The sequence below is a fragment of the Mus caroli genome, unplaced genomic scaffold (assembly GCF_978045245.1).
Source record: "Mus caroli unplaced genomic scaffold, Mus_caroli_1 scaffold_10, whole genome shotgun sequence".
Taxonomy (NCBI): domain Eukaryota; kingdom Metazoa; phylum Chordata; class Mammalia; order Rodentia; family Muridae; genus Mus; species Mus caroli.
The window spans coordinates 50,426,900-50,498,988 of NW_028227265.1; the positions used below are offsets into that span (position 1 = coordinate 50,426,900).

The 72,089-nt window shown below is 43.3% G+C and overlaps 1 protein-coding gene across 2 annotated transcripts; it reads left to right on the forward strand.

The window, feature by feature from the left end:
• Nucleotides 1–15,441: 15,441 nt before the first annotated feature.
• On the forward strand, nt 15,442–52,996 carry CUNH4orf51 (chromosome unknown C4orf51 homolog). 2 transcript variants are annotated; one of them, XM_021170750.3, is made up of 7 exons: nt 15,442–15,768; nt 34,327–34,403; nt 43,573–43,634; nt 47,361–47,444; nt 48,921–48,993; nt 49,833–49,906; nt 52,662–52,996. In XM_021170750.3, exons 1-7 carry the CDS (start codon nt 15,536–15,538, stop codon nt 52,767–52,769), a joined length of 711 nt encoding a protein of 236 aa, XP_021026409.1. In that variant the 5' UTR covers nt 15,442–15,535; the 3' UTR covers nt 52,770–52,996. The 2 variants fall into 2 exon arrangements, with proteins under 2 accessions (XP_021026409.1, XP_021026410.1); XM_021170751.3 differs by lacking the exon at nt 47,361–47,444.
• The last annotated feature ends 19,093 nt before the right edge of the window (nt 52,997–72,089 follow it).

The window sequence follows — 72,089 nt, forward strand, 5'->3', positions numbered from 1 at the left end:
GCGAGCACTTTCCAAACTGAGCTGTGTCCCCACAGAAAAAGTACATTTTCTTGATGCTGAAGAAGATGAGGTCTACAGAGGAAGCACACAGCAAGGACTACAAGGCTGACCTCGCAGGTTAGGCCTTGTGTTTAATCCAGACCCCATCGCCTACTCTAAGCCTGAACATTGTAACCTAACATGTAGGCTTCCGTTTCTTACCTGGCAAAATGGGGTTGGTGGATAACTATGGAGTTGGTAAGGATTAAATTATTCAGGAAAACGATTTCATTATCATGGAGGCATATAGGAAATATTGTCTGCTGTTTTATACTAAAGTTGTAGATCCCTAAAGCTACATAAACCTTATTTATAATTTAAATTTCTCCATGGTCTTATTACTATCATCATGTTCTGATGATATTTTATAATTGCCTTTACAACCCCAGCTCTGCTTAATTCTTTGAATGACTTAAACTATTTGATGGTAGTTACAACTATGTACATTTGGGTAAAATTATTTGTAGGTATAAAATTTCTCCCAAATAAAACACCCTTTCAGCAGTTTTACACATACTTTATTCTGGACTCTTTAGGATATTTTACACAATGTGTCAACTCTTACAGTAACTAATACTGTGCCATCAACCAGAGCTGTATGCGGAGTATCTGGATACTATTATTGGTTTTCAAAGCCCACACCAGTCTCAGTCTCCTTCTGCCTGCTGTCTGTGGATCAAGATGTAAAGTTCTACTTCTCCAGCACCATGCCTGCCTGTCTGCTGCGTTCTTCCTACCATGATAACCACGGGTCAGCTGTCTGGAACTGTAAACAGGCCTCCACATTAAATGCTTTCTTTTATAGGAGTTGCATTGGTCATGGTGCCTCTTCACAGAAATAGAACAGTAACTAAGAAGCAGACATAACCAAGGTTTGCTCTTCAGTATTTCTACATACAGGAACCCCTCTGCTTTCTGGAGAAAACTTACCTCACAAAACCACAAATGCAAGTTAACTCTCATAAATAACACTCAACGGCTGGCAGTTGTTAATTTTCTGATAGGATCACCTTAGGTTAAATCACAAGCTCCCCCAGAACAATAACACCTCCATTTTACAAAAGAAGAAATTGAACATCAGTGATATTAGGAAATAAATCTCCAGGTACTGTTCCTAAAAGTGATGCATGATCCATTCTTTATTCGAACAGTGCTATTTTAGGAGTTGTAAGCACTCCACGAACTCTATTTTATTCTTTCTATAAGTCAGTCCTGTGACAGATATCTGCATTTATAGACAGTTCCATGGTACAGAGCAGATAAGGCCCTGCATATAATTCAGACAGGAAGGTCCATGATATTTTCATTTCTAAGTCCTTTCTTTTTTTTTTTTTTTTTTTAAAGATTTATTTATTTATTATATGTAAGTACACTGTAGCTGTCTTCAGACACTCCAGAAGAGGGCACCAGATCTCGTTACGGATGGTTGTGAGCCACCATGTGGTTGCTGGGAGTTGAACTCTGGACCTTCGGTAGAGCAGTCGGGTGCTCTTACCCACTGAGCCATCTCACCAGCCCTCTAAGTCCTTTCTTTAGCTTACTGTTCTCTTTGGTATTTTGTAGAAGAGTACCTTGAGGGACGTCTCTGTTGACTTTCTGCTTATGCTAGAAGGTAGCACTTTAGAAGTTAATAATCAACCTCACACACAACAGAAGTCAGTTCTATTGGCTTCTGTATCATGTAGGCTAGAAATGGCACATGTAATAGTGTGGGCAGAAAGAACTGCTCATCTAACCACACAGGGAGAAGAGCGAGCCAGCCTCAAGAACACAGATTTTGGGAGGATGCTCCTCTTCATCCCCATTCTGTGCATTCTGGCTCCACCTTCCTGGTCCTCCCACATAGCTCGAGATGAGGCAACCAAAGGACTTAGCAGAGGAAGGATGTCTCCTATCTTCACACATTTGAGTCCACAGGACTCAAGGAAGCACTCAGATTAGCTTACCTGACAGTTTCAGGTCTCTACAAGGGGTGGGGGAGCTATGAGTACCAGGAAACACTTGAAGTTGGGGGAAAGCCCAGTTTCTACAATGACAGCATTGGTAGTCACAGGGGAAAGTAGGATGCTAGGCAGACAGAACACATTTAGAACAGATGCTTTAATTCTGTTTTGAACAAGTGACTTAGAAATTGATGGTTTGGGCTGTCTTAGAGTGAAAGATCAGGGAGCGAGGGATTTAGTTCAATTATGGTGCTGGCCTACCATGTTCAGACTTCTGCATGGAAAAGCAATGTGTTCATAATGAAAATGTTTAATGATTGATAGCATACCAGCAAAATAGAGTTTATACATTCAGCTGTCACGTGTTCAAACCGGTATGGTCATAACATTCTTAGCTACTGAGAAGGGTCCTACGTGATCCAGTTTTAAGGACTGCTTATTGTTTTTTCCCTTCTTACTAACCGACCTTTCCTTATAGCGAAGATACATCTGAAAATATGGAAGGATCAATAACCTAGAGTCGAATAGTTCAAGAAATCATGGTATCTTTTGAGTACTATTTGTTATCTCTAGCAAGTTGATAGATTTTAAAATTATTTTCCCCCAGCCTGCTCTGTACAGTTGAGGGAGTCCCTCTGTGACTCAGGGAAAGAAGTAAACTGCTTTCACAGGTTGTTGGACTGCACACTGGCCTGTTCAAGAGAACTAAAGAAAAGATGGGTTTATTTGTAATTTAGAGAATCTCACAAAAACAAAAGGACAAAAATCAAAGCTCAGCCTTCAGAATATGGAGGAAGCAGGGCTTCTGTCTTAAACCTGTAAAAGCCCTTGAGAAGGCCAGCTCCCTTCTCAAAGAAAAGCTGTGATTTGCATCAAAAATGTCCTCTGAGGGTTCACATGCTGAAGGTCTGGGTTGGGCTGGGAGGCATGGATGTTTTTAGAGCAGCAGTTCTTTACCTGCGGGTCTTGACCTTTTGGGGGTCAAATGACCCTTTCAGAGGGGTCACGTAAGACTGTTAGAAAACACAGATATTCACATTATGATGCACAGAGGTAGCAAAACCACAGTTATGAAGACGCAATGAAAATGATGTTATGCCTGGGGCTCACCACACATGAGGGAATGAATTAAAGGATCGCAGCATTAGGGGGCTTGGGAACGGCTGCTTTAGAGCACGGGCTACATTTGAAGCATACATTGGGAGCACCCACTCTCATATTTTCTCTCCTTCCCTCTCCCCCTCTCATTCTTCTGCTCTTTCCTTCTCTCCCTCCTCTCAGCCACTTATTGGCTCTCATCCCTTGATAAACAGTGAGTGACTTTAAACAAATACACACTTTTTGCTCTTATAATCTGCTTCTCAGGTCTAAAACCACAAGGCCAAGTGACTATGGACAATCCTCTGAACCCACAAGCTAAATAAGTCTTTCATTTAAGCTGAGTTCTCAGCTACATTTTATCTCAGCTCGTATCGCCCATAAATATGTTCTGAGTTCAACCCCTAACCATCAATATCCTGGAAGGCAAGAGAAAACCAGTGTGACCAGACACAGCAACCACCACAACTGGAGTCTCAGAAAATACGGCAATCAGAATGATCATGTTTGACATAGTTGTGACTAATATGTTAAAGAGTCTAGTGGAGATAAACAAACAGCACATAAGCAGAGACACACCATGAAGCACCCAAAATGAAATGCTACAAATAGAAAACTAGCAAAAAACGAAGACAGTCTTTGATGGATTAATCACAGACTAGCATGGCCAAGAACTGGGATCCCGGAGCTGGGAAATCAATCACTTGGAAACTTTATAAATTAAAATGAAACATCAAAAAGATGACATGGTAGAACAGAGCATTCAAGAACCATGGAAAATATCAAAATATCCTACGCACAAGTTGTGGATTCCAAAAAAAAAAAAAGAAAGAATTTTAAAAATTGAAATAATAACGTTCTAGAGTGAGCCAAGATGGATGACAAGCATCAAGCCACAGATGCAGGAGCTAAGCAGATAAACTTAGGAGACCAAACAAGATACTAATCAAACAAAAACCCACTCCTAAAGCTATGGGGTCAGTGCTTTGTGGAAACCACACTGCCTCTGCCATGCCTTGCGTTAAAACCACACGACTTCCGGCAGGGGTCCATCTCTTCTCTGTAACTTTTTAGACTTGACTCAGTCATAATTGATTTTCATGTAGACCATCAAAAACCCAAGCAAGCTGCAATTTAATACTTTAGAGTTTGTGTTCCAGATTTTAAGTTCTTAGTAGAAATCTGACTGGATTGTTCAGCTCTGGCAGGCAACAGAATTACTGAGGAAGAGACAATAGAGACCGCTCAGAACCAAGAGCCCACCGCAGTCTAAGTTGGTGTGGAGGACATGGAATGAAGTATGGATGTGCTTCCTGCGTATTTATCAGGCACAGTTTGCAAGGCTCTGTTTCCTGAGGTCTAAGTGATCTGGCAGTAATGTTCACTCTCACCCTGAATAAATCCGTTGGGAGATAGAGGGGTGACTTGTTTAAGCAGCCAGTATTACTTCTTTTCCATTATTTTCACGGATCTTTCAATAGGACCGTGGAGTGGTTTGCACATCAGTGTCCCCCATGGATGCATGTTTGATCACTTGGTTCCCTGCTGATGGCGCTGCTTGGGAAGGTTACAGAACCTTTAGGAGGTGGAGTCTTGGTAGAGGAAGTCTTCACTGGGGGCAGACCTTGAGGTTTTATAGCCTGGCCCTACTTCTGTGTTCTCTCTAAGTCCTGTGTAGAGATGCAATATGATAGACTAGCTTCCCACACCTGCCAACATGACTTCCCTGACTGCCTGTCTCTACATCTTCCCCGAAACTTTCTCCACCCCGTGCCACATCCTCCACCCCACCCCCCGCCACAACCCCTCTACATAGCCGCCCCCCCCCCGCCCGCCTTCCTTCCTACCATGACAGACTGTATTCCTCTGGAACCCTAAGCCAAAGCAAGCTGTCTTCCCCATAAATTCATTTTTTGGTAGATTATTTTATCATAGCAGCAGAAAAGAAACTAATACCCACAGATTAGAAACAATTTGTTAAGATAAATGTATTACCTAGTAACCAGTTTCACACACACACACACACACACACACACACACACACACAGCACAGCACATTCCCAACAATTTCCAAGTATGCAACTATATATTGTTAACAATATACAGACTGTTATGCCATGGTGTCTTAGTTGGGGGTTGGGGTTTTATTGCTGTGAAGAAACACCATGACCAAGACAACTCCTTTTTTTTTTAATTAGATATTTTCTTTATTTACATTTCAAATATTATCCCCTTTCACCAAAGCAACTCTTACAAGGAATAGCATTTAATTAAGGCTGGCTTACAGTGTTAGAGGTTCGGTCCATTATCATCGTGGTAGACATGGAAGAGTCCAGACATGGTACTGGAAGTGCCGAGAGTTCTATATCTTGATCCAAACTTATGGGGAAGACACTATTAGAAAGAGACTCTCAAAGCCCATCCCCACAGTGAAATACTCCCTCAAACAAGGCAACACCTATTCCTAGAAGGCCACACCTAATAGTACCGTTTTCCATGGGCCAAGCACGTTCAAACCACCACACACAGGTTTCCAGAACTACTCTGATCCTGAAAGATTCATTACTGTGGTTTGATTGTGTCCCCCAAACAGCTTGTGCTAGGAATTTACTTATCATTGTACCAGTACTTGTGATGCTCTTTTACTTACTTTCAGATTATATCCAAATTAAATCATTATATATTGAAAATACTAAGTATTCGACTCAACTAAGAGTTACTAGAACAAAATACCTGATGTAACTAACAGAAGAAAATGTGTTTATTTTGTTTCCAGTTTTGGAGGTTCAGAGGCATGGTGCTCATATCTGCCTGGTGCTGGCAAAGGCAGCAGATGACAGCCTTGGGAGCACATGTTGGAGCAGTCAAATTCCAAGGCAGGAGGCAAAGTGAGAGACTGAGTGAGTGCCACATCGTTTATCAAGGGTATGGCCCAATGATCTAAGGTGTCACCTCTTCAATGGTCCACAACATTTCCCTATATAGGACCTTCAGGGGACACTCATCCGAACCACAGCAGGAAGTCAGATGCTTTTGATATAGTTAAACCACCAAGAATCACGGCTTAGCCTGGCCTACCATTTTTGTGCTCAGGATTAACACAATTAACACAGCCACCTCGCATCAACGAGTTGCTTACAACTGCCACGGCACACAACCAGTATGTGAGGTGTGCACACTGTGGAATTTTACTGAGCCATAAATAAAAGCATCTTTTTCAGGAAAATGGATGGACCTGTGTATCTTCGTGTTGAGCCAGTCTCACAAACACGAGCACACACATCTCTCACTGTGGGAACTTGAGGTGGGAAAAAAGAAGATGGAGTAAAGGGCGGGGCTGTTACAGAATGGAGAGGGGAAAGTGGTGGTGGGTGGGGGTAAGAGAAGGCGGTGGGCTTGTGTGAGTATGACCAAAGTGCATTGTATGCACGTACAAATCCGTTATGACAACCCCATTACTTTACAGGACTAATGTGTGGTAATACAGAAAAGACAGGTACACTGAATGCAAATGTGTGAATACTGACTCAGGGGGAACTGTGGAGTAGCTCCACAGCCTGCTAGATGTTCAGCATCCCTGGGAAACTGAACACAACATGAACATGGCCCCTGCTAGATCACTTTCCTCCCAAAAACACAGCTGGGTTTGACCCCAGCCCTGCAATGCTGAACGAATGAATGAATGAATGAATGAATGAAATGCTTTAATGTGAGTGTTAACTCTGTAAGGATCTGAAAGGACCTTATGTTCATTCCTTGCTCGTTTTTTAAATCTATCTTCCCAGGGACTGGTATATGGCACTGACTTGCATGGTCTGACTCCTGAGTTGCAGAGTCTTCACTAACAACTTCCCTTTGGGGCTCGGCAGATTAAGGTGCTTACTGTGCAAACCTGGTGACCCGAGTTTCATCCCCAGGACTCATCTAACAGAAAGCCCATTTTTAAACAAAGTCATTTAAAATCCTGTAGTTCATTGAACACTGAACCTGAAGAGCAGAATGGTGGTGTGGGAACTTTTGCACCATCCTGAAGTTGGAAACTTGTAAAGAGAGGTGAAACATTTTAAGGGTTATCAGGCTATGAGGGCTCTGGCTTGTTACACCAATAAGTTCCTTATAGAAGAGTCACTTTGGCCGGCCCTTCACTGGGTGCACCTCACTTGGGCAGCACAGTAGATTTGGCCCTGATGATGAAGGTGTGGGTGAGCTGGTCCTGAGGGCATGAGCTGGCCCTGACACTTATCTACAGTGTGGTGGCATCGGTGACCTGTCCCTTGTTGGCTGTGGCATTAGGTGAGTCGGTTGGAGCTGTGATGGAGAACTCAGCCTGGTGACTTGGGTGCAAAGGAGTTAGTGGGCTGAGCAACTCAGCTACCATTCAGGCCCAGACCCAGGGCTTTGAGTTAGCCCACCCCAGCATCTACCTCATCTGTAACTGCTGGACTGTGTGAAAGGGCTGGTCCTGCAGATCTGAAGTCACAGAATCTCCATGACACAGGGCATCAACAGGAGATCTGAGAGGAGTCCTGGTGAGGATCCAATACTGATAGAGTAGCAGAAGCCAGAGGCCTCGAACCAGACCAGTGACTCATTGCGGTGAACATTTGCAAGTGAAGATGTGTGGACAGAAGGGCGCACCTTAGAGTAAATGCACTGGGACCCACTGCAGCTAACACAGCAAGGCGTGTTTGTTTTATTTTGTTTATTTATTTTTATTTTCCGTTGGCTATTATGAGTAACGCTGCAGTCGTGAGTCAGTGTGGGATGCTCACATCCTTCTGTGAAATCCTGCTTTCAGTTATTTTGGCTATATTCCCAGAAGTGGGATTGCTGGATTGTTTGGCGGGCTCAATTTTAAACTCTTTTGAGAAATTTCTCTGATTGTACTGTGTGGCAAACACACAATTTTGACTCTCCCTAACAGGACTCTCAGACTCCAATGTACACAGTGTAAATAGACCACTACTTTCTGCTTTCAAGATGGCTCATCTGCAGGGTTTAAACTGCTGTCTCACTACGAGTTATTGGTTGTTGTTTTCATATAGGGCCTCTCTACATAATCCTGGCTGTCCTGGAACTCACTATGTAGACAGGCTGCTTGAACTCACAGAGATCCACCTGCCTCTGTCTCCCAAGTGTGCACTGGGCTCACTAGAGTTTTGATTGACACTTCCCTGACAATTAGGGAGCAAGCATACTCTCTCTTGTTTATTGCCATCTGAGCATCTTTAGAAATGTTTCTATTCAAGTCCTAACCACTGGGTTCTTGTTTTCTTGTTAAAGAGTTGCGCATGCTTTTTATTATGCCAGATACCCAGGTTGTCAGGCAGCGTGAGCAGAAACTTGCATATTGTTCATGGTCTTCTTCATAAGATTACCAGCCTCCTTCTTTCTAGAAATGGCATTTCTGGTTAGAGATATGCCTGACACTCAACATCTCTACACCAAGAATCCAAGAGATTAGTACCTTTCAGAAAAAGATGTATTTGAGACCAGAGATATGTGGTTTAAGATACCTGCTGCTCTTGCAGAGGACCTAGAGTTGGTGCTAAGCATCCACTTCCCAAGAGGCTTACAACTACCTATTACACCAGCTTCAGAGGGATTCAACAACTTTCCTGGCCCCCACAGGCATCCTACAACACAAACACACACATACACACACACACACACACACAATTTTACCTACCTGGGGTCAGAGGTTAACATAAAGGATTTTCCTCAATCATTCTCCACCTTTTGAAACAGAGTCTCTGGCTGAACCCAGGCTGGTCAGCTTGGCTAGGTTGCTGCCCAGCATGCCCTAGGGATCCTTTTGCCTCTGATTGCAGTGCTGGGATTCCAGGTATGTGCTGCCACATGCAACTTTTAATGTGGGTGCCAGGGGCATAAACTCCTGTCTTCATATTTGCATGGCAAACGCTTTACCAACCAAGCCAGCTCTTCAGCTTCTAATCCTTGAAGAAAAGAATACAAAACCCGTGTGTCTTCTGCTCAGCAACACGTATTTACTTACATCCGGCCTTCTGCCCTTTCCTCCCAATCATAAATATGCACGTATGCTTTTTATTTAAACAATGGAATCATAGCTTATGTACCACGTATGAACTGTTTCATTTTTTAAAGCAGTAAACATAACTAAAAATAAAGTTTAATAAAGCAAAGTGAAAAAGAAAGTAAAGCTCTCCCTTTCTTTTTCTAATTTTTTTTCAGTCCCCCACCCCTACCCCGTTCCTTAGCACTTTATCCTCTTTATTCCCAGTCACTCCTGTGGCACACAGCTCCACTGCTCCCATCACACACATACAGCTCCCACCACACACACACACACACACACACACACACATGGCTCCCACCACACACACACACACACACACACACACACACACACACACACGACTCCCACCACACACACAACTCCCACTACACACGGCTCCCACCACACAGGCTTCAAGAGCTACTGAAAAGAAAATATCCAAAGCACACAGTTGGTAGGCATGAAGACATTAGTCCAGACATGAAGAGTTCTATTATTATGACTGAAAGACTCAAACAGCTACTGTCACAATATGTGTGATAATTTAGATACTAGCCACTCTCAGCTAGATGTCAGATTCAGCTGTTCCTGGGGCAGAGATGTCTAGATTTGGGCTGAGATGGAAGGTCTATCCTCACGTGGGATCCCTGCCCCAGGACATTTAGTCTGCCTTGATTCTCTTACCTGAGCTCTTCCAACAATATCAGTGAGTGCCTTCAGAGAACACTGCTTGACACACCCAGTCTGTGATAGACCCAAATAGTGATTACCAGGTGATATGGTGGGCAGTGCATGTATTGTTTTATGGAAAAGGTCTTCCAGAATACTGAGTTTGGGCAAAAGATGTTGCATGTAATTTACAAACATGCTTGCTCTTTCTTGGGAGCTCTCACTGAGCTCTGGGCTATACTCTGAGAACAGCTGCCGCCATGCTGCCAGCTGGCGTTTTCCCGAGAACGCCCCTGTTCCTCCATTTGCCAAGCTGCCAACAACCACCCTTTTTTGAAATCACGAGCTACCAGCTAACCAACCCAGTGCCCACTCTCTTCTCCTGCCCCGGTTAGCCCCGAGGAAGGAAAGCACTAGAGACTTTTACTATTTTAAAACTGACCAGATAACTCAAAGACTGGGTAAAAAATCTATGGCCCTAAACTCATCAGCTATGCTATGTTAGAATTCTGCTGGTGGCAGAGGCCACCACCGGCTCTGGTATTGCCCCGACCTCACATGGTGTCCCTGCTCCTCTTTCCAAGGCCTGGCGGAAAAGCCCTTTATCTCTTTTCCACCTCTTCCTCCTGGGACCTGAAAATCCCACTTCTTTACCCTTGCCCAGCAATTGGCTTCTGTTGTCTTTGTTGACATAATCAAAAAACAAATAGATTTTAACAAGCAGATTTTAGTATCAGCTTTTCCCCCTACACAAGTTGCATGCATGGGTGGGTAAGCGTATATGGGTGTTTACTACTTAATGTTATTGCTCTGATTTTTACTGTTGTTGTTGTTTTGGTTTGCTTTGCTTTGCTTGTTTTGGTTTGTTTTGTGGTTTTGTCTGCTTGTCTGTTTGTTTCTTTGATACTGCTCTTTGGTCCACCCTTATGTCAGGCTTTGGCTAGCACTCCACTTGAGATCTAGTACATTCTAGAGTCTGAGCCTTAGTCATTGTCTCAGCTATAGAGTCCTCAAATCTTTTCAGGTTTTGACCATTCCGGAGATGGCCAGTCCAAGAAATGCCTTCCGGTAAAAGGAAACTTGCAGTGAAGTCGGCTTACAAAAGACACCATAACCTTGTACCCTTTCAAAGATGCACCATGCACATCGAAATATCAAAAGTTCAGGGAAGTCCTCCAGTTAAGAACATGTTTCGTCCAATTTGTGCTAAACCTCCCTCACCATGGAATTGTTTAGGTGAAGGCCTAGCAACACATCTTTAAACTGACCAATTACATTCAGAGAAGCTTGGTCAGAGTCCTCCCGCCAATGGCGCCCTTATTTGAGATGACTAGTACGCCCCCCACTGGCTGGCTAATGTGGTTCGAAAGTTATGTAAGGTATTTTGCCCTCTAACCAAAACTCATGTTCGTGTATTCTTGATTAGATTTTTGATTGCTTAACATACTGTGATAGAAAATCACAGCTCACTGAAATCTGGTTACAAAAATAAGTGTTTTTTTTTTCATTTTCAAAGAATGTATTTGTTTCAATTAGTGTGTGTGTGTGTGTGTGTGTGTGTGTGTGTAGGTTCTGGGGATAAGGTTTGCACAGTAAGCACCTTAATCTGCCGAGCCCCAAAGGGAAGTTGTTAGTGAAGACTGCAACACAGGAGTCAGACCATGCAAGTCAGTGCCATATACCAGTCCCTGGGAAGATGGATTTAAAAAACGAGCAAGGAATGAACATAAGGTCCTTTCAGATCCTTACAGAGTTAACACTCACATTAAAGCATTTCATTCATTCATTCATTCATTCATTCGTTCAGCATTGCAGGGCTGGGGTCAAACCCAGCTGTGTTTCTGTGAGGAAAGTGATCTAGGAGGGGCCATGTTCATGTTGTGTTCAGTTTCCCAGGGATGCTGAACATCTAGCAGGCTGTGAAGCTACTCCACAGTTCCCCCTGAGTCGGTATTCACACATTTGCATTCAGTGTACCTGTCTTTTCTGTATTACCACACATTAGTCCTGTAAAGTAATGGGGTTGTCATAACAGATTTGTACGTGCATACAATGCACTTTGGTCATACTCACACAAGCCCACCGCCTTCTCTTACCCCCACCCACCACCACTTTCCCCTCTCCATTCTGTAACAGCCCCACCCTTTACTCCATCTTCTTTTTTCCCACCTCAAGTTCCCACAGTGAGAGATGTGTGTGCTCGTGTTTGTGAGACTGGCTCAACACGAAGATACACAGGTCCATCCATTTTTCTGAAAAAGATGCTTTTATTTATGGCTCAGTAAAATTCCACAGTGTGCACACCTCACATACTGGTTGTGTGCTGTGGCCATTGTAAGCAGTGTTGTAGATACGAGGTGACTTTGATTCCTTTCAGTATATAGCTGGATTGATAAGTCTTATTCTTTTGTTTTTGTTTTTGTTTTTGTTTTGTTTTGTTTTTGAGAAACCTCAGGACTGACTTCCATACAATGTGTACAAATTGAAACTCTCTCAGCAGTGCACAAGGCCTTCTTTCCTCATCCGTGCCAACACATTTCCCTTTGCTTATTTTCTTGTTAGTAGCCAACTGAGCTAGGATAGAATCCCAATCTTACTTAACCTGCATTTCCCTGAAGACTAAAAACACCAAACATTTTTTCTATGTATTTATTGGCTTTCTGTATTTCTTCAGTTCATGTGTATGTTTATTAACTGAGTTATATGCTCCTCTAGTGGTTTAGTTTTGAGAGTTCTTTACATGCTCTGGCTCCCAAGCCCCTTTTGTATGAGAAGCTGGTATAGGTCTCCTCCTCTTCTGTGGGCTCTTAGCTCTGTTGACTGCTCTTCTGCTGCACTGGCAGTGTTTGGTTTGGTGTAATCATTTGTGAACCTTTTCTACCATTTCCTCAGTGACAGGGATCCTGTTCCAATGGCCTCAATGATGCCTGTGTCCTGGGTGAGTGCTGCCACCAGGTCCTCTCAGTTTTAGACTCTTAGGTCCTACACTGAGGTCTTTGGTCCACTTTTACGCAGAGACCGTCTTGTTTTTTCTATGCACGAATGCCCAGTTTCCCAGCAGCCCTTGTGAGAGGCTATCCTTTTTCCAGTGTGTGTTGCTCTTCTCTTGTCAAAAACCAGATGGCTGGGGCTGTAAGAGTTTATTTCTGAGACTCTTGAGCCATATCTCCAACCCGTGTCACCACTTTGGGTGGTTATAATTGCTAAAATGATATCATGATCATTTCTAGGAAGAAAAAAAAAAGAATTATAGAGAACAAGCTAGGGACACTAAAGTGACTTAGAGGGTGATTTATTTAGAAGGGGTTTGGTTTATTCCATATTTGTTTATAGACTGCCTTGTAATTTGAGAAAAAATCTGAAAGCATTTTCTGCAAATCTCCTTTTACAATCTCATTTACTATTCCGTCTCAGAACAATGCATATTTCTGGCAGAATTTTCCAAGCAAAGCCACAATTTTTGTTTGAACCAACAGAGGCACAAGGGCACACACAGCTGGCTTCTCCTTGACGACAGCAAGATAACCCGCTCCTCTCTCTTGCCTTGCGCGTCCTCTCTCTGTCCTGTTGTCTCTGGATTTCTCTAAGAGGCCTTTCCCCAGGAGAAGCAACAGCTTGGGATGCAGTCTATTGATTTTCCTGGAGCAAAGGTCCTGATGTTCTAGATTTCAACATTTTAAGAAAGCCCTTAAAGTCACTTGTGGTATGCAGTATTTGCCAATAACTTCAGAGAAACATGCCAGGGAATGTGCCAACCTCAGAACTGTCAAAAGTTCTAAAATCCTGTCTCCAGAACACCATCCCATATATTGCAAAGTGATCAATACTACAATGCTCAGGCCCTAGAGATAGTTAATTGGGTAAGAGTACAAACTGCTCTTAGAGAGGACCCGAGTTCGGTTCCCAGCACCTATGTCAGGCAGCTCACAAGCGCTTCTACCTCCAGTTCCCAGGGCTCCAATGCCCTCTTCTGGCTTTGATGAACAACTGCATGCATGTGGCTTACATATATGTGCACACACAAAAATTTAAAATATGTTGCAAAATATTTTTAAAATGCATATTCCTGGGTTTGCCTTGGACTTAGTTTCTGAAGTCAGGGATAGCAGTATATCTTGTTGAATGAAGTGTCTCAGTGCTGGTGTGATCGCCTAAGGCAGCACCAGGGTTATGAGGACCTGTCCTGGTGACTTGGCCAAACACTGAGCGATGAGCAGTGCCACTCCAGGAGTTGACAACTAAGGGACAAACATAAAAATTCATTGTCATTTTGATTTGCCAAGGAACTGTTGGTGAACGTACTGGCAAGTTTTGTGTGTCAACTTGACACAGCTAGAGTTATCAGAGCGGAGGAAACCTCAATTCAGAATATTCATCCATGAGATCCAGCTGCAAGGCATTTTCTCAATTAATGATCAATGGAGGAGGGCCTATTATGGGTGGTGCCATCCTTGGGATGGAGGTCTTAGGCTAAGAAAGCATGCTGAGCTAGCTATGAGGAGCAAGCCAGTAAGCAGCACCCTCCATGGCCTCTGCCTACTTTCAGGTTTCTTTGGTGATATACAGTAATGTGGAAGTGTGATGGTTTATATATGCTTGATCCAGGGTGTGGCACTATTTGGAGGTGTGGCCTTGTTGGAGTAGGTGCGTCACTGTGGGCCTGGGCTTTAAGACCCTCATTCTAGCTGCCTGGAAGTCAGTATTCTGCTAGCAGCTTTCAGATGAAGACATAGAATTCTCAGCTCCTCCTGCACCATGCCTGCCTGGACTCTGCCATGCTCCCGCCTTGGTGAGAATAGACTGAACCTCTGAACCTGTAAGCCAGTCCCAAGTAAATGTTGTCTTTATAAGACTTGCATTGGTCATGGTGTCTGTTCGCAGCAGTAAAACCCTAACTAAGACAGGAAATGTAGGACAAATAAACCCTTTCCTCCACAACTTGCTTTTTGGTCATGATGTTTCAGCACAGCAATAGAAACCCTGACTAAGACAGTGGAGCTGGAGAAACCTGGCTAGGCAAACATTATCCAGGTACAGAGCAGTTATGGAGGAAGGACTCCTGAATTCTGAGTTCTCAGCCTCAGAATTCAACATGACATAGCCACTTCCTTGATCCTTAACCCTGGCAGTTCTTTACAGTGCTCAGGAATTGGCTTTTTAATAACCCTCCAAGCTAATTACATCACAACCTGGGCGGTGTCTGGGGCTCCTTGTTATTTTAACAGCCCCAAATGACTGTCCTGTCACCAGTCCAGCAGGCATACCACTGCTCTGTGACACACAAAAACTGTTCACTAACCTGTTGTTAGCATCACAAACAGCTAATGCTATTTAACCAGCCTTTCAGAGCCTAGGTCCTCAGGGAGCATCCTTCATCTCTGGCTCCTACAGCCTAAGCCACCATCCTTAAGGTATACCATATTATGTCAGTACCAATAAGCAAATAATTTTGCCTAGTGCCTTCTTGCCATAATTATGAAGCAGCATTTTTCTTAGATCAATGGCTCAAAGTTTTATAGCTTACAAATTAGCGAAAATTCCTGTGCTTGGAGCGAACATAGGCTTTGCAGAACTTTATGACCTGTTGCCTGGTAACTGGACCTACAACCACTCCGATTCTCTTTGTGAGCTGTCGGGTTTCAGAAGCCTGGTCAGCCCAGTCAATAGCTTCCTGCAACTAGGAGGGAATGAGCGCCTCACTCTGCCCAGGGCTTGAAAAGCTGTTGCTCACAGCTGCCCGCCCATAGCCATGACACACTTCTTGTACTTGACTCCAGAAATCCCGCTTCCCTTTAGCCCTCTCACTTCTACAGAGTTCGAGCTGATCAGACGCAAGGCCCAACAACTGTGGCAGGATGAGACACGGTGGTCTGCTTCTTCCACGACAACCTATTCAGGGAGTTACCGGGAAAAGCAGCTGGACGAGGCCACCTGCAAACGGCTGGCCCAGAGAGTAGGCCAGCCACAGTTTGAGTACAAACCGTAAGATCCCTTTGTTGCTGCTATTCAGAGACAGGTGCTGTTTGGAAAGGCTGTTATAGAGGTCAGCCACTTCAAAAGTGCTAACACATCTGCTTCCCTGTGTAAATGTCACTTTCCAGCTCAAAGTATGGCCACAACCCAAATTGGTATTACTTATTACTAGAAGATATGAACACCAGTGTTTGACTAATGTAGATATTTTTTGTTTGTGAACGTGTTTCTTAGTATATTTGTTTATTGTGTGTTTCTGGTCATATGGGAAGGTCAGAGGACAGCTAAGTTCTCTGATCAGTTCTCTGATCAGTTCCTGGAACCAAACTCTAGTCTTTGGGTTTGCTCTCCTCACAGCTGTCTTTCTGTCCCTTCCTCCCGTTTAGACAGGGTACCCTGTTATCCCCTACTGGCCTGAAACTCCTTCGGAAGCCCAGGGCAACTGAAAACTCTGGGTCCTCCCACTTCCACCTCCTTAGCACAGGACACACAGGCATGAGTTGTCAAGCCCAGTTTCTGTGTGTGGTTATGGGATCGACCCCAGAGCTTCCTAAATGCTAGGCCAGCATCTACCAACGTCCTTGTGCCTAAAATATTGTTTTCTGTAGTCTTTCTCTTTGTGGAAAGCTGGCAAGCCAGCTGTCGCTGTATACCAGAACTTACAGGCGCCTACAGGAGCTGAGCCCAAAAGTATTTCCAAGGGTTTATTGGGAAGCCAGGCCCTGTGATAGGCCCACAATCAAAAACTAATTCCAATTCTGTTTCACAGCTGTAAACACTCAGTTCACGGGAAGAGGTTTCAACAGGTCCCGGAGAAGAAGGTTTGGTGTAGTAAGACCTTCTGGAAAGATCCTAGGAAAGCAAGCGTCCCCCATGGTGGGGGATGGGAAAACACGCCACTCTGAAGAAAGATACATGGAGCCACCTGTCCAGGCGCCCACACACCAGAAGGTGACAGGTAGCTCAGGCACATGAGAGGAGAGCATAAGTCAGCACTCATGATGAGATCTCCCCCTTGGGGTATTATTTAGTAAATATGCAGATTCTGGAAACTCCTTTGAACATAGTTTGGATTATTGGCTCCAGTCCTGATGTAGCTCTGCAACCCATGCAGAGCTCTAACAAATAGTCGTTATGGGATTGGAGAGATGGGTTAGTGTTTGGAGCAGTGGCCGCTCTTGCCAAGAACCAGAGTGCAGTTCCCAGCACTCGTGTGGGGTGCCTCCCAAGTACCTGTAGCTCTGGCTCCAGGAGATAGGAGCCCTTTGGCCTTTGTAGGCATCCACATGTATGCGGGCATCTCTCCCTCCCCTCTCTCCAACTCTCCCCCAATACAAATAAAATCTTGAACAATATATTAGTTACTTCACCTTCCATGTCTTCCCAAACCATGAAAGTCAAGTGCATGATCTAGTTCCCCTAACACTCTCTGTAGTAGCTCTCTGGCTTGTCATCCCTTCAGTCAGCTTTGGAGGTTCATTCGATGAGCTGAAGCTGTTGGGGATCCCCTTGGCTAGGTAGAAGGATCTATATACATTACTGGGGTTTGCTCTGAAAACACACGGATCCACACAGACATGCAGCAAGTCACTCTTGGTTTTCATTGTCTGTTTATATTTAATAGACTTTAAAAGGCAGACATGTGGCACGCGGTGAAAATACACAATTCTGACTTTGTCTCTCACGCTCATGAAGCTTATCTGGATGTTTGTGGAACCTCACTAAATATATCCATCGCTCAACTGCTGTTCTACCAGACGCTAAGAAGCAGCAGTGGGGGTGGGGGTGGGGGCAGACTGAATTCAATTGCAAAGTACCTGCATGCTGTATTATTTCTGTTTTTAATCTTTTTCTTTACTAGTTTTAGTCCAGAGGAGAAATGCCTTCTAAAGTTCCAAGCAAAAGCTGTTTGATTAAAAAAATTGTGAAATTGTAGAGAGGCATTTTTTTTTTAAGGACCTTATAAGCTCATTCCTTTAAAGGTTCTACAGGTGTGGATGCTCAGCACGCTTATAGAAACCGGCTTATGGTGCAGCGAGGGTATCAGAATAAAAATGAAAGCACTCATTTTAAACATATTAAGGCAGGAAAATGCTGGCTTACATAGAACACAATAGTTTTCACTCATATTGTTTACCCTGTATCTGCTATGGCATCCTGAGCCACAGACCATGTGTACCAACTTTGCCACTGTTCATCTGATGGGAAAGTCTCAACAGAGGAACTACTAGCTCAGACGTGGGCACGTGTGTGAGGAATTGCCTTGACAATTAAGTGATTATTAATTATCAGCCCACTGTGAACAATACCATCCCTGAGCAGGCTAGCTAAGCATGAGTCTGTCAGTGAGCCAGCAGGTGACAGTCCTCCACGTCCATGCACCAGGTCCTTGTTTTGAGTTCCAGCCCTGACTTTCCTTGATGAATGGACTGTGACTGGAAGTCAGTGTAAGGTGTGATAAACCCTTTTCTCTCTTTAGCTGCATTGGTCAAAGAAAGTATTTTATTGCAGCCAGAGAATGAAATTGGCGTGCTGCATGAGATAAAGCTAGCGGGAAGCCTCAACCATTGCATTCTGAAGCAACTTTAATTCATAAAATTCATAATGTACACAAAAAGCCCACCTGTGCTAGGGGGACAGAGATGCGTAGTAAGGAGCGTGCACTAATCCCAATTGTCTGCACTGCATTGCATTTTGGAGGTGCCAAGGCAGTGTGTAGTGTCACTATAATTTGCTGTTGTTTTGCAGTGGTGACATTAAAACCTTGCTCCCACTAGACAGATCTTGAGCTACAGCCCTAGTCCCTTGAGTGTACACTTTAAAGTCTTGAAGCTATGCTCATTCACTAATCAAATATTTATTTAGGTCCTACTATGTTTAAGGTCTTAAATTAGATGCAGTAGATCTAAAAACACATGACCCTTCCAAGAGCTTGCTCTTAGATGAGGGAAAAGCCATCAGGAAACATGAAGTATTAGTGGTGAAGGGAAAAAATAAGGCCTGGTCCTCTAAGCAGAGCTGGTGACAGAGTCTTGCCAAATGAAACAGCTTTATTTTATCATCCCCCAACCATGTTCTTAGGTATTTCCTTAGGAGCACAAGAACTTAGTATACATCTACATAAAACCAACATAGAACCTTTATGATACTTTTCCTCATAACTGACATAAACTGGAAAGAACCAATAGGAAAATACATGAACTCTGCTACATCCATCCAATGAAATGTTATTCAATGATTAAGAAGAGGAGGAGGAGGAATGAGATATCAGGCTATGAAAAGCTATGGATGAGTCTTAGATTCGTATCTCTAACCTAAAGAAGTATGAAGTTGCACATTGCATATTGCAAACATGCAACTTGTAAACAGCAGATGCATACAGTCCATGGATCAGTGTTTCCAGAGGATGGGCAAGAGATGAAACCTGCTGACGTTTCAGGTCTGTGAACTTGTTGCGTGTAACGCTAGCACGGTGAACACGAAACATTAAATATTTTGCCAAAACACATAGCACTCCATAGCATAATGAGTAAACTTTATGTAAATTAAAAAGACATTTAGGAGTTTGAGAAGGCTAAGAATAGGATAAAGAACTTGAAAAGGAATCTGAATATATTGTGGCTATCTGAGATGAGTTTGTGGGGCAGGTGATGGAAGGCTGATCTCGGTAACTTTGGAAGTCGGTAGGGACTGTGGAGAAGAAAGCTGCACAGAAGCACAGGTTTATCGCTGGCACAGTTGTTTCCCGCTGGGTTTGAACAGCAATTCTGAAACTACTATCATTCAAGCCAGAATCAAACAGTACAGTAAATGGGTGACTTTTATTGGAATGGGAAGAAAACAATAACGAACAGGATTTAGAAATGACCTCTGTCATTATGATCAAAATTAGGTCCCTGTGTACTGTTATATACTTAGAGATGATATGTGGAAATAGTTGCATGTATGCATCTATACATCTATACACAGGTTAGTGTACATTTCCTTTTTCTTTGGAAGAAAACAGACTCTGCTTAGCTCATATCAGTGTAGAACTTTACACAGAAAGGCCTTGAAGCAATGCTTTGCAAGAGCAGGCACATCGAGTACCCTGATTTTGGTTCCTGCTAAGTTTTCTCCAGTACAAAAAGAATGAGAGTTACATAGAGACATACTGATTCTCAGACTCAGCCAGGTGGTGGACCCAATGGTCATGGAGCATGCAGTACCAGAAACTGTTAAAATGCCAAGAAGTGAAGATGATGGGGACAAAGGAAACTTCCAGATGGAACATATCAAGGAAAGCTGGAAGATACTCAGGAAAAATAAACCCAAAATACCAAATAAATAATCCACAAGTCTATACTCAAACAAATGACTGAATAAATACGTTAGTGGGGAAAGGATGGAGTTCCCATACGGAAGAGTGTCACATTATTTGTGTGACTGTTCTCTAAGAAGATGAGAGTGACTCACTATTCAAGTGTGAAATGAGTGGATATGGAAAACGAGAAGAGACACTTTACAAAGAGGAAACCCAGCCAGCATGATCTCACTGTTTGAACCAGCTGACCAAAGTTAATGTCAACAATGACAAGCTACATTGTAATCTGTATCACTGCTATGATGTGTAATGAGGCTGGCAGCTGACTTTTATGTACTTCTTACCCAAAATATATCACCTTCCTGAAATTGTGAAGAGAACATGCCATTCAAAAACATCCCATAGATCAGCTAACCAGCAATTCTGTTTTCAAGGTCATGAAAAAGGAACAGCCTAGGAAGCTGCCATTGCCATGACACACACAGAGAGCTGCCATTGCCATGACACACACAGGGATGTGGCTATTGAATGCAGTGAGGGGGATGCCGAGACAGAGGAATGGTGTTTTGGAAAATTCAGGAAATCCAAAAGAGATAGAGATCCTAGGCAATTGTGTGTCAGTGCTGGCTTATCAGCATCCCAGATAAACTATAAGGACATAAATAATGACCATATCTGGGTGTGGGTTATATGGCCTCTCCTTGTGTTATCAGTACAGTATCTTCCTAATCAAAAGCTAAACTAAGGCTGGGTATAGTGAAGTCCTGGAGTAATCCTAGCACTGGGGAGGCAGAGGCTATTCTGGGCTATACAGCCGTTCAAAGTCAACCTGGATTAAAAACATCAAGTTAATAAATAAATTCATGCATGCATAAAAATGTGTTCTTAAAATTAACTTAAAAAAAAAAGGAAACAGAAGACAAGTGGGTTTGGCAAGTGACCGACAAAGTTTCATTTGCAGAGTATATGATAATAAAGGAGGAAAATCAGAGCGCCAACAGCAAGATCCACGCAAAGCTCCTGGAAGTAAAAGAGAACAGAGATGGTGGTCGTAGGCCGAGCCAAGAACCTCTCATGCAGTAGTTGCTACTGTAGTTGCTTCTCTCTGTCCGAGCAGGGAGACTGATACTGAGTTGAAAAGTTTAACACCACGTATGTTAGCAGCCCCTTAAAAAATTAAAATTGTGAATAAATTTTTTTCACAATATTTATAAGGCCCACATAAGAAAAACTAAAATTTTGATGCAAGAAATTATAGGATAACTTACTAAATACATTCCGTGTGGATAAAAAGAATTAATAGCATCAACTCAACAGGGGTCTTGGTTTTTTTTCCTGATCCTGTGATAAAATGCTCCGACAAAAGGAATGTAGAGGAGAAATGGCTCACCAGTCCACATTATGGTCCATCACTATGGGAAAGTCAAGGCAAGAGGAATTTGAAGCAGCTTAGCATATACATAATTCAAAACAGAGAGAGAATAAAGGCATGCTTGCTTTCTAGTGCTCAGTCTTCTCTCTGTATTTACGCAGTCCAGGATCCCAAGCCTAGGGAGTGGTGATGCCTACAGTGAGTACAGCTAACACAGTGGAGGTAATTCCCCCCAGCCATGCTTATGGGCCAAGCTGACTTAGACAGCCCCTCATTAAGGTTCTCTTCCAGATGATTCTAGATTATGTCACATTGGCAAAACTAACTAGCACAATGTGTGTGTTCAATGCAACTTCAATTAAAGTGTCCCAGCAATTTATTTTGTGAGCACCCAAAAACTAAGTCTAACACTTATAGGGAAAGGCAAAACAGCAAGAACAAATAACACATATTGTAGAGGAATATATTGGAGAACTAATATTATTTGTCTGCGATAAGATATGTACGATAACAGTACATACATACTAGTATGTACATATATACGTAGTACATGGTGCTACTGAAAGACCAGACAAACAGATGCTCAGGACAGAACAAAGCCCCGAAATAAATGCACATAAAGTATTATTTGTTAACCTTTGGTAAAGAAGCAAAGATTATTTTAAAGAATGTGAGAACGAATGAACACCTATGTACGGGGGCAGGGGATCTAGACATAGACAAAAATTAATTCAAAATGGATAATGCTCTAAATGTAAAATGGAAAACTATAAAAATTTCCAGGAGATTAAAGCCTAGATGCCCTTGTGATTTAGAGGGAACACAATGAAATAGTTGGTGAAACTGGACTTCATTAAAAATTTTAATTACTTTTTAAATTTTTTGAGATTATAATATAGTTTCTGCCCTCTGAAGCCTCCCATAAGCACCCTCATTGCTCTCTTTCAAGTTCATAACCTCTTTTTTATTAGTTGTTTTACACACACACACACACACACACACACACATACACACACTCCTTAAATTCCTACATACTATCTGCTTGAGATATATGTATATAATCGTACATCACATTAATGAGACATTTGGGTGTGGCTTCTGACATTCCTAGGAGACACAATCCAGCAGCAAACCCCTGTTTTTCTGGTTCTTACAATTTTTCTGTCCCCTCCTGCTGAGCCTAAGGTGTGAGAGTTGTATATATCCATTGAGACTGGGCTCCACTACTCTGCATTTTGATTGGTTTTACTTTTCTGTAATGCAGAGAGAAGTTGCCTTGACGTTGGTAAGGACTATGCTTAGCTGTTGATATAAGAACAAAGAGCAAAGAGAGTGTAGTTAGGGATTATGTTTTCAGTAAAGCAGTGGTTGTATGTTCTCTTCCAAGATCCATGACTTTATTAGTCCTGAGAAGCTGGCTAGGTTTCCAGTAACAGGCATGACTCTTCTTCATCGAGTCTTAAGTCCAAGTAGAGAGTTGTTGGTTACTAACAAGGCATTCGTGCCACTAACCCTTGGGATTATTGTGATGTGCTGGTTCTTGGTCATTAAAAATTAAAAAATTCTCTAAAGAATACAATATCAAAAGAATGAGAAAAGAAGCCACAAATAGGGAGATATAGTTGAAAAGATTTATTCTGATAGGTCTTCTGATTGATATAGCCAAGATTTAGGAAGTATAATGACAATGTTTGATTTTAAAATGCACCAAAGACTAACAGATACCTTATCAAAGACACACAGTAAATAAGAATGTGAGTATATGTGCTTCATTTCTATGTTATCAAGGAAGTACAATTAAAATGACAATGAAATTCCCTCACACATCTTAGAATGATCAACATCTGGGCTGGAGAAATGGCTTCCACATTAATAGCACTTGGGCACAATCATGAGAACCAGAGTTCCGATCCTAGAACCTATGTAGCATCTGTATGTATGTATGTATGTATGTATGTATGTATGTATGTATGTATGTGTGTGTGTGTGTGTATGTATGCATGCATGATTCTGAGGCAGGCGCAGATAGGATATCTGAGGCTTCCTGGCTCTAGCCTAGCTGAGAAAGTAAGAAAGTGCAGGCCCTAGGTTCAGAGAGAGAGCTTGCCTCAAAGAGATAGGCGAGTGATAGAAAAGGAAGCCCTTTTCTGACTCTAGGGTGCACAAACAGGCATGAACACTCACGCACACGAGCACACACAAGCACTCACACATGAGATCATAGCTACTGGTGAACGTGAGAGCATGGAGCAGCTGGAACTCTCCTCTATGGAAATTCAAAACAGCATGGCCGCATGGAAGATGGTTTGGCAATTACTTGGGAAACCAAACTGTATCACTTCTGTAGCATTTGGCAGTTATACTCTGTGGCATTAATCCAAAGGAATCAGAAACTTGTCCGTACAAAAACTCACACAAATTCTTTATGGTAGCTTTATTTACAACCACCAAAACCTGGAGGGAACTGCGTTGTCGTTCTACAGGTCAGTAGTAAACTGGTGCACACATACAACAGAATCTTACCCCAGTAGTAAAGAGCAGTAATCCAGTCCTGAGAAGATACAAAGAAATTTATATATATTACTATCTGAAGAAAATCTGAAAAGGCTAGATACCCTGTTTGCATAACTAATTGATATCTGGAAAAAACAAAATAAGACTATGAGGTCAGTAAACATATCAGTGAATTCCACAGGTTGTTAAAAGAGGTGGGTATAAGGAGTTAGAGTACCGAAGTTACTTAAGAACAGTGAAAATATTGTATGTGATAGTATTGAAGGATGCAAACATTGTACAGTAGAGCTGTGAGTATCTCCCATGCATCAGTTCTCACAAACGTGCAGCTCTAGTGAGGAATGTGAGTTATTGCAGAAATTGTGTATGTGCTGTAGAGCAGTTCCCTCGGCTCCATTTCCTGATGCTATGTTTAAATGCTCCGACTAAGGCAACTGAAGAGAGCGAGGGTTTACTCGATAGGACAGTTATGGTGAGGAAGTCAGGCACCAGCTGGTCACATGGCATTCACAACCTGTAAGAGGGGAATAAACGCATGCTGGTGCTCAGTTCCTACTCTCCAGTATTTATCCAGTTCAGGATTCCAGCCCAGGGAATGGTTCCACCCACTGTGTGCAGGTCATCATACCTCAATTCATATAATGAACACACACCCAACACTTCCAGAGGCCTGTGCCCAAAGTACTTTTAGATTCTGTCAATTTGACAGTCAAGACTGAATTATATGGGAAATCTATGCACCACTCCCTCCCCCCTTTTTAAAATTAGATATTTTCTTTATTTACATTTCAAATGTTATCCCTTTTCCTGGTTACCCCTCTGAAAACCCCCTATCCCATCCTCCTTCACCCTGCTCACCAACCCACCCACTCTCTCTTCCCTGTCCTGGCACTCCCCTATACTGGGGCATCAAGCCCTTTCAGGACCAAGGGCCTTTCCTCTCATTGATGTCCAACAAGACCATTCTCTGCTACATATGCAGCTGGAGCCATGATTCTGTCCATGTGTACTCTTTGGTTGGTGGTTTAGTGCATGGGAGCTCTGGGGGTACTGGTTCATTCATATTGTTGTTCCTCCTATGGGGCTGCAAGCCCCTTCAGCTCCTTCAGTTCTTTCTAAAGCTCCTCCATTGGGACCTTGTGCTCAGTCCAATGGTTGGCTGAGAGCATCCACCTCTGTATTTATCAGGCACTGGCAGAGCCTCTTAGAAGACAGCAATATCAGGCTCCTGTCAGCAAGCACTTGTTGGTATCCACAATATTGTCTGGGTTTGGTGTCTGTATATGGGATGGATTCGTGGGTGGGGCAGTCTCTGGATGGTCTTTCCTTCAATCTCTGCTCAATACTTTGTCTCTGTATTTCCTCCCATGGGGATTTTGTTCCCCCTTCTAAGAAGGACCAAAGAATCCATACTTTGGTCTTCCTTCTTCTTGAGCTTCATTTGGTCTGTGAATTATATCCTTGGCATTCTGAGCTTCTGGGCTAATATCCACTTATCAGTGAATGCATACAATGTGTGTTCTTTTGTGACTGGGTTACCTCACTCAGAATGATATTTTCTAGTTCCATCCATTTACTTAAGAATGTCATGAAGTCATTGTTTTTAATAGCTGAGTAGTACTCCATTGTGTAAATGTACCACATTTTCTGTATTCATTCCTCTGTTGAGGGACATTTGGGTTCTTTCCACCTTCTGGCTATTATAAATAAGGATGATATGAACATAGTGGAGCATGTGTCCTTATTACATGTTGGAGCATCTTCTGGGTATATGGCCAGGGGTGGTACGGCTGGGTCCTCCTATAGTATTATGCCCAATTTTCTGAGGAACCACCAAACTGATTTCCAGAGTGGTTGCAATTCCACCAGCAATGGAGGAGTGTTCCTCTTTCTCCACATCCTCTCCAGCATCTGCTGTTACCTGAGTTTTTTATCTTCACCATTCTGACCGGTGTGAGGTGGAATCTCAGGGTTGTTTTGATTTGCATTACTCAGGATGTTGAACATTTCTTCAGGTGCTTCTCAGCCATTTGGTATTCCTCAGTTGAGAATTCTTTGTTTAGCTCTGTACCCAATTTTTAATAGGGTTATTTGGTTCTCTGGAGTCTAACTTCTTGATTGGATACTAGCCCTCTATCAGATGTAAGGTTGGTAAAGATCTTTTCACAATTTGTTGGCTGATGTTTTGTCCTATTGACAGTGTCCTCTGCCTTACAGATGCTTTTTAATTTTATGAGGTCCCATTTGTCAATTCTTGATCTCAGACCATAAACACTGATTGGTGTTCTGTTCAAGAAAATTTCCCCTGTGCCCATGTACTTGAGGCTTTTTCCCAACTTTCTTTTCTATTAGTTTCAGTGTGTCTGGTTTTATGTGGAGGTCCTTGATCCACTTGGACTTGAGCTTGCACAAGGAGATAAGAATGGATCAATTTGCATTCTTCTGCATGATAACTGCCAGTTGAACCAGCACCATTTGTTGAAAATGCTGTCTTTTTTCCACTGGATGGTTTTAGCTCCTTTGTCAAAGATCAAGTGTGTGGATTCATTTCTGGATCTTCACTTCTATTCCATTGATCTACCTGCCTGTCACTGTACCAATATCATGCAGGGTTTTGTTTGTTTGTTTGTTTGTTTTATCACTATTGCTCTGTAGTACAGCTTGAGGTCAGGGATGGTGATTCCCCCAGAGGTTCTTTTATTGTTGAGAATAGTTTTTGCTGTCCTGAGTTTTCTGTTATTCCAAATGAATTTGAGAATTGCTCTTTCTAACTCTATGAAGAATTGATTTGGAATTTTGATAGAGATTGCATTGAATCTGTTGATTGCTTTCAGCAAGATGGCCATTTTTACTATATTAATCCTGTCAATCCACAAGCATGGGAGATCTTTCCATCTTCTGAGATCTCTGATTTCTTTCTTCAGACACTTGAAGTTCTTGCACAGATCTTTCACTTGTTTGATTAGAGTCACACTGAGATATTTTATATTGTTTGTGACTCTTGTGAAGGGTGTCATTTCCCTTATTTCTTTCTAAACCCATTTATCCTTTCAGTATAGGAAGGCTACTGATTTGTTTGAGTTATTTTTATATCCAGCCACTTTGCTGAAGTTGTTTATCAGCTGTAGGAGTTCTCTGATGGGATTTTTGGGGTCACTTAAGTGTACTACGATATCATCTGCAAATAGTGATAGTTTGACATCTTCCTTTCCAAGTTGTATCCCTTTGACATCCTTTTGTTGTCTAATTGCTCTAGCTAAAACTTCAAGTACTATATTGAGTAGATAGGGAGAGAGTGGGCAGCCTTGTCTAGTCCCTGATTTAGTGGGATTGCTTCAAGTTTCTCTCCATTTAGTTTGATGTTGGCTACCAGTTCACTGTGTATTGCTTTTACTATGCTTAGGTATGGGCCTTGAATTCCTGATCTTTCCAAAACTTTTTAACATGAAGGGATGTGGAATTTTGTCAAATGATTTTTCAGCATCTAATGTAATGATCATGTGGGTTTTTTTTTCTTTGAGTTTGTTTATGTAATGGATTACATTGATGGATTTCCATATATTGAACCATCCCTGCATCTCTGGGATGAAGTCCCCTTGATCGTGGTGAATGATCATTTGATGTGCTCTTGGATTCAGTTCAAGAATTTTATTGAGTATTTTTGCATCAATATTCATAGAGAAATTAGTCTGAAGTTCTCTTTCTTTGTTGGGTCTTTGTGTGGTTTTGGTATCAGTGTGATTGTGGCTTAACAGAACGAATTGGGTAGTGTTGCTTCTGTTTCTATTTTGTGGATTAGTTTGAAGAGTATTAGTATTAGGTCTTCTTTGAAGGTCTGATAGAATTCTGCACTAAACCCATCTGGTCCTGGGTTTTGCTTGGGAGACTTTTAATGACTGCTGCTATTTATTTAGGGGTTATGGAGCTATTTAGATGGTTTATGTGATCCTGATTTAACTTTGGTATTTGGTGTCTGTCTAGAAAATTGTCTGTTTCATCCACATTTTCCAGTTGTGTTGAGTATAGGCTTTTGTAGTAGGATCTGATGGTTATATTTTTAATTTCCTCAGTTTCTGTTGTTATATCTCCCTTTTCATTTCTGATTTTGGTACTTTGGATATTGTCTATATGTCCTCTGGTTAGTATGGCTAAGGGTTTATCTATCTTGCTGATTTTCTCAAAGAACCATCTCCTGGTTTTGTTGATTCTTTGTATAGTTCTTTTTGTTTCTACTTGGTTGATTTCAGCCCTGAGTTTGAATATTCCCTGCAGTCTACTCCTCTTGGGTGTATTTGCTTCTTTTTGTTCTAGAGCTTTCAGGTGCGCTGTCAAGCTGCTAGTATATGCTCTCTCCAGTTTCTTTTTGAAGGCAATCAGAGCTATGAGTTTTCCTCATAGGATTGCTTTCATTGTGTCCCACAAGTTTGCATATGTTTTACCTTCATTTTCATTAGATTCTAAAAAAAAATCTTTAATTCCTTCCTTCCTTCCTTCCTTCCTTCCTTCCTTCCTTCCTTCCTTCCTTCCTTCCTTCCTCCCTCCCTCCCTCTCTCTCTCTCTCTCTCTCTCTCTCTCTCTCTCTCTCTCTCTCTCTGTTTCTTGACCAAGTTATCATTGAGTAGGGCGTTCAGCTTCCATGTATATGTGGGCTTTCTGTTATGTTGCTATTAAAGACCTGCCTAAGTCTGTGGTGATATGATAGGAGACAGGGGATTATTTCAATCTTCTCGTATCTGTTGAGGTCTGTTTTGTGACCAATTATGTGCTCAATTTTGGAGAAGGTATCATGAAGTGCTGAGGAGAAAGTATATTCTTTTGTTTTAGGATGAAATGTTCTATAGATATCTATGAAATCCATTTGGTTTATAACTTCTGTTAGTTTCACTGTGTCTCTGTTTAGTTTCTGTTTCCATGATCTGTCCATTCATGAGAGTAGGGTGTTGAAGTCTCCCACTATTATTGTATGAGGTGCAATGTGTGCTTTTAGCTTTAGTAAAGTTTCTTTTACGAATGTAGGTACTTTTGCATTTGAGCATAGATGTTCAAAATTGAGAGTTATTCTTGGTATATTTTTCCTTTGATGCGTATGAAGTGCCTTTCCTTATCTTTTTTGATAACTTTTGGTTAAAAGTCGATTTTATTTGATATTAGAATGGCTACTCTAGCTTTTTTCTTGGGATCACTTACTTAGAAAATAGCTATCCAGACCTTTACTCTGAGGTAGTGTTTGTCTTTGACACTGAGGTGTGTTTCCTGTATCCAGCAAAATGCTGGGTCCTGTTTACATATCCAGTCTGTTAGTGTATGTCCTTTTCTTGGGGAATTGAGTCCATTGATGTTAAGAGATATTAAGGAATAGTGATTGTTGCTTCCTGTTATTTTTATGTTGTGTGGTTATCTTCTTTTGGGATTTTTGAAAGAAGATTACTTTTTCCCTCCTTGTGTTGGCATTTTTCATCTATTATCCTTTGTAAGGCTGGATTTGTGGAAAGACATTGAGTAAATTTGATTTTGTCATGGAATATCTTGGTTTCTCCATCTATGGTAATTGAGAGTTTGGCTGGGTATAGTTGTCTGGGCTGGCATTTGTGTTCTCTTAGGGTCTGTATGACATCATCCCAGGATCTTTTCCTTTCATAGTCTCTGGTGAGAAGTCTGCTGTAATTCTGATAGGTCTGCCTTTATATGTTGCTTGACCTTTTTCACTTACTGCTTTTAATATTCTTTCTTTGTTTAGTGATTTGGTATTCTGATTATTATGTGTCAGGAGGAATTTCTTTTCTGGTCCAGTCTATTTGGAGTTCTGTAGGTTTCTTGTATGTTCATGGGCATCTCTTTCTTTAGGTTTGGGAAGTTTTCTTCTATAATTTTGTTGAAGATATTTGCTGGTCCTTTGAGTTGAAAATCTCCATTCTCATCTATTCCTATTTTCCATAGGTTTGGTCTTCTCATTGTGTCCTGGATTTCCTGGATGTTTGAGTTAGGATCTTTTTGCATTTTGCATTTTCTTTGATTGTTGTGCCTATGTTCTCTATGGAATCTTCTGCACCTGAGATTCTCTTTTCCATCTCTTCTATTCTGTTGCTGATGCTCGCATCTATGGTTCCAGATTTCTTTCCTAGGGTTTCTATCTCCAGTGTTGTCTCATTTTGGGTTTTCTTTATTGTTTCTACTTCCATTTTTAGATCTTGGATGGTTTTGTAAATTCCATCACCTGTTTGGTTGTGTTTTCCTGTATTTCCTGTATTACTTCTACCTCTTCTGCAGTGTTCTCCTGTATTTCTTTAAGTGAGTTATTAAAGCCCTTCTTGATGTCCTCAACAAGCATCATGAGATGGGGGGAGGGGGAGGGGGAGGGAGAGAGGGGGAGAGGGGGAAAGGGAGGGAGGGAGGGGGAGAGGGGGAGAGAGGGAGAGGGAAATGGGAAAGGGGACCTCTGTCTCTCATCATTTGCACCCACAACCAACTTCTATTTACTCCTGTCCACTCTCATCCAATCCCGTGTCTCCTATTACTCCCAACCTCCAACACTTCTGCTCACCCCCAAAGCTCCCACCTCCACAATGCTCCAACTCCCAACATCCCACAGACTTTATTTACTCCTGTACAGTCCTGTTCAGAAAACTATACATTATTGACAGGTAACACACAACCTCTCAGTAGATGGAGCAATAAACCATTTACATGCATTGGGAGACTGAATATCACAAAACTGTCATTCCTCCTAATTTATAGATCCTGTGCAATTCTGATAGCCTCTTTTTCTTAGAACTTGACAAAGTGGTTCTAATGCTTACATGAAAACAAAAAGTGCTGTGGTACAGCCAAGATATTCTTAGCAAAGAATCAGATATGCGAACCTATTCTGCAGATAGAGCACTCTATTGTAGCTTAAGAAGAATAAAGTTAAACCCGGTAAATATACCAGGATAGTAGTGTGACACAAAGATAGATCAGCAAACAGGTCAGTGGAGTGGAAGAAAACAGGAGCGGAGATGGCTCACAGCTCAGAGTGTGTACTGCTCTTGGGAAGGACCTGGGTTCAGTTCCTAACACATGAACTGAAACTCTGCCTCCAGGGAATTTGACACTGTCTCCTGTCTGCCCCAGAATTGCATGCACATGTGCAAACCCACACTGGGACATCATATACATAACTACAATAAGGTAAACCTCAGCAAAGGAGTCAGAATAAAGATCAGAAACCAAGCTATGCCTACAATAAGTGCTCAATTTATAGAAGAGGTGAAAGTCTGTGCTCCCAGCCTAGCTTGTGAGTTAAAGACATGGTAGCCATGAAACATTTGGTGTTAATGTGGAGGCTACCTTGATGGTAAAGAGACATCTTTATTTTTATTAAGTATGTGTGTGTGTGTGTGTGTGTGTGTGTGTGTGTGTGTGTGATGATCCAGGAGGTAAGGCATGTGTGTGAAGGTTAGAAGACAACTTTGTGAAGTCATATCTTTCTTTCATATTTACATGGATTCCAGAAACTTGCCTGGAAAAAATTACTTAAAAAGAGACACAAAGAGCACTGACCCCAAGGAAAAAGTTAGATAAACGGATACTTTAAAATTATGTTCTGTCCAACCAACTGACCACCTAGCATATACAAAAAAAGCCTAGCAAAAGCATGACATTTTAAACTCAGAGCCCCACGAATGGCTCATAACTATTTTATACACAATATGAAGAATTAGGTTATAGTTCATTTCCTTGCCAGACCTAGAAGTGTTACAATGTAGAAGAACAGTGTTGTGAAGTACAGGTAAAGATGTGTGCAAGAGTCCGTCCATAAATAGGGAGGAAATCACAGCAGTACAGACCCTTGAAAACATCATTGGGTCTCACCTAGCACTGATGCTGGTCTATGACCTAGCAACCCCCCCCCCCAAGTATCTGCTATCTGAGATGCATTTCCACGTCTATACCAAGAGACGTGTAGCCACGTACTCCTGACAACATTGTTCATAACAGCCTCCCCCCCAAAAAAAAGGGAAAAGAAAACCAAAAAACAACCCCCACACCCTGAACACAGGAAAAACACAGGATAATTCCATAGCCGCCTCTGTCTCCTCAGAGGTTTAGTCCTCTGAGATTTAGTTCATTGCCAGCATGGCGGCACGAAGGCAGACATGGTGCTGGAGGACCTGAGAGTTCTACCTTTAGATCCAAAGGCAGCAGGAAGAAGAGAGAGCCACTAGGCCTGGCTTGGGCTTTTTAAAACCTCAAAGCCCACCCCCAGTGACATACTTTCTCTAACAAGGCAACACCTCCTAATATTGCCACTCCCTAGCAACCAAACATTTTAATCTATGAGCCTAGGCAGACCATTCCTATTCAAACCACCACATCCCACTCCCTGGTCCCCGTAGGCTTGTAGCCATATCAGAATACAAAAATGCATTCAGTCCAATTTCAAAAGTTCTCATAGTCTGTAACAGTCCAACACTGTTTAAAAGTCCAAAGTCTAAAGCCTGTTCTGAGACTCACAGCAGTCTCTTAAATGTAGCCCCCTGTAAAATCAAAATTGAAAGCCAGATGACATACTTCTAACATACAATGGCACAGGATATACATGACCATTCCAAAAAGGCAGAAGGGGAGCAGAGTGAGGAAGCACGGGGCCAAATCTCGGCTGGGCAAACCCCAACTTGCTATCTCCATGTCTGATGTCAAAGCTCTCTTCAGATCTCCAACTCTTCTCTGCTTTGTTGCCTGTACCACACTTCTCTCCTGGGCTGCTTGCAGCTCCCCTCAGCAGGCATCCGACAGCACTGGCATCTCCAGCATCTTGAGGGCTCTAGGAGTCACCTTCATAGCTTCCAGCAAAGGCCTCTCTAGGCTTCCATGCAAGGATATTCCTGATATTTGCCTAGCCTCTGTGGCTTTGCTTAGCTGCAGAAGGAGATTCCACAGCCCCTTTCTTCTATCCTTGTCTGGAAATCCAGAACTATGTTCCCGAAGCTGTCCAGTTCTGCTGCTTGCTGGGGCTGGAACATGGCCTTGTGTTCAATTACTTCTTCACCAGCTTTCTGTCTTCAATGGTTTTCCTTCACTGCCTGAACTATTCTTTAATTCCCTTTCACAAGTCAGAAGCTTAGCTGGGCGGGTCCTGTACTGAGGGTACCACTCCCTTTATTCCATTTAGCATCAGGTTTTCCCTAATCTGTTCATGTCCTCGAGCACAGGACTTAGTTCCATTATGCTTCCTGGTGCCCTCTGTCCTCAAACTGTACATTTTGTGTTTTTTCTTGCTCAGCTTGCTCCTTTTTCTAGATATGCAGAAAAAAATGGTGTATTCTATAATTCCAATAACATAATTTAAAATTTCTTGTGTGTGCAAGAGTTTTGTCCTCACGTGTGTGTGTGTTGTACCTGTGTGCCCAGTGTATGCAGAGGTCATAAGAGGGCACTGACTCAGCTAGGACTGCAGTTACAGGTGATTGTGAGCTGTGGGTGCTAGGAGACGATTCCTACGGAGGTCAGGAGACGGGTTCCCTGTCTGTATCAGAATCATAAAGCCCAAACCTATTGAGAGAAAATCAGTGGTGCTGAGCTCAGAACGCACTTTTGAAGAATCAGCAGCCTGTGGTGATGCTGTTGCTCTCCTGAGGGTAGGAGAAAGATGTAGGGTGGGCTTCCAGCCTGTGTCTGCAGGATGAGTAGCTTGTCTCTGATGCAAATGTGTGCACAGTAGGAGCATTCCAGGACTCAAGTTCACTTGAGCTCCACTCTGTGTCTTCCTCACCTCAGCTCCAGGTGCCCAGGGTTCTAAGCCCCTCCTTCCTTAATCGAAGGACCTTCAGTTAGTCGCCATGAGATTGTGCAGGCTGCAAGACAATCTTTCCATTCCAGGCAGAATGTTCCATCTCTCCTAAAAAGCCAGAGCTTTGCCGATAAGGAATGTCATATCTGAGTTCAGGGAAACTGAGTTACAGATGTATTTCAAAGGATAGACACAACATCTGTGAGTCCCCACATTACCCCACTGCCATTAAATTTTATTTGGAAACCAATGTAATTACTGTAATCTTTCTTATTCCATGCATAGCACTTATCTTATTTTGAAAGCAACTCCCTGGAGAAACACTCATAAATCCTGCTGAAGTAATTATGAACTTAATGTTTGAGCTTTGCAGGCAGAGATGAAAATGTTACCCTTTTATGACAAATCAGAGCACAAACAAATCCCTAAAGACTGTGCAAAATTTCAGCTTGGGTTGATTTAATGGGACTATGGGGTGAGGGCGAGAGTGCAGAATGAGGAGACAGGCAGCAGAACCTTGAAAACCCAAAGGAAATTTAAATCTGTAGGCTCCGGGTGATCGGTCAGCCTCCAGGTGTGTGACTTGTCTCTCCCTCCTGCTTTCTTTAGAACACCATTGCCAGGCAGCTCTGCCTACCACACTCTACCCGGCCACGCTGGTTCCCAAGACGCTGCAGATGGCAAAGGTCAGTCGGTGATCAGTTCCTCCACGGGCAGCCCTTTCAGGCACTTCTCTACTTAACTGAGATAGACTGGTGACTGCAAGCTGTGTACACTAGGTTATACAACAGGATGCTTTGATAAGTGTTCATCTTACAAAGTTATTATTGTGATAATGTTAATCAAGTGTGTGTGTGTGTGTGTGTTAGATTTAATAGGTATCCCTCCACCCCCACCATAGTCTCATGTGTTTGAAAGTTTGGCCTAAAGAAAGTGGCACTATTAGGAGGTATGGCCTTGCTGGAGGAAGTGTGTCACTGTGGAGGTTGGCTTGGAGGTTTCCTAGTGCTCAAGCAGTGTGACACAGTTGCCTCCTTGCTGCCTGCATCAAAATGTAGAACTCTCAGCTCCTTCTCCAGCACCATGCCTGCCTGCATTCTGCCATGTTTCTCCACCATGATGACTGACTACTTCTGAACTGTAAGCCAGCCCCAGATTGTTTTCTTTGAGTTGCTTTGATCATGGTGTCTTTTCACAGCAACAAAACCCTAACAGTGTGTGTGTGTGGTGTTATGTGTTTGTGTTAGATGTGTGTATGGTGGGTATGTGTCCATGTGTGTGTGTGTGTGTGTGTGTGCATGTATGTGGTATGTGTGTAAATTTGTGTGGTACATGCATACGTATTTGATTGTATATGTATGTGCATGTGTGCATATGTGTATGGTGTATACATGTATGTTTGGTATGTGCACAGACAGCATGTATGCAGAACCCTGGCATCTCCTCTGTTGATGCATTTTCTATCTGTGGGGCACCCACAAGGGCTAGCTCTGAGGAGTGGTGAGCATGAGGAATACTGAGGTCCCTGTGGGTCAGGAGAGGTGCTCTGCAAGTGACAAGTCCCCAGAAGCTCTTGAGAAGACATTTGGGAGAACACCTGAAACAGGAAGCAAGAGCTAGGATTCTTTGCTGAGCTCTAGACCCTGGCTGGTTTGGGTTCTTATCTCTGCTCCTTGTCCCTAGCTTCCCTCAGTACCAAGATTCTGAGTAGATTCAGAGAAAATTAAGACTTTTGGGTGGCCATCTAGCATGGTAGGAGGAGCCAGAGACTCACTCACTGCTCTCTCCTACCCCATGAGAAAATGCCAGGCTGAGATCTTTCTTGGCACTGAGCAAGTGAAATGGCTTTTCTGGATCTTCAATGTGTCGGCTGTTGAGTCATCCATTTCAGTGATGTGCAGGAAGTTTCCCCTTGGGCGTCTAGGCTCCCACAAAGATGTTATCATCTGTGGTTGGAATCCATGTGTTTACATCAAGCTCTGCTCAAATGTGATGAGAGAAGAACCCCATTCTACCGTCTTTCCGCATCTTTCTCCTCTACTTCCAGACTCCGGGGTATGACCTATGTGGTTTCCACTTGCCTGAAAAGGCGAGACCCCTCTCACAAGGGACTAGCCATGTGCTACTCAAGATATATTGCTTGTAAAAGAGACAGTTACTCTGAGAGGTTTCCCTTCCTCCATATTAGTTCTAGACTGTGCTTTCTAGCAGAGTCCGGCATTTACTGATTAAACTCCGAGCTCGGCTGGACACACCGCGCTCAACGAGACACCAGAGAATCATCTGCTGCTTAGTCTCGGTTGCCAGTCTCGCCCACTCTATCTTAGCCATTTGAAGTTAACAAGGGATATTTTATAGTACATTAGTTGCATTAGCTATATTATATTAAATACATTAATACATTAAGTAGTTTAATAATACATTAAACCCTCACTCACTTTCAGCATTTCTATACAACTAAAGAATGACTTTCTTTATACAAAGGCCAAAATGATGATGTGTAGACTTGTGTTCCCTTGGCATCCTAGAGCCTCTTGTCTCTACCTGCAGGTAAGGAGTCAGGGCTAAGGAAGACACGCCCATTCTTTCATCCCTTGATCCTGGAAGTAACATTCCTTCCTCACACTCAGTGTGAGATCAGAGCTCTGACTGCTCAGCCACATCCTGGCAACAGCTGCACTCTGGAGAAGGGGGACAGCTGCCGGTCCTGCCACCTAGTCTGACTCTGGGGAAGAAACAAAGAGATTGTCCTGCATAATGGCCATCTCTCAGAGCCAAGTCTCTAAATGGTAAATAATCACAAATGATATTTGAGCACACCATAACATATCTGGTATTCTGCCCATTTGATGAACTATTTAAAGTTGTGGCATGCTAATGGGGAGAGCTGGGTGGTGGAGAGAATCGCTGGGCAGCCTTGTGGGTATTTGCTAATGGATAGAGATAAAGATCTTCGATGTTTTCATCGGGTGGTGCTGATACCCTCTTTTACTAATAAAACTTGATTTTATGAGAAGAGTTTGAGATGGAATTTCAGTGTTCCTCTACGGGTTGTTGATACACAATGATAGGGAAAATAGCCATTTACATTGTGGTTAAAATCAGGGAAGATTTTGTTCCCTTTGCTTTAAAGAGAAAAACTATTTAAAGCACACTATGCACTTACAGGCAGGGCCAAACTCACATTGCTGAGTTAAGGAGTTGGCTCACATTGTTTACAGCAGGGGTTCTCAACCTGGCGTTGAACAGCCCTTTCACAGGTGTCGCCTAAGACCATATCAAATGTTTTCATTATCATTCATAACAGTAGCAAATTTACAGTTATAAAGCAGCAACAAAAATAATTTTATGGTTGGGATCACCACAACACGAGGAACTGTATAAAAGAGTCACTGCATTAGGAGGGTCGAGACTCACTTTATAGGAAGACAAGTTGACAGGGTACTCTGGCCTGAGTACCACAAATCTCATTCCATTTACGTGACTGTTTGTGGCCTTTAGAAAACCAGCTAACCCTAGTGATGACCTGTGGTCTGATGGCTGTTGCACAGGTCCAGAGGTAGATGGGTGGCAGTCCAAGAGGACCCATTTTAATCATCCTGGGACACATTCTTCCTACTAAAAACAACCTCAGGAAGCCACAAGAACTAACAAAAACATCTTGCCTGTCATGTCTTGCCAACCTAGTCTTTTTCCCACACAGGAATATACTAATACACGAAGAAGATGACATTTCTTCTCTGTTTCCTGCTTGGGTTAAAGCATACTTCCTTTACCGAAGCCTGAAGGGCCATGAGGATGTGGCCCCAGTGCCACCCCATATTTCCTATTCATTTTATTCAATGTCTTCTAGCTATACTGTCTTCACTTGAAAATGTGCAAACACCAAGCCAGCTTTTGCCTCGGGACCCTCGCCCACTGCTCTTTCAGGAACACAATTATCTGAGCTCTACCTTTCTCTCTGTTTGCGCACCTTTGTCTCTCTAAAACATAAGCTTCTTGCAGCCAACAACTTGTAGTATTTGTCGTGAATCTTCAGTGTCTGACACAGAGTTCAAGGGAAAGCAGAATCCCTCTGTGATCGTCTGTCTTGATCGTCAGTTTGATTGGATTGAGAGCCGCCTAAGAGATTAGATGAGAAGGCTGCTGGGTGTGTTTGTGAAGACTTTTCCAGCTGAGCTTAGGTGGGGCAGAAATGCCTTCACTGAGTTTAGTCAGCACCACATGAAAGCTGAGGGTTTGGAGGAATGAAATGAGGAAGCTCCTAGCTGAGGTTTTCTCTCACTTCTGCTTCCTGACTGCCTCATGGCTTTGCTTCTCCATACGTCTTATTGCATGTTCTTCTGTCTCGTTATGGGCCCAGAGCAATGGCAAAAGCCACCATGGAATGGAACACTGAAATAAGAGCCAAAACAGGCCTTCCCTTGAGTTGATGTTCTCCAGTCTTTACTCTTATACAACATACTCTACAACTGGCCACCAGTGGTTATTGTTGGCTCTACCATTTCCCACAATGATTCTCTCTCTCTCTCTCTCTCTCTCTCTCTCTCTCTCTCTCTCTTCTGTTTGTCTTCTTTATTCATTTTTAAGTTATTATTCTTTCTATTGTTGCATCCAGGAGGCAGTTTCCCCTCTTTCCTCCCCTCCAAGTTCTCCCCCCCCCATCCACCCCTCTTTCATTTCTTTTCAGATTTCTAGCCTCTACGGATGTCAAGCAGTAAAACTAGGCACCACCTCTCATATTAATGCTGGACAAGGCAACACAATGATACTTTCTTAGCACCCCACGTAACAGTGGTAACACTGTAAATGCAGTGGCTGAGCAGGCCACAGTACTGCTTATGCAGTTCTTGTCCTAGGTTCTTAAATGGACTGAAGCTGGGCAAAGTCTAAATGTGCAACGTATGTACATATGGTTTGAATAAAGGTTGGTACTAAAACTGGGGTTGTTGTTCTGAAGAACTTGACACTATTTTGCTGTTGGTTGAGGAATGTGGAAGACTTTGGAACTTAGGACTGGAAAATCTACTGAATACTGTAAGCAGTGTCCAATGGGGCATTCATGTGGGATGCTGAAAAATAGTACCAAGAGCAATGTGGATAGGAAGGCCCAGCACCTGAAGCTTCAGAGGGGAACAAGAACTCTATAAATAGTGCTATAGCGGCCATTATTTGGCAAATAAGCAAACTGCATTTTGCCCATGTTCTAAGAACTTGCCTGAAGCTAAAATAAAAGCTAGCAGACTGATTTCTTTGGTGGAAGAAGCTTCAAGAGAGCATAACAGAGTGTGGACCTGCTGGTGCTGATTCCTCTCGTACAGATCTACCATGAAAAGGAGCAAAATATTGGCAGAAAGGAAAGAAAATGTGCAATTTGGAGATGAATGAACACTCCAGAAGCTTGATATCATTGAAAGTCCAGTGCAAAAGGAGGGCAGCACATTACAGAAAAGCCTCCAGCTTTGCATTAGAATGACAGGAAAGGTGTCCGCAGGACAAGATGCTGTGCAGCTAAAGCTCCAGTTTGTGAAAGGAAAAGCCAAACTATGTGTTTTTCGGGGACAGGTCCTAGAAAGCAAAGGCACGCAAAAGCTGATGCTAATGCTGTTCACACCGGGAAGAGCACATTCCAAGCTGGCAGCCCAAGGGAAGAGCCATCCACATGGTATTGGTTTGGGAGACAAGATGAAAGACTGGAGAGGTTATGGATTCTTTCTGTGCAGTTTTAGAGAGACCCTAAGGTGAGCCAACATGTGCCAGGGTCAGAGTGGCCCCTGGGGGGCCACAATGTGCAGGTGTAAAAGCAAAGTCTGGGACATGGTGGACACACCAAGATGCTGGAGATGCCAGGTCCATGAGATGTCTGTCACAAAGTTCTGCACAGAAGAAGCAGTGAGGGAGAGAGAGAGAGAGAGAGAGAGAGAGAGAGAGAGAGAGAGAGAGAGAGAGAGAGAGAGAGAGAGAGAAAGAGAGGAGAGGAGAGAGAGAGGAGAGAGAGAGAGAGAGAGAGAGAGAGAGAGAGAGAGAGAGAGAGAGAGAGAGAGAGAGAGAGAAAGAGATCACAAGTAGGAAGCTAGCAAGCTAGAGGGAAAGAGGAATCCTAAGCCTTTTGAAACTGAAGCCCTATTTGATGAACACGGAGCCTCAGGACTCCGTGTGTGTCCTGCTGGGGATTATGATTGATTATGATTATTGATTATGATTGATTATGATTATTTGTCTTTGGTTCAGTCTTTCCTCACCAAGCCCCCACCCTTCCCTGTTGGAATGAGAATGTACACTCTGTCCCATTGCATGTCGGAAGCATGCAAATTGCTTTTTATTTAACAGGGGGGCCACTGTTAATAGATTGCTTTGCATTTCAAAACACACTTTGGACTTTTAACAGTGTTGAGATTGTTGAAGACTATGGGGACTGTTGTGTTATGAGATGCCACTGAGCACATAGGGACCAGACAGCTCACTGTGATAGTTTGAATGAGAAACTTTTCCCATGGGCTCCCGTATCTGAACACTTGGTCTGCAGCTGGTAGCACTGTTTGGAGGTTACTGAACCTGTAGGAGGTGCAGCCTTCCTGGAAGAAGTATGTCACCTGAGGATGTAAGGCTTCACGGCTCCTCCTACTTCCTGTCTGTTTCCTGTGTATGTATAACAATGTCACCAGCCAACTCCTGCCTTCACAGGATATACCTCCCCCACTCCCCAAATGGATTCCCTCTGGAACCACAAACCAAAATGAGCTTTCTTCCTTAAGTTGCTTTGGATACAATATTTTTATTACAGCAACAGAAAAGTAACTAATTCATCAGACAGAAGATAACCATGGAACATTCACGTTTATAGTAGAAAAGTGACGGTGCCTGTGATCTGGCCCGAGAAGGGAAGGGAGCAGATTCACTGCTGATGCTGTGAGGGTTGCTGGGGCCCGAGGTGTAGGAAAGACCTTTCATTTCTCACCAAGGTGGGCGTCTAGTGGCTCCTGAGTGCTGTTGCCTTTACTGTCAATAAGCCTTGGTATGTCAGAGTTCAGCACTTCCTATCTGATACAAGCCCTTAAATGTCTGTTGGGGTTGGGGGGGGGAGAGTTTCCCACTAAGCTTTGCAGGGGAGCCTGCACGGCTTCTCATGGCACCTTCTTTGTTTGCTTGTCAGCACTAACAATGACAAGGTGTATTGTGGGGTCTGGAAATAGTCTCGGTTGCACGTGTCCTCTCTTCTCCTAACATGGCCCCTCCCTCTCAGGTCTCATCCCACTGTGAACTTGACAGCCTTGACTGCCTAGGATGTGCAAGGCAGAGAACAAATGACTTGAACTGGCCACAGGGCCTCCTCAGTTGACTTGGGGTGTAATCTAGCAGATCATAGGAAGTTTCCAACACTAGGAATTCATTGTTTTCTGGCTAATTTGCATGCTTTGTTGTGAGAAAAAAAACTACATTTCTTTTAAACTACAGAGGAAGAGAAATAAAAAGTATAGCACTGGCCACCAATCAATCTGGGCAGAGTGACAGGTTCTTGGCCCAGAACTGAGGTCCCCACCATGCTGCTGCTGACAGCTATGGCAGACCCTTGCCAGCAGGCCCTAAAGAATCCCAGGATGGGTCTTCTGACTCAGAAACAGCAGTGTTCCTTCCAGGTGTTAGGGATTCTGGTTTTCTGTTTTGATTTCCCTGGTTTAAATTAGGAAATGGATGAATAAATAGTTAAATATGTTTGCCGGAAAATATTCAAGTGTATGACAACGGTTTCCAAATCCCCACAGAGCCTGGACACAAGGGAGCCTTGGCAGCCAAGCCTGTTATTAAGAAGGTCACAAGATGCCATCTGTGACTTCGTACGCTTTCCAGTTGAAGCATAGCACAGCCTAGGGGTGGCTGCAATTGATTTTGCTGAGAGTGTCAAGCTGGCACTCTCTTGTGGACGCAGCACTGACTTGGGTAGGCTGTGTGAGGAGGCCAGAGGTCTGCCCCAGATAGAGGCTGGAGCTACAGAACCGAAGACAAGAAAGATAAAGCATTGTTCTTGGGTCTGTGTTTAATTATAGCTCGAGAACATTTTGAGACTGCTCATGCGTGGCTTTCCTAAATTTTTTGTGGCTGATGTTAGCCACCTTTAAAATATGGCAACAGCTCTTTTATTAAGGAATAATAAAAATAAAGGAATGTTTTATTTATAATGTAATAAAAAAAAGTTGAAAGAATATGACAATCAATTCCAGGACTCTCTGATGAACTTTATAACTGATTACATTTTGCTTTATCAGAATTTCCAAAATCTATTTTTTTTATTACATTTTATTTATTGGGAGGAGCATGTACCCCGGTGCACACATCGAGGTCAGAGGTCAGCTTTCGGGAATGTTTTCTCTCCTGCTGTGTGGTTCTCAGGATCCAGCTCAGGCTCTCTGGCTCACCAGAAAGTGCCTTGGTCGGCTGGTCTCACCTGCCTGAATGTCTGTGTGCTAATACATGCCATGGCTCTTTGTTGTGCTATTAGGAGTAAATTAAAGTATATTTCTACATGCATGCATGTATGTGTCTTCTGGAGGTCAGAATGCTTTCATGTATAACCATATACTATTATAGCCTAAAACTTTACCAATCATATACATACTACTGAATGCCCAAGTCTCAGAAATCTGCCATCTGCCCCAATGGCTAACAAATATCTAAGACAGCGGTGCCTGGTGGTCTTGAGACACTCTGGAAAGCCTGGTGAAAGTCCTTCAGAAAAATCTTCAGAAGGACGTTTAACTCCTTAAAGCAGTCATTTTGAATCCTTACGAGGTGTTCAAGGAGAACGGGTTAATTATTAACATATTTAAATTTCAATCCTCTGAGTACATACACTATACACAGTACTCCCAAAAGGACATACAAAACAGACAGCACTTTATCTTCATCTCCCATCGGGACTTTTTTTTTGCTCATGAGCCTTCATTTTAGTTTCAAGGAAATCATGTAGGAGATGGATGGCCAACCTGCCTGGTGAAAACTGAATGACAAACATCATTGGCACTTGTACCAGGACTTGGAAAAAAACTTTCCAAACTGGAGTGTCTCCAACACAGTTATGTGTATAAGTCTACATCTGCCTTCTTGACAATCTGCAGTTGAAACCAAGTGTGTGTGGTGTGAAGGTAGCACAGTAGTTAAGGACCCAGTTTCTGAAGGTATCGTTTGCTAGAGGTTACTGAGGTAGCCTCATCAGCAATGCATCTCCGCTTGGTTCTTGTTCTACACCTAAGAAGCACAGAGATGGACAGAGGCTAGTAAATTAGGGTAACAGTAAACACCTTTAATTAAAAAGTGAAGGTTAAGATGCAATCTTTTGTTAACTGTGAGTTTGCAGGAAAAATGAATAGTCAAGCATATTCCAGAAGATGAGCGCCCACAGTTCTCCTTCAGAAAGTCTGAAGAAAACAAGGCTTTCTGTGGGTTACAGCCATGGCTGATGGTTGTGTAACTCAGTATGCCTGCTGAAAACCACTCAAAGGTGTGGTGAAGTGAGTCAGTGCAGAGTGTGGAAGCTATAAACCACCCCTGAACATCTCAAAAGGTTCAGGGACAGTGCAGCCTTCATATCAGCTTAGTCTCATGTTCCTTGCCAGCCACAGTTTTGCCTCTGGTTCTACGAGGAGGGAATGATGACACAGTGTCCCAGGAGAATGTCCCAGACATGAGAATGCCTGTCCCTCCTCAGAGCTGCTGAAGCTTTGCTGTGAATTTAAATGCCAGCCACAAGTTTGCCTCTTACTAATCTGTTGGTCAAGGGCTGACGGGAAATTTGTGTAGTGTGGGAGTAGTTGTATAACTAAGACATTTCATACCCTTCCCCTCCTCTTCTGCACACAGGAAGACTCCCTGATATAGCAAGCCCCTCCAGGGACAGCCCACTGAACATCAAGCACAAAGTGGTATGTTCTGACTCTTCCTAAGAACCTTTGGAGAGTGCAAGCAAGAGATTGAATATTGTACATTATTCATAAAAAGGCAAACAAAGGGGATGAGTTCTGAAGATGAATATTCATCAAACAGTTATTTCTGGGTATTATGTGTGTGTCTTCCTATCAGGGGATACTCAGGTAGCCAAGGTTACCAACTGTAAGCATCTGGCCAGATTGAGACCTTATCACTAACCTCATTTTGTCTCCTTTCCATGGGTGGCAATAATCACACATCAGCTTGCCCCTCATTATAAATTCCCAAACAATGAAGAGACTGTGCACTTTGGGCTTCTATGCAAGTTTGAGACTGTTTGAGACTAGGGGAATTTTTGAAGTTGGACTGAGCAAGCCTATGGGAGACAAGGCATGGAATGTGGTGATTTGAATAGGTTTGGCACCCATAGACTTACATGTTTTGAATGCTTGATCCATAGAGAGTAGCCCTATTAGGTGTGACCTTATTGGAAGAAGTGTGTCACTGTGGGGGAGGGGTTTGAGACCCTCTACTAACTTCCTGGAAGCCAGTCTAGATGCAGAACTCTCAGCTCCTTCTCCAGCACCATGACTGCCTTTATGTTGCCATGCTTCCTGCTATGATCATAATGGTTGGGACCTCTGAACCTGTAAGCCAGCCCCAATTAAACGATTGCCTTTATAAGACTTGCCTTGGTCATGGTGTCTCTTAATAGCAATGGAAACACTAACGAAGGTAGAAGTTGGTACCAGAGACTAGGGTATTGCTGTGATAGGCCAGACCATGTGTTTTTTTGGTTTTGGTTTTGTTTTTTTAATTTTCTTAATTTTTTTTTTATCTTCTGAGGATTGTGGATCTGGGGACTTTGGATTTGGAAAGCTATGAAGTGCTTTAGGTGAAATTTAATGGGCCACCGTAGTAGGAATATGGAAGACATTGGTGCAGAGGGTGATTTGAACTCCAGAGATCATTCTTAAGATGTTTGGGTGAAGAATGTTGCTGGTTTTTGTCCTTGTCCAAAAATTCTGCCTAAGGATAAGATAAAGATATTAATTGCATTGAAAAAGAAGGAAAGAAAAAAAAAGGTCCAGCATAGACTTTGTCCTCTGCATTACTCTTATGAAAGGCATTTTTATCAAGCATAGCAAGCTTAGGAAGGAAAAAATACAAAATGTAGAGTTCAAAGAATAAAGGGACACAGGAAGTGGAATGAAGCTAAATTCTTTGTTCAAGGATATTGAGTGAAATTAAGGGAGTGGTGACCTCAGGGTAAGGCTCCAAGCTAAATTTAAGCATGTGCAGTTGTGTGAGGGAGAGTTTTATAATGTTAGGCATTATTATGACCTGGTGGTTTTTTTCATTTGGACATAAGGAGATATGATTATATGTCAAATTGACAAGGGATAAATTGTGATGGCTATTCTCATTTTTCAACTTGATTAAGATCTATAGTGAAAAGCATAGATCCAGTCATGGTGCTACTCACCTTTAATCCCAGGAGATAGAGGTAAGCAGATCTCTGAGTTCAAGGATAGCATTGTACAGAGCAAGTTCCAGAAAAGCATTAAGTTCAGGCCTGGTGGTACACACTCCTAATCCTAGTGTTCAGGAGACTGAGCCATGCAGATCTGTGAGTTCAAGATCAATCTGCAGAGAAATTTCCAGGATTTAGGCAGTAAGAGAGTTGTAAAACAGAAAGTTGGTAATAGTGTAATAGAACAAGAGGGCCATGTCCCAGCTCCAGCAAGCAGTAGACCTCAGCAGCTTCAGCCATGTGGCTCTGGCTTTAGAGTAAAAAATAGAAGGGACTACTGGGATTATTGACACTGGTTAGCTGGAGCTAAGAAATTAGTGGTGATTAAGAAGAAAACAACATCACTGAGATGAAATCTCCTGGGAAGTGTTTTTTTGAGAGCACAAAGAAGTTGGGTTCCAGAGATATAACCTTGAGGTCCAAGGTTATAACTCTTGCTGCAGCTGAACTTAGTAATGTTTAAGAATCTCCCAGGTGGTACTGGTTTTGAAGGAATGAAGGGGTCATGAAGAGCAGCTGAGACTTGGTACCATGAGAGGCCAGGGAAGGCCATTGATAAAGGTGAAGCCTCAGTTGCAGTGATGGCCCAGGACTGAATGGGTCATGCAAAGAAGTTGAGGCTTGGCACCATGAAGAGAGCCTATGAGAGGTTACTGATGAAGCCTAGTTGCAGTGGAAGATTCCAGTGAGTTGGAAATGCCAATAAGGTGGGATGATCACCAAGAATAGCAGCAGCAGTGGAGTTGAGTCAACTGAACCCTGGAAAGAAACAGAGGGCAGAGCAGAGAAGTGACCCAAGCCCTTTGGAGGAGCCCAGAAGATCATGTGTGTATCCCAGACATTGGAACAAGAAGCTTAATGTTGAAATAGCCTTGGAGACCCCAAGATGTTAGAGATGCCAGAGCTGTGGGATACCTGCTGAGGAAAGCTGCAAACAGGGAGTGGAAACAGCCAAAGAGATTTGTGCTGCAGTCAACAAGGATAAAAGAAGTTGGAGATCTGATGAGTGCTTTGCCATCAAACATGGAATTTGGAGTTTGACCAGTTGGTTTTTGGTCTTGCTTTGGTCCAGTATTTTCTCACTAATGCCATTTTGGAGCGTTAATGTGTATCCTGTGATATTGGAGGTGTGTGATCTGCCTTTTGACAGTTAAGATTCATTTGCTGGATGAATCTCAGCAGAGACTTTAAACTTTGGAATTCTGACATTGTTGAGACTGTTATAGACTATGGGGACTTTTGAAGTTGAACTAAATGTATTTTGTGTTATGCTATGGCTAGGTATGGCCCCCATAGACTCATGTGTTTGAATAAGCCTATGGAAGCCTGGGAATGGAATGTGGTGGTTTGAATCTGCTTGGCTCGGGGAGTGGCACTGTTAGGAGGTGTGGCCTTGTGGGAGGAGGCGTGTCACTGTGGGGGTGGGACCCTCCTCCTCGCTGCCAGTGTTTGTTGGTTGCCTTCAGATCAAGATGCAGAACTCGCAGCTCGTTCTCTAGCACCATGTCTGCCTGCATGCTGCCATGCGTCCACCTTGGTAATAATGAACTGAACTTCTGAACCTGTAAGCCAGGCCCAACTAAATGATTGTCTTTATAAGAGTTGCTTTGGTCATGGTGTCTCTTCACAGCAATGGAAACCCTAAGACAATGGGAAATTCTTTCTTTCTCTGAGGTACCCAAAAATTACATTTTAGTTACACTTTTTATGAAAATCAATACGCTTGCATGTACATATCATATGTCCCTACATAAGTGTGTGCCCAGTATATTGACCAGATTATATTGGATCTTATCCTCTTTAATCTGTCTTTATATATCAATATTTTATGGGCATCTTTCATTGTTAACATGACCATTTGTTGTTTTAGCTAATGAACACATTCTTCTGACTGGTTACATCACAATTTTAAAATATCCTGTATCTGCAAGCATTTAGCATTTTTTCCATTTTCTTTTTCTTTTTTCTCATTGTTTTTATTTGGTAGATATTTAAGTTTTATATTTATAATTATTATAAACTTTTATGATAACTAAAAGTTGAAAATGCATCTATGCAATGGTAAATTCACCTTAGTGCATTCCCAGAAGTGAAATTCTTGGGTTGGAAATTAAGCACAGCTTAATTTTTTCACAGCTAAGTTCCTTCTCCTGGATTAGCCTCATTGCTTCTTTTCCTATATTCTCAGACCTGCTTTAAACCAGGCCTAGTGGGACATGCTGTGATCTCAGCACTCAAGGGAGCCCAAGTCAGGAGGATCACAAGTTCAAGGGTAACCTGGGGAACATAGTGAGTGTGGGGGCTTTTCCCCCAAGTGTTAATGAAGATAACTATAACCTTAATGTTTTCTAATGTGATAGATGGAGATACTTGCACTTTCTTTGCTTTTCTTTGATATTTTCCCTCATGTTTATTGGTTTTGTGGTTGTTTTAGTAACAATAGTTGATTCTCTTCTACATAAGCCACACTTTTTAAGCAGAGTTGGACACTAACAGAGAGCAATCCATTGCTCCTATGGGAGAGGTGAAGTCTGGGTTCTCTATGCCTCTAGTCACAACACTTTTGTCAACTTATCAAACTGAAACATTTTAGTTTTGTTTTTATTTTTTAAAAAGTAAAGTGTATTATAAACACTTGCAAAGAAAAAAAAATCAACGCAGTAATTTCTAAGTGTATGCTTCTGTTCAAGGACTCTTTATTAAATATATGTAAATGTACTAGCATTGAACTTGAGCCAGTGGCTCTAACGTAGAGCTTCGTTAGCACAGCTCTCTTCCCTGTGAGGCACACCACTAACTTCATGTGCTTATGGACACTAAGATCTCTAATGAGAAAACACACACAAAAAAAGAGAAAATGGAGTTCTAAGGAGACAGCAAAAGGACAGCTAATTACCCACGAGAGAACATATAAGGCTGCGCTGGCTGTGCTCCACCTCGGCGCAAGTGCACGTGGCAGGTGATCCACGTTGCCCATTCTGTGCATGCTGCTCAGTGACCTCAAGAGAGCTGCATTAACCTCAAGGTTAAGCTCAGATTCATCAAGTAGGTGAAGTCCTACGTACGGAATCCATGAGTAATGAAACGTGACTGGGTATTGCCGTTGCCCATGTTCCTGTTGGGATAGGTGCTTTGGGGGGATTTCTAGAAGCTATTTACAGACTAGGATTGGTCTTCTTTGCTTAGCTTCAGCTGTAAGGACTTCCCAAGTTTTGTCTTTCATTTTACTGTAATTGCCTGGTAGAGTGGAATCTGATCGCAGTATCGAGATGTCATTTGATAAGGATGGGGAAACAACTGATAAAGGAATTTTGTTACTTGTTTACTCTTGTGAGACAGTTTTGTTGTTGAACGTGTGTATGGTATATGAGTGTACAGGTGTACATGTGTGTATGGCCTGTGTCTGTTCACCTCCCCCACCCTCTGACCCATCCTCATCAGCACAGTTATAGACACCCCCTCCCCCCCACCATGGGTTTGTTGTTGATGGTGGTATTGTCGGTGGCAGTGGTGTTTTGTTTTTACAATGTGGGTACTGTGGAGCTGAGCTCAGAGCATTTCGCACACAGACTGATCTTCTTAGCCAGTTTGGGGTTCTATTGTTTGTTCTGAGATATAGCATTGCTGTGTAGCCCAGGCTGGTCTCAAACTCAGAATCTTCCTGTCTCAGCCTTCCCAGTCCTGGGATCTCAGCTATGTACCCATCCCTGGTTTGTTTGGTATTAATTCCTAATTCTCTCTTCTCCAGGCTCATCAGATTTGGGGTTCTGAAGTCCCTTGTCCAACATTTCTAGCTTACAGAGGCCTCCGTATGTCCCCCAGTAAGTTGCTTTTCCTATCCACTTGCAGTTTTTATTTTGACTGTTACCTCCTTCTGCTGTTTTTGTGCTTTCCAGGGTCAGAGGCCATTTAATAAAGCCTCCTGCTGACACCCACATTGCCACTTCATTTTATGAGTCTTAGCAGCAGAGAGAGTAGGATCAGATATGACAGGGGTGGAGCATGCAGCCGACACATTTGCCTTTCAGCTGCTCTGAGAATAAGCCTTGTGGGGACTGCTACTGCTGTGGCTGAGGGAGACCGAGGGAGAGTTTGGAACTACTGATTTAAAAAGTGCTTCAGAGTGTCAGCCAGTTTCAAGTGAAGCCTTGGCCCACCTTCAACCATAGCACTCAGGAGGAAGAAGCTAGCCAATCTCTGTGAGTTCAAGACCAGCCTGGTCTATGTAATCATTTCCAGGACAGCCAGGGCTACACAGTAAGAAACTATCTCAGAGAGAGAAAGGGGGTGGGGGGAAGAGAAGGTGGGAGGGGAAGGAAAGGGAGGAGAGAAGAGAGAACAGTGCATAGAATGTGGCTAATACCCATAACCCTGGCACTTGGGCTGAGGCAAGAAGAATCAGGACAGAAGTTGAGGGTCAACTAAGGCTATGTGAAACTCGGTTTCAAAAAACAAAACAAAACAAAAAACCAAAAAAACCCACAACAACACACCATCAAAACTTGAAAGAAAGAAGTATAGGGGATGTAGCTCATGTGTAAGACTTTGGGTTCAGCCCTCAGTAGAGAAAACAAAATGCCAGTTGCTTTCCTTCTTATTTGCAGCAGACATCGCTCAGATAAGCTCTTAGGCACTGAACGTGTCATCTTCTTCACTCTAGGTATGCAGCCCAAAAAGCCAGGCTTTGAGCTCCTCATGAGTTACAGGAACAGAGGGAAGGCCCTGCTGAAACGGGTGAGAAACTTGTTCCCTTTGCCATTCAGTACTGGGTGTATCTGCAGGTGGCACTGCAGAGGTGGAGGGGTTCTTAGTGTCTGCATAAGAGCACCCCTTCCTTTATAATCTGCTGAAGGGTGGGTTGTTCTGATATGAGGGGCCCGGATCACTTCAGGTCTTGTCCTGTCTGTTGTTTAGGAAACAGGCTTCAGACAGGCTTTGGGGATGGGAGCTTCCGTCATGTCATGGGGTCAGGGAGCTCTTGGGATCTGCCTATTGTGATAGATGGATGCATTAAGTTCTCAGATAATCCTGCCTTGCTAGGACCCACCCTGTGTGCTGAGTGTCCCAGTGTCTATTGTCCCCACTCTCCCTGATATGGCTTCCCCTGAGCAGGACTCTTACCTCAAATCCCAATACTTTTAAACAGGATGTTAAAACAAGGTCTCTTTTATGCCTTAGAGTTCTTGAAGAGGGACCTTGCCTTGGAAGCACAGGCAACCTGAGGTCAATCCCCAGATTAAAAAAGCTGGTGGTGGTGGCACCAGCTCCGGATTCCTTGTGTTAAGGAAGCTGAGGCAGGTGAAGGGCGCCCTGAGGCTCACTGGCCAGGGAGAGACCTTATCTTAAGGAATGAGGTAGATGGCATCTGATGATCAAGAGTTGAGGTTGTTTTCTGATCTCTACAAGCCCATGCATACCTGTTCACACACACACACACACACACACACACACACACACACGTGAATGCACAGGTACGCACAAGCATACACACACAGGCACAAGAATACATGCACATACACACATAGGCATGCAAACACTCAGAGGCAGGTACACACAGAGGCATGTACACACACATATGAACACACAGGCACACACAGGAACACATGTTAACCCCCACAAACACACACACATATACACATGAATACCCAAAATGCACAAACATGTATGTGTGCACTTGCACACATGAACATGCACATACAAGAACACAGGCAGAGGAACACACACAGGCACACACATGAACACATACATCACACATAATGCACACAGAGGCATGCATATAGACATGAGCATACATACACATGAGCACAGATACACACACACACACACACACACACAGAGGGCTCTCACACAATTCTCTATTTCTTCTATGTGCCCTACCAACTTCATTTATTATAAAATAAAGCAATATTTTTTTGCTATCATACAATTTTATTAGAGCCTCTCTTTAAGTTGAATCCAAACAACTTAGCTTTATGCTAAGTAATTAAATGTGTGATGTCATGAGTTCGGTATGCTGGTTACATGTGTTAGGGAAAAAAATAACTTGGTCAGTAATTTTTTTTTTAATGTCATTCAAGTAGCACCTAAGATTGTCACAAGAATACCAATTATACACACATGTCACTTTGAATAGGCTGGTCTGGGTCACCAAATGAACCTGGTAAATTTAGCTAACAGGGAAGGGTTGGACGGCTTTCTTTGGGTCGCAGACAGCTAAGCCTATTTGAATGGTAGCCTTCCAGAATGAAGCATTCACTCTAGCATCTAGGGAATGCCAGCGCACTAGAAGGCAGCACCGCAAGGAAAGATGCCAGGACCTAGAAGCTGTGGGTCTAGTGAAAGTTCCTGTACAGTCAGTCATGGACCTGCTTCTCGGGTGGGGGAGGGGGCTCACTTCTGGGAAAGGAAGATGATTTCCTGAAAGTGTGCTGGTCGCAGCTTCCTCCTGGGAGTTGTCTAAGGGAATGATTAACTACAATTAAATAATTCGTTCTTGCTGCGTGGAGTTGCACGGGTGCCAGGCAATTTCACTGCCAATCAGTGTCAGAGCTGTACTGAGGGACACTTGTCTTCCTCTCCTGACCCCTCCCCTAAATCCATTTTCATACATTCTATTGTGATGTACTAACAGTCCAAAACCATCCCCCCCCATTCCCCTCCTCTTTCCCTGTCACATTCGATAAACATGGGGCAGTTATCTGACTAATGTTGAGCCAGAATCCTGACCAAACCAAACCAAACCATGGCTTTAATGAGTAAAGCAACATTTAATATTTTCATTTTTTATATGTACATATGTCTGTACCTGATGCCCTCCCAGGCCAGAAGGCTCTAGTCTGCAGATCTAGTTACAGGTGGATATGAGTGGGTGCTGGGAATTGAACCTGGGTCCTCTGGAAGAGCAGCTGTCCCTCCATTCCCCACATTTAAAACATTTTAAAACAGGTACTGATATTTTAGGGGAAGGTGCAAAAGCCACCAGGTTGAGAATTGTCCATTTCTTGCCAGGCTGCCAAAATTCTTAGGGTTAAAAACATTTGCTTGGTGACCAGCTCCACTGGAAACTCTCTTTGAATTCTTCAGGTTCGTGGAACCTGACTTGAAGAGGGTCATGATATAGGACTGAAAAGCAGAGAACTCACACCCAGGATTGCCTGCTGGTTGGAAGTGGGAAAGCATAGCAAGGGTTCCTATCAATGGAGGATGATGAAAGGGCCGAGACAAGAGACCGAGTCTTTAGCGTTTCTTAGAATTCTTGTCTTTTTAAATCCATCTTGCTTATTGATCTGTCCTTCCTGACTGAGGTACAATATATGAAACAGAAAGGGTTTATTTAACTTTTTTTAAGATGGAAGAAAATGCAAAAGCGATGCCAGGCCCTGCTCATGAGTGATGTCTAGTTTGAAAGAGGCAATTTAATTCCTATTTTTGTGGGAACTAATCTTTGTGGATGAGCGAGTGTTGACAATCGAACCCTTTCTCCCTCCAGCTTCAGCGACAATGGGATTATGAAAGCAAGTTGGGCTCCTCGGAGGACTCAGGGACGGATCGATTCTCCTCCAATACCAGTGGAAGCTCAGGGCGCAAATTCAAGTGATTTCAAGAAAGAAGCCACAGACCCAGAGCCGTACCTAGTGTCTGTGTTAAGCCATTGAGACAGGAGATCCAAGAAGGCTTTGATGGATTGTGCACATAGGGAAGATCTTGCTAGAAACTTCCCTGGGCTTCCTCCCTTATTCTTGTCTGTGTGTGTGTGTGTGTGCACACGCACACACGCACGTGCGTTGATGGGGAAGGGGTTTGTCATAAACATGATTAATGTTCTTTTACAAAGTGCCCAGGCTCACATTCTGCTGTTAGAACCTCACAAATGATATCATAACCTCCACCTTAGTGGGCTCCAGAGTTATGTAGCCTGTCCTCTACCTCAGAGAAAGACCTTTCTATTTTCCCTGTGCTATGACCCAGAAGGCCTGTAGCGTTTCCCTCCACTCAGGGAAAACTGGCTTTGCAGCCGGCTCCGCCTTCCGTGGCGCCCATGGGCCTGCGCCTCCCTCTTGCCGCCGCATCTGCCCTAGCGGGGTCCCCTCGCAGCCGTGTGGTTGCCCTGCCCGAGAGCCGCCAAGGGACCTGGCAAAAAGGAGCAAGGCCACGGAATAGTTCCCTCCCGCTGGCAGCCATTCCTCTGCCACCCGGCGCTTCCGGGCCCCGATCCAGCCTGCACCCCAACCCACGGCTCCTGTTGAACAGGAAATACAAACGTCGCACCCTAACCCCCTAGCCGCACCTCCAGGACCCAGCCCTTATTATGTTTTTTTCCTTTAGCCCCAGGTTGGGCTAAATACATTCGCTGGGAGCCATCTGGTCTGCTTCCCGGGAACCCTTCATATGGTTTCCATTAAACTCGCCAGAACCGTGCATTGAAAATGCAGCCCTGGGCCACTCCGGAGCCTCCAACAGTCTGCCCTGTGCAGGCAGAGCGAGGGGACCTCTGGGCAGACGCCCAGGCTGGCACCCAAGGACCATGCCCCAGTGACTGTGCATCACCACTCCTAAGGATGCATTTATCCACGGCAAGGCTTTCTTAGTGCCCCAGTGTTCAGTTTTTGCTACATGCAAGCCAGAGTTTGTTAGAATTCTGTTTCCATTCTAAAAATCAATGTCAACAGCTTTACAGACAAATTTACAGAAATAACCTGGCCACAGAAACTCAGCGTGACCAGCAGCATGTCAGGAGGGCTGAGTCTGCCTTCTATGCAGACTGCCTTCTTCCCTGACTCCCCCTACCCCCATAGGAAAAAACAGAACAGAAAAAAAAAAGTTAGCTTATGGAAAAATACTGACTCACGCAGTGAATTAGGGTTTCTAGTACAAGATAAAGGAGACAGGCCGATTTAAGGACTCATAATGTGCTGTATTTGGAAAGTTCCTTCAGGTTTATCGAAGATTAGTCCGTTTATTGAGGAGACTGGAAAAAGGCGGGTACGGGAAGCAGCAGGGGACCAGCCACAGGCACTTCCAGGCAGCGACAGAGCCTCTGGTCAGAAGGAATTAACTTGTAGCAGTCCTGTTTTTCCTCTGTCTCCACCACCAGCCTAGGTTTCCCTCCCTCCCTTTTTTCCTTTGCTTTCTTTCTGTTCCCTTCCCACCCCCACCCTGGCCGGGGGATTTTATTTGGGATTTTAAAATGAAACCAGGTGCTCTGTAAAACAAAGACGAAGTAGTAACAAGGAAAGACGATCCAAGGCCTAAGGAATGCGCTGAGTTTCATGACTCAGGCTGTCCTGGCAAAAACAGTAGGAGTGACATGAGAGGTGGGTGGCACCGAGCACAGACCATACATGGCAGCCCTGCTCTCCCCTGATAGGGTGGTCAATGCAGCCTGTAACTCACTTTGTAAAAGGCTTCCCAGGCTGGAGCCAAAGGATCAGCAACGTTTCCCTGAGGGGCAGATCCACGTGATAGGGCCAGGGCTACCCTGAGGTTTGGACAACACATTTTAGGCAAAATGCCACCCTTTTCTCCAGGAAGAGGCAGGCTTAGCAGACTGCCAAGTGCACTGGTGCCTTCAGGAGATTAACAACCTGCAGGCTTTAAAGTGACAAGATCTCTCTCTCTCTCTCTGAATGTGTGTGTTGGGGGTGAGGGTGGTGGTTGGGAGTTCTAAGTCTCTAGGATGGCTGAAGTGCCTTGGTTAGAGGGGGGGGGGGGGGTAGGTGTAAGGCTGCTCCTGGGAGCAGAAAGTGGAAAAGCTTGCCCATGGTGGGGCAGGAGAGGGGGTTCCGGGCATCATTCCTCAGCAGTCAGGGCAACCAGCTCAAGGGATGCGTTATGCATAAACATTCAGGGAGACACCTAGGCAGACATCCACACATTCTCAGAATTCCTTTTAAATGAGCAGGGATGGTGTGAGGTACACTTTTTTGTGTGTGTTACTAAGAGACAGGCTAAGAGTACTAAGAAGGTCCCTCCTAGCAGGGTGGTAGTGGGGGCTGAAATCGGACGGTAAGGTCATCTTGGCCTCTCTTCATTACCTCTGCATGTGTAGAAGCAAGTGGTGTCCCTCACTCCTGAGAAGGCTGTCATGTTTCAAATGAGAATGACTGACATAATGAGGTTTCCACATGCAGAAGCTGCACGGACTGGAGGCTTGATTGCCTTCTCCTCTTTCCCATTCTGTGAAATATCCACCAAACAAGCTCTGCTGACTAGTCCATAATTTCAGGGAAATCACTGCTTAACTTTGTCATCAGAGGCAACCTACCTGGAAAAACTACAGTCTAAGAATGATGACTTCATAAATATTTATAGTGTGAACAGGCGTCACTCCAGTCCTGTTGGAAAATGGGCCCATTCAGCTTTCTTTAAGATGTGACACTTGGGTGAGTGACATCTGTCATCCGGATCAGCCCTGCACTCCGTCCCTCTGAAGCATGTTTATGGAGTGATTATGCCTCTGAATATTCGCTACATTTAGGTCTGCTCCTCTCCTCTCAGCCCTCCTAAATCCCCAAAGAAGCAAAAAGCCAAGTTACCGATGGAGGGTAGACTTGAACTGTCATGACAAAGCACAGGCCCTTGAATGTGTACCACAGGGGCATCTGAAGAGCTGAGAGAGAATTCAAACAGGAAAGCCAGTTGCTAGTATAGTATTCTTTCGCTAGGGTGGTTTTGTTGGGACTGCTGTCACAGGGAGGGCTCTCAGCTGGGCCTAGAGGGCAAAAGCAGGGAGGTGCACAGGGAATTGTCCCCTCTTAGGAGCTCCCTGTGCCCCACGCCAATCGAGCGGCCTACACTCAGTTCCAGAGCTCTGAGGGCAGGATTTGGCGAGGACTCTGTGACCTCAGTTGAGACAAAACCTCTAGCATAATTGAGGCCTTCCCTCTTGGCCACCTGGCCCTGGGTTGGGGTTAGCAGCTGTCCACCATCCGGGTGGAGATATGGGCCCTAGGTCTACAGCTACAAATGCTCTGGCCTAAGCATCTGCTGCCAGTCACAGGCCTGCTTTAGGGCCAGTATTTGCCTTGTGTCAGTTTGGTCTTCTATTGTTTATCCTGGGTAGAACCAGGTCTTGGCACAGGGGGCATGAAGCATTGCCAGAGTTTTATTTTTAGAGACAGGAAAATGTCTGCTTTTTGGCAACTGTTCTTTTTTCTGGCACGCACGAGGGATGGTGTAAAAAGGCTCAAGTGAGAGATTCCAAGCCTTAAATTCATGGCATATGACATAGGCATTTGCACTGAGAGTTTTTCAACAGAAACCTGGTGTAGCCTGAGGTCTTCCATAAACAACTCCTGGGCAGAGATGAAGTTCCACTGCCACACCTGAAGACAGCCCTCAGGACCACGAACTTCACAGACATCCACACCTGGGCGGGGGAGACAGCCCTCAGGACCATGGACTTCACAGACATCCACACCCCAGGACCACCAACTTCACAGACATCCACAGACTCTTTTGAGCATATCAGATGGTCTGAAATATTTTTTTTTCATTTTTACCTTTGCCAATCAATCCAGAATCTAGTCCAAGTTGTTGGGAGGGGAAAAAAAAACCCCGATAGTCTACAGCTGACTTTTCCCAGAGTCACTGACATTGCCACGACGGCTGACACAAGGCAGACGATTCCCACCAAGAAGCATATGGTCAGAATCAGGGACCGCATTTCTAAGTCTTAACGGGAAAAAATTTTTCCAAATATGGCTCCCCCTTAAAGCACATTTTTTGTGGGTTCTGTCATTTCAGCTCCCGACATTCAATCTGAAAGCATTTTTATATGTAGTAATGTCATATTGTACAAAGCAAAAGTGGAAAGAAATAAAGGTAGTACATTAAATTGTATTTTCCCACCTCTTCTCCCCAGGCTTTGGGAAAAGATTGTTTTCTAATTATAAAAATAAAGTAACAATATGATCCTTCTCAGCTCTTATGCACACTGTGCTGTAAGGTTCACTCTTCTTGCTGGAGTAAGTTCTCTCTCGTTCTCTTTTCCTTCTATGTAGGACAGTGGAGAGAGGATAATCAATTCATTTGAATTTATTTTTTTTTCTGAATATTTCTACTCCATGCCTGGTTCTTTTCTGGAAACTTCTGTGGTTGATAGTCTTTTGCTGATTAGAATCCCACCGTTTGGAAAGAGTCTCTCAGAATCCTGCTGCACCTTGAAGGACTGTGTCTGTTTCCTGGTATTCTGGAGTTTCATGAGAATGGTGTGTGCCTGTTCATTTTGGAAGTTTATTTCCCTTGGGACTACGAGGCTCTCTAAGTTGAGGGCTTGGGCTTGTCTTTGGTGTGGATGTTGGATAAGGAGGAAGGAACCAGAAAGTTACATTGATCTATGTCGTAAAGTACTGATCTATGTCATAAAGTACACAGCAGAGGGGGCCGGGGAGACTGTGGACCTCAGTGTAGGAAAGCATTTTAAGGAGTTGTAGAGAAAAGGAGAAAAATGAGTCTTGGGAAGGATTTTTGTTAGCTTAATAAGAAAAAGAGCTAAAGAAGATTTAAAATTTTTACCCGTATATGTAAATGTCTGTGTGCTTGCTCACGGTGTTCAGGGGGGCCTCAGGAGGTGACAAATCCTTCTGCACTGGACTTACAGGGAGTTGTGGGCCACAACGATGTGGGTGCTAGGAACAGAATTCTAGTCATCTGCAAGAGCATCAAGTGTTCTTACCCACTGGAGCTGTCTCCAGCCCTCTGCCAATTTTTAAAACAATCTTTGAATACACATTAAAATTTCCTCTTCCCTTTAGTGTTTCATGGAGGACAAAAACCTGAATTGGTCGTGTAATATTTCATGAAATACATACTACATATGATATATAACGTACACGTGAGAAGGTTGTTTTGTGATTTCGTGTTGAGACTCATCTCCAAGACTGCTTTGAGTTAACGTGAGTTGTACAAATAATTGTTACTGGTTTTACTATTAAGCAAATTCCTTTCTCTCATGAATTGTCTCTCTTATTTTACTTCCCCCTCCAAATCCAGGCGACTTTCTTCTGAGTCTCTATAACCCAGGCTGTTCTGGAGTTCTTGATCCCTCTGCCACGGCCTTCTGAGTACTCGGGTGAGAAGTCTACACCAGTATGCCTTCTTAGTACAATGAGGAAATGGAATTGGGTGTTCTAAGGTTCCACTGTAGCCTGGTTAGTATTTAGTACTGTTTAGTGTGGTCCTGCCTAGATGACTCCATATACAGTGGTAGAGCTCGTGTATGTGTGTGTGTGTGTTCTAGTCTTTATGAGCCAAAGCAGAAATAAAATCTTAAGGCCTGAGCAGGCTGTCAATCAAGGTCAAGCTCTGTGACTTCTCTGGGTGCCTACTTTTCTACAATGGAAAATTTGTTCAATAGATTATCCAGGCCCCTATTGGCTTTTCTTAAAGTTTTTTTATTGGGTTCCCATAGCTACCACCCTTCTAACCCTTACTCCCCCAACACTAGGTAGGAGAGAAGGTTAGAATGGAAATGGGGGTACAGACTTCTTTAGGCTACTTCTGCTGATTAGGGGCATGGAGTACCCAGGGACATTTACAAACTTCAGCAGTCCAGCAATCCTACAAGCCAGCAATTGCAGGAGAAGGAACCAGCAGGAACCAGCAGGAACCAGCAGGAACCAGCAGGAACCAGCAGGAGCCAGCAAGAGGAGCAGCAGCTACCATAGGCCCTCTGTCTCCAGCATTTATACCCTCTCCAAAGTCCCCAGAATTAAAGTATCTGCAGCTGGCAAAGATCACACCCCTGCTAACGTATGAGACAATCACAGTCATGTGCTATGAAGCAGCCTCTTATCCCACACCTGGGAATAAAACAAAAACATATCCACATAGCACAATTGAGTTTTTAAAGAAACCAAATTTGGGGCCAGCACCGGGGTAGCTAAGGTGCAGCACAGGCTACACACAAGACCTGTCACGGGATCTTAAGACCTCTGGTGAGTAGAACACAGCATCTGCTCCAATCCAATTGCGCGGGACCTGAGACTGCATTAATTAGGGAAGCAGAAAACCTGGCCTGATCAGGGGCACAAGTCCCTTCTGGTCCTACCAGCACCAGGGTAGCTAGGTCATGGAGTCGGCTGACACCCGCAAGCTACCCACAAGACCCACCATGGGATCTTAAGACCTCTGGTGAGTGGAACACAGTTGCTGCTCCAATCCAATTGTGCAGAACCTGAGACTGCATTAATTAGGGACGCAGAAAACCCAGCCTGATCACGGACATAAGTCCCTTCCGGTCCATGCAAGCACAGGGGTACTTTGGGCATGGAGTCTGCCGACACCCGTAAGGTATAAACAGGACCCTCCACGGGATCTTAAGACCTCTGTGAGTGGATCACAACTTCTACCAGGAGGCAGGTTCGAACACCTTTCCTGCAAGAGGAGAGCCTACCTTCAGAGAGTACTCTGAACACTGAAACTCAGGAGAGAGCTAGTCTCCCAGGTTTGCTGATAGAGTCTAACATAAACACCTGAGGAACAAGATCTAACCAGAGACAACTACAACAACTAACTCCAGAGATTACCAGATGGCGAAAGGCAAACATAAGAATCTTACTAACAGAAACCAAGACCACTCACCATCATCAGAACGCAGCACTCCCACCCCACCCAGTCCTGGGCACCCCAACACACCCGAAAAACTAGACCCGGATTTAAAAGCATATCTCATGATGATGGTAGAGGACATCAAAAAGGACTTTAATAGCTCACTTAAAGAAATACAGGAGAACACTGCTAAAGAGGTAGAAGACCTTAAAGAGGAAGCACAAAAATCCCTTAAAGTATTGCAAGAAAACACGACCAAACAGGTGATGGAATTGAATAAAACCATCGAAGACCTAAAAAGGGAAATAGAAACAATAAAGAAAACCCAAAGTGAGGCAATGCTGGAGATAGAAAACCTAGGAAAGAAATCTGGAACCATAGATGCAAGCATCAGGAACAGAATACAAGAGATGGAAGAGAGAATCTCAGGTGCAGAAGATTCCATAGAGAACATTGGCACAACAATCAAAGAAAATACAAAATGCAAAAAGATACTAACTCAAAACATCCAGGAAATCCAGAACACAATGAGAAGACCAAACCTACAGATAATAGGAGTAGATGAGAATGAAGATTTTCAACTTAGGGCTAGCAAATATCTTCAACAAAATTATAGAAGAAAACTTCCCAAACCTAAAGAAAGAGACGCCCATGAACATACAAGAAGCCTACAGAACTCCAAATAGACTGGACCAGAAAAGAAATTCCTCCCGACACATAATAATCAGAACAACAAATGCACTAAATAAAGATAGAATATTAAAAGCAGTAAGTGAAAAAGGTCAAGTAACATATAAAGGCAGGCCTATCAGAATTAAACCAGACTTTTCACCAGAGACTATGAAAGCCAGGAGATCCTGGACAGATGTTATACAGACCCTAAGAGAACACAAATGCCAGCCCAGGCTACTATACCCAGCCAAACTCTCAATTACCATAGATGGAGAAACCAAAGTTTTCCATGACAAAACCAAATTCACACATTATCTTTCCACGAATCCAGCCCTTCAAAGGATAATAACAGAAAAAAACCAAGACAAGGACGGAAACCACGCCCTAGAAAAAGCAAGAAAGTAATCCCTCAACAAACCAAAGAGAAGACAGTCACAAAAGCAGAATGCCAACTCTAAAAGCAAAAATAATAGGAAGCAACAATTACTTTTCCTTAATATCTCTTAATATCAATGGACTCAATTCCCCAATAAAAAGACAAAGACTAACAGACTTGCTACACAAACAGGACCCAACATTCTGCTGCTTACAGAAAACCCATCTCGGGGAAAAAGACAGACACTACCTCAGAGTGAAAGGCTGGAAAACAATTTTCCAAGCAAATGGTATGAAGAAACAAGCTGGAGTAGCCATTCTAATATCAAATAAAATCGACTTCCAACCCAAAGTTATCAAAAAAAGACAAGGAGGGACACTTCATACTCATCAAAGGTAAAATCCTCCAAGAGGAACTCTCAATTCTGAATATCTATGCTCCAAATGCAAGGGCAGCCACATTCATTAAAGACACTTTAGTAAAGCTCAAAGCACACATTGCACCTCACACAATAATAGTGGGAGACTTCAACACACCACTTTCATCAATGGACAGATTGTGGAAACAGAAACTAAACAGGGACACAGTGAAACTAACAGAAGTTATGAAACAAATGGACTTAACAGATAACTACAGAATATTTTATCCTAAAACAAAAGGATATACCTTCTTCTCAGCACCTCAAGGTACCTTCTCCAAAACTGACCATATAATTGGTCACAAAACAGGCCTCAACAGACACAAAAATACTGAAATCGTCCCATGTATCCTATCAGACAATGGACTAAGGCTGATTTTCAATAACAACATAAATAATGGAAAGCCAACATTCATGTGGAAAATGAACAACACTCTTCTCAATGATACCTTGGTCAAGGAAAGAATAAAGAAAGAAATTAAAGACCTTTTAGAGTTTAATGAAAATGAAGACACAACATACCCAAACTTATGGGACACTATAAAAGCATTTCTAAGAGGAAAACTCATAGCTCTGAGTGCCTCCAAAAAGAAACTAGAGAGAGTACACACTAGCAGCTTGACAACACACCTAAAAGCTCTAGAAGAAAAGGAAGCAAATTCACGCAAGAGGAGTACACGGCAGGAAATAATCAAACTCAGGGGCGAAATCAACCAAGTGGAAACAGGAAGAACTATTCAAAGAATCAACCAAACGAGGAGCTGGTTCTTTGAAAAAATCAACAAGATAGATAAACCCTTAGTCAGACTCACTAGAGGGCACAGGGACAGCATCCTAATTAATAAAATCAGAAATGAAAAGGGAGACATAACAACAAACCCTGAAGAAATCCAAAACACCATCAGATCCTTCTACAAAAGGATATACTCAACAAAACTGGAAAACCTGGACGAAATGGACAAATTTCTAGACAGATACCAGGTACCAAAGTTAAACCGGGATCAAGATAACGATCTAAACAGCCCTATATCCCCTAAAGAAATAGAAGCAGTCAATAATGATCTCCCAACTAAAAAAAGCCCAGGACCATATGGGTTTACTGCAGAGTTCTATCAGACCTTCAAAGAATATCTAATTCCAGTTCTGCACAAACTATTCCACAAAATAGAAGTAGAAGGTACTCTACCCAACTCATTCTATGAAGCCACAATTACTCTGATACCTAAACCACAGAAAGATCCAACAAAGATAGAGAACTTCAGACCAATTTCCCTTATGAATATTGATGCAAAGATCCTCAATAAAATTCTCGCTATCCGAATCCAAGAACACATTAAAACAATCATCCATCCTGACCAAGTAGGTTTATTCCCAGGGATGCAGGGATGGTTCAATATACAGAAATCCAGCAACGTAATCCATTATATAAACAAACTCAAAGGCAAAAACCACATGATCATCTCGTTAGATGTAGAAAAAGCATTCGACAAAATCCAACACCCATTCATGATAAAAGTCTTGGAAAGATCAGGAATTCAAGGCCCATACCTATCCATGATAAAAGCAATCTACAGCAAACCAGTAGCCAACATCAAAGTAAATGGTGAGAAGCTGGAAGAAATCCCACTAAAATCAGTGACTAGACAAGGCTGTCCACTCTCTCTCTACCTATTCAACATTGTACTTGAAGTCCTAGCCAGAGCAATTCGACAACAAAAGGAGATCAAAGGGATGAAAATTGGAAAAGAAGAAGTCACAATATCACTTTTTGCAGATGATATGATAGTATATATAAGTGACCCTAAAAATTCCACCAGAGAACTCCTAAACCTGATAAACAGCTTCGGTGAAGTAGCTGGATATAAAATTAACTCAAACAAGTCAATGGCCTTTCTCTATACAAAGAATAAACAGGCTGAAAAAGAAATAAGGGAAACAACACCCTTCTCAATAGTCACAAATAATATAAAATACCTTGGCGTGACTCTAACTAAGGAAGTGAAAGATCTGTATGATAAGAACTTCAAGTCTCTGAAGAAAGAAATTAAAGAAGATCTCAGAAGATGGAAAGATCTCCCATGCTCATGGATTGGCAGGATCAACATTGTAAAAATGGCTATCTTGCCAAAAGCAATCTACAGATTTAGTGCAATCCCCATCAAAATTCCAACTCAATTCTTCAAAGAATTAGAAAGAACAATCTGCAAATTCATCTTGAATAACAAAAAACCTAGGATAGCAACAACTCTTAAAGAACCTCTGGTGGAATCACCATGCCTGACCTAAAGCTTTACTACAGAGCAATTGTGATAAAAACTGCATGGTACTGGTATAACGACAAAAGTAGACCAATGGAATAGAATTGAAGACCCAGAAATGAACCCACACACCTATGGTTACTTGATCTTCGACAAGGGAGCTAAAACCATCCAGTGGAAAAAAGACAGCATTTTCAACAAATGTTGCTGGCACAACTGGTGGTTATCATGTAGAAGAATGGGAATTGATCCATTCCTATCTCCTTGTACTAAGGTCAAATCTAAGTGTATCAAGGAACTCCACATAAAACCAGAGACACTGAAACTTATAAAGGAGAAAGTGGGGAAAAGCCTCGAAGATATTGGCACAGGGGGAAAATTCCTGAATAGAACAACAATGGCTTGTGCTGTAAGATCGAGAATTGACAAATGGGACCTCATGAAACTGCAAAGCTTCTGTAAGGCAAAAGATACCATCAATAAGACAAAAAGGCCACCAACAGATTGGGAAAGGATCTTTACCTATCCTAAATCAGATAGAGGACTAATATCCAATATATATAAAGAACTCAAGAAGGTGGACTCCAGAAAATCAAATAACCCCGTTAAAAATGGGGCTCAGAGCTAAACAAAGAATTCTCACCTGAGGAATACCGAATGGCTGAGAAACACCTGAAAAAATATTCAGCATCCTTAATCATCAGGGAAATGCAAATCAAAACAACCCTGAGATTCCATCTCACATCAGTCAGAATGGCTAAGATAAAAAATTCAGGTGACAGCAGATGCTGGCGAGGATGTGGAGAAAGAGGAACACTCCTCCACTGTTGGTGGGATTGCAAGCTGGTACAACCCATTTGGAAATCGGTCTGGCGGTTTCTCAGAAAATTGGATATGGTACTACCAGAGGATCCTGCAATACCTCTCCTGGCCATATATCTAGAAGATGTTCCAACTAGTAAGAAAGAAACATGCTCCACTATGTTCATAGCAGCCTTATTTATAATAGCCAGAAACTGGAAAGAACCCAGATGCCCCTCAACAGAGGAATGGATAAAAAAATGTGGTACATTTACACAATGGAGTACTACTCAGCTATTAAAAAGAATGAATTTATGAAATTCCTAGGCAAATAGTTGGACCTGGAGGGCATTATCCTGAGTGAGGTAACCCAATCACAAAAGAACTCAAATGATATGTACTCACTGATAAGTGGATATTAGCCCAGAAACTTAGAATACCCAAGATATAAGTTACAATTTGCAAAACACATGAAACTCAAGAAGAACGAAGACCAATGTGTGGACACTGTGCACCTTCTTAGAATTGGGAACAAAACACCCATGGAAGGAGTTAAGAGACAAAGTTTGGAGCTGTGATGGAAGGATGGACCATCTAGAGACTGCCATATCCAGGGATCCATCCCATAATCAGCCTCCAAACCCTGACACCATTGCATACACTAGCAAGATTTTGCTGATAGGACCCTGATATAGCTGTCTCTAGTGAGACTATGCCGGGGCCTAACAAACACATTAGTGGATGCTCAGTCAGCTATTGGATGGATCACAGGGCCCCCAATGGAGGAGCTAGAGAAAAATACCCAAGGAGCTAAAGGGATCTGCAACCCTATAGGTGGAACAACATTATGAACTAACCAGTACCCCGGAGCTCTTGACTCTAGCTGCATATGTATCGAAAGATGGCCTAGTCGACCATCACTGGAAAGAGAAGCCCATTGGACTTGCAAACTTTATATGCCCCAGTACAGGGGAACGCCAGGGCCAAAAAGTGGGAGTGGGAGGGTAGGGGAGTGGGGGGGAGGGTATGGGGGACTTTTGTGATAGCATTGGAAATGTAAATGAGGAAAATACCTAATTAAAAAAAAAAAAAAGAAACCAAATTCAGACTATAGTTCCCTCCATTGCAAAGGATGTGTGAGTGTGACATCATGGCTGGGGTCCTTTGGAAAAGTGAGCCGTGGGCTTGGTATTCAGCCAACAATAGATGTCTGAGCCATTGGAATCAGAAGCTTCAGATAAGATGAAGCTCAGTAGTCCTCAGGCACTGACGGAGCAGCAGGTGACACGGGCCACCTCGACCTTTCGGGGCTGAGGTCACCACCTCAAACCTCTCAGCATTTCCTTTCTAGAATATAAGGAGTCTTCCCCTTGTACCCGGAGAAATGTGTTCCAACCCATTGCTTGTTTCTGAAAAGAAAATGTGACACTGTGAGATTTTCAATATTTTTAGATTTTTAATTATGTGTGGATGATTACACAGGAGCCGTGGTGCTTGTGTGGGGGTCAGAGGACAACTTGTGGGAGTTGTCTCCCTTCCACCATGAGACTCTGGAACTGAACTAACGTGGTCACTCTTGGCAACAAGTCGTTTTACTTTGCTGAGCCATCTTGGCTGGCCTGAGTATGAGGGTTGGGTTGAGGTTTTGTTTTGTTTTGTTTTGTTTTGTTTTGTTTTGTTTTAACTTTTTACTGATTCTTTGCAAATTTCACATCGTGCAGCCAAGTCTCACTCACCTCCCCTTTCCTCTGTATCTGCCCTTCCCCCTTGCAACCTCCCCCACCAAGAAAATATACATAAATAAACAACCCCCCCTTCCATGGACGCTGCAGTATGTCACAGTGTGTCTGCGTGTCGCAGAGTACACCCTTTTGCCCAAACAACTTTACCTGCAAATGTTCCTTGCAATGAGTCATTGGTCTGGTTCAAGGGTCCTGGCTTCTGCTACACTATCGATACCAGTTCCTTACCAGGGTTCCTCTCAGATATCCTGCTAATGCCCTGCATCATGGAGATCCTGAAGCTTTGGATCTGCAGGACTGGCCCCTTCACATGCTCAAGCAGTTCATAGATGGAGTAGGTGTTGGGGTGGACCAACACAAAACCCTGGATCTGAGCCTGGCTGGTAGCTGCCCTCTAGCTCTTCCCCACTCATGTCATTGGGACAAGAGCTCTAATGCTGCCCCAGTGGGGGGAACCCAGCCAGAGGGGAAGGGGCCTATTTTCCTGTTCTCACATCCTTGGGGCTGGCTTTTCTGTGCTTCCCAGGCAAAGTGTGGGGCCACTCTACCAAGTGCTGTAGCCAGTGATTGACAAGGGATGCAGCCAGCTCTTCTGCCTGCCTCAGGGACAGCAAGGGGGTGGGGACATCTCTTCTACTCCCTTGCACTGCATGGCCAGCCAGCTCTCCCATGCTCATGTCCCCAGGGGCAGCTTTCCCCTATGTACTTCACCATCCCCATCCCCATCCCCAGGGCCAGCTCTACTGTGCTGCCCAGGTAAGGGATGGGATCAGCTCTCCTGAGTGCCTTAGGTAGTGAGGCGTGCAAAGCCCGAATTTACCTGAGATGTCCATATGGCCTTTGGTGGTAACATGGGCCACAGACATCTACACAGACCCTGATGCTACTGGGTCATGGTGTCAGACAGAGTGGTAGCACAGGCCAGGACTTCACCATGGCCTCAGGTGCCTGGGCAGGCCACTCACAGCAGGCTGATCCTATTCACTCTCAAGTCTACAGCTCTGCTCTTCATAGTGCTCAAACTGCCCTGCTTCTCTTCCTCTCCCATCTCTCCACTATATAGTGCCTCAGTGTAGTGGTGTCTCTGCCTTACCACGTGGCGGCAGGCCTCTGGGTGTTCTGGGCCCGCCTTGGCAGTATGGCAGAAGGGTTTTAAAGCTATATATTTACTGCAGCTATATATTTAACTGCAGATGTTATTTTCTATTCTTTATTAAGATTTTTTTTTTTAAAAAATGTAGCTGCTCACTCTCTGGATTCTGACATGTTCCTTCTCTTTTGAGACAAGCTTGGCCTCCATATTACTAGGTGGCCAAAGATGAATTATTAGTGTCCTAGTGCTGAGATTATAGGCCTACTCCACCACACCCACTTCCTGTGATGTTGGGGACTGAATACTTTTGGGGTTAGGTGCCCAAAGAAAGGGATCTTTTTTTCTAAGAGAGGTAGATTCTGAAACAATGATCACCCCTTGTGATAAAATTTTAAGTTTCCATAAAACAGCATTTAGAAAAGCAGCGTTACCTCTAGAATACTTGTGACAAGTGTCTCCCCAATACCATTACTGTGAAGTATTTCCTTCAGGCTCCCGAAAGTGTGACTTGCTCTGAATTCTCTACTTTAAGGTGACACTCATATGCTCAGCCTCTCAAAGTGTGGTTTTCAAGGCTCTGCCAGATGGTCCCTTCAGAATAAATGTGTTCCACATGATAATGTTTATATTTGTGTTTCTGGCATGAATTAATACTCTTCTCGTGATATTTAATAAAAACCAGATTATTCCATTTCTGTCTCATGAAACACAGTACCTTTCCATTCTGTCTGGTGAAGGTTATTTGTCTTCTCTCGGTGAAGGGGCAGCCAGTGCGGGCTCTCCGGAGGATGAAGCCCGTTCTCTTCAGCCGGAGTGGCATGTAGCCAAGAATGATTTGAGATTCATCTCTCTCCATGAAGGCTGCGTTAGCCTCAGTGAGTGTGGCAAGAGGCCAGGGAGCCACCATGGACATCCTTTTAACTCCTAGACTTTCCTTCTAGCTAATATTCTGGGCGCAGAGGCTGTGTCTGGAGCCTGGCGAATTCATCCTGTTTGCAGAAAAGGATCACATTCCCAGCAAAGCCTCCACTTTTTCAGCCTGGAATTCTTCTAATTGTAGCCACGGCAGGAGGCAACTTCCTCCCCTTTGACTTCTGTTTTGTCCTTCTCTGGATTTTTGCATGTAGGAGGAATGGTACTGAGCTCCAGCCATGCGGCCTGCTCTGTTTCTTGAGATGTCTTTGGCTGATGAACACTGGTTCTGGCAATGTTAAGTGCAAGGTTGCTACAGAAAAGGCTTCCTGCCCTTCAGAGATGAGTTTAGTCCAAAGAGATGCGAAGAACTGGTGTAGAGTGTGGCTGGAGAGTCTAAAGCCAGCAGGTGATATCGCTCAAGGTAGGGAATAGGAAAAGGTTAGAAGGGGAGGGAGAGGTTGCGATCTGAGAAAGAGCCAGATAACTTAATGCAAGGCTGAGTTTTCTTCTAAACACTGCCTTCTTACCTCCAGCTTATTCTTTAAGTGATCTGCCACTGAAATGATGCCCGTGTGATACCAAGGTGTATCATCATGGTGAAAGCACCTGACTCAACTTCCCAGTCCTCATCCCTCTGCCAAGTGGCTCAGAATCCTCTCTGTCATGCATCTCTGTGCTTGAGTATGGCTTTTCTGGTTGTTTCTTCTCATTCTCCAGAGTTGTCACTCGCCTGGAGTTGGCATCTTCCAGGCTCTGCCTTAGAGTCATTGTTGTCATGACAGCTGCTACAGTAGTGCCATTAATTATATTGTCTTCAAATATCATCTTTGAAACTACAGGCCTGATTGTGAACTTATTTATAAGCACTGGAGTGAACTTTTTTTTTTTCTAGAATGTTCCATAGAGAGAAGAATCTGCTGTGATATACCTAGTGAAGATGCAGCGGACCTCTAGGATGCTAAGAGTTTCGGAAAAGAGTTGCCTGGAAGAACAGCTTGGTGGTCCAGAGCACTGGCTGCTCTTGCAGAGGACTCAGGTTCAATTCCCAGCACTCACATGACAGCTCACAACCATCTGTAACTCCTGTTCCAGAGAGCCAACCCTTTCTTCTGATCTCCACAGATACCAGGCACACATGTGGTACACATACATACATGCAGACAAAAACCTCATGCACATAAAATAAAATGTATCTAAAAAAAAAAAAAAAACCTTTAAAAAGAGTGGGAAAGACTTGGGTAAAGTTAAGTAGATGACAAATAAAATCATTAGGGCTCTGTAATGGATTTTCTAGAGAGAATATCTAATGCAGTGTACGGATGTATCACCTGTCAATTAAAAAACCTGTGGCCTATAGGAAAGGTTAGAATAGAAGGTGGGACATCCAGGAGGCAGAAAGAATTCTGGGATAGAGCCAGGCATGTGCAGGAGATTTGCCCAGGAAGATGTGATGGTACAGACACATGGTACCTGAGCACAGTTAACCATCCTCATGGCAGAATGTAGATTAGAAAAAATGGGATAATTTAAATTATCATCAAGACAGAGAAGAGCCTAGCAGCATGGCCAATGTATTTGTAAATATATTTTGAGTTGGAGTCTTATTTATGGGAGTATGGGGCTGTAAAAAAGAACCAGACATAATTTCTACAGATTTGCTGTCCAAAGAGAGGGAGGAAGGAAAGGGGAGGGGAGGCATGAGGGGGCAAAGGGAATGAAGGTTTGTGTGTTGAGTGTCTTGGAGGATGGGTGCACATTTATTGGAGTTAAGGAATCTGTGCTCACTCCCAGCGTTCTTGGCACCTTTTGTTATCCACACTGACTCGAGAGGTTTCCGTAGAAAGGGCGTAGAGTCCATTCCCCTTAACTCGGGAACCGAAGCCCCTCGTAAGCTGCCTTTGTTTGGTCTCATTGTAGTTTTCCCAGAACAGACTCCACGAGGCAGGTTTCACCCTGCCTTGGCTCAAGCTGTTCTTTCAATCTGGAACATTCTTCTCTTGTTTCCTGCTCAGGAAATGTCTCTTTATTCTTCAGTTTGCATTTACCTCAGTCCTTAGAGAGTCTCCTCCCCCTCGTGAGCATGTACACTCCTGTGGATTCTATGTTGGGATGAGACCCACTACTACCCAGAATTCATTGTCTTCATCATTACCCACTCCTGATCTTCAAATCCAAAGTTCTTGTCCCTGCACTTTAGAATGTATAATACGCACTCACACGTGCGCACAGATAAGAATTCATTGCTATCTATTCAATATTTTCTCAGCATCCTTTGTGTCTTTTTCTTGGTGTTAGAATGTAGTTTTTCAAATATGCACATCTTTTATCGGTTGGCAATTCTTTAAGATAGGAAATATATCTTAACAATCCCCATTTCTTTCTGGGTTGCCAGCACGCAACTTGACACAGTTTTTTTTTTTTTTGGTCCATGAAATAACAAATGAAGAATAGAGAAAAGAATGGGAGAGAAGTGGTTGTTAGGGTAGATTTGGCCTCTCTTTGGAATGTGGTCAACTGGGATGGGGACTTTCAATTCTATACATAGAATTCTCTAACACAAAATCATGCATGTGCATATTTAGCCTCTTATGCACAGGCAAAGAAGCCAAACTGTTAAGTCTTTCATCAGCAGGAAATTATCATTCTGCTGGTTGAAGAAGATACATGGCCTCTTCGTGTAACAGAGACTTCTGCACACTTAGCTATGCTACTGTACACCCATTGTCTGATGCCCATAAAGAGATGGGACCTTGACCGATAGCACAGTGGTGACCTACTGCTGTGCCTGTCTGCTTCATTGTAGGGAAGACAGAAAGGGGGGTGTCTTGTGATTAATGAGATTTCTGTGACCCTTAATTATTCTTTTCATACGCTAGACTCTTTCATCAATCTGCTTTTATTTTCAGCAGCACAGGGAAAAGTGAAACAAAACAAAACAAAACAAACAAAAAAACCCAAACCACTGCTGTCTTCTCGTATGAGACCTGGAACAGCAGAATTGCTCGCCTTCCTTTTGGATGCTCGCTCACAGACATGCTAGTTTGTGTTTCTATCTAAAGCTATGCACATCTTCTATACATTCTTTATATACATGTTCCATGATGTCTGTCTGACCATCCATCAGTTCACGTTTCTCTGATGTGCCTTTGATTAGAGGACTGCTAATTATATCTGGAGTATTTGAATTTTTGATTAGCTGTTTTCTGTGAAAGCAGAGAGTCTCTTCCCCAACCAGCTTTTCTGAGGGAATTATATGCTCAGAGAAAATGACTGGTGAGGATAAGATTTTCACTCCAAACTGGGGTTTTACCTCCCGATTGCATTGCAGAACTTCCTTCACAGTATTCTGGGACCTGTGAGAGTCACCAGGGTGCTTTTGCTTGCGTTTGAGCTAGTTCCAGGAGACTGTGGGAGTGTCTTCCCTTGAGCCCTTGTCAGGTCTCCTGAGGCTACCCAAGCAAGAAGCAGACTACATCCTTGACAAATAGTTTTTCTAAAGAAATTCTCTAGGAAATTCTCATCTATGGAACAAATAAAAAAATAGACTCCATAATAAGAGTCCTAGATCAGTGGTAAAGCCCTTGCCTATCTCATGGGAGGCCCTGAATTCCTCCTGAAAGTACTGCACGAAAGACAGACAGTCAGACAGACAAATCCAAAATCAAGCAATCAAGTAAACAAAATCTCAGATGAAAACATGTTCTTGAGGCCCACCCATGAACTAACCCATCCTTGGCATCATGACCCCACACTGCCCTTGACTGACAGCTCCATCATGAGTGGAAAAAAAGAGGGAGGAACTTTAAGTTAACACAGCTGGTTGGGTGAGGAGCCAACATCCGTCTATAGCTAAAGTACTGGCAACACTTGGGACAAGAACAATGATTCTGTTGGCTATCACTTGTTCTCCACTCTACAACCTTGCCTTATTGCAGCCTTTGCTGTAGCAACCTGAGATAGCAAGGCATAGCTGACTGTGATGCACCTTGACTCTCTGGCTGCCCCAGAGGCCACTCAGCCATTCTTTGGAGGCCACTCAGCCATTCTTTGGAGGCCACTCATCCATTCTTTGGAGGCCACTCAGCCATTCGT

Excerpts from the sequence above, each read along its gene's own strand:
- CUNH4orf51 (XM_021170750.3), top strand. The coding sequence starts at position 15,536 with ATGACACACTTCTTGTACTTGACTCCAGAAATCCCGCTTCCCTTTAGC. Across the intron at positions 48,994-49,832 it reads AGGCCTCCGTATGTCCCCCA|GTATGCAGCCCAAAAAGCCA; the intron begins GTAAGTTGCTTT and ends TCTTCACTCTAG. Across the intron at positions 49,907-52,661 it reads GGAAGGCCCTGCTGAAACGG|CTTCAGCGACAATGGGATTA; the intron begins GTGAGAAACTTG and ends TTCTCCCTCCAG.